This window comes from Triticum urartu, chromosome 2 (genome assembly GCF_003073215.2).
Source record: "Triticum urartu cultivar G1812 chromosome 2, Tu2.1, whole genome shotgun sequence".
NCBI classification, from domain to species: domain Eukaryota; kingdom Viridiplantae; phylum Streptophyta; class Magnoliopsida; order Poales; family Poaceae; genus Triticum; species Triticum urartu.
This window is the reverse complement of record NC_053023.1, coordinates 364,450,563-364,522,651: the sequence shown is the minus strand read 5'-3', so window position 1 is coordinate 364,522,651 and position 72,089 is coordinate 364,450,563.

Sequence of the window (72,089 nt, the reverse complement as noted above, 5' to 3'; positions counted from 1 at the left end):
TATTTTCACTTCTGGACAGAAATGGTAGTTTCAACAGCAACTACCATTTTACTTCCTCCTTTGGGGCTGATTTTTCTTGTGCATCATCACCTTAGTAGATAATTGCTACCCTCCAAAACTCAGCTCCCAACTCCCAGCCGTTTGACCACAATAAGCTCTCAAAGTTACTGATCAGAAACTTACTAGGCTTGTGAAATCTTTTCTACTGCGTCTGCATCCAAACCAAAGTGCGGTAACATTCAAAACTACCACGAACAAGATGCCAGGCATGAAGTTTGGGCTTAGGTCGGCATGAGGTCAGAGTTCACAAGGTGATCGTGTTCGTCCAGTCGTGCTGGCATGCGGCCGACGCGCTCTGCGACGCGCCCGAGCCTCTGTTGATCGTGTGCTTGCTTCCCCGCCTGCCTAAGCGTGCCAAACCTCGCCCCAATCTTTGTCTTAGCCCCATTAACTCTCCCCTGGCACTCGCCGATGCCGGAGCTCGCCGCAGCGAGCACGGGCATGGTCCAGCCAACAAAATAGTGTGGTGCGCACTGTGCTCGTCGTCACCCCAGTGCCCCTGTGCTCGTCCCCGTTCGCCCATAGTCCCCGCGTGAGCTCCGTCTCCTTCTCCCTCTCTCACTGACGCCGCTCGTCGCCGGGCTCCATGTCCAGGTGTCCACCGGCGGAGCCCGAACCCCCCTCAACGCTCGGCTATAAATAGAGCCCTCCCCCAGCCTCCTCGAGCATCATCCACCACTCTCAAACACTCCACAACCTAGTAGAAGATCATAGCCCGGACGTGTAGGCCGCGGGCTGCCGCCCCCGAGCTCGAGCTCGCCGGCGATCCCCTCGGGTCGTTCCCGTAGCTCCGGCGCCTCCCAGGCCTGGGCAACCCTTCGAGGGCCTCCGCCACTCTGCGGTGTTACCGTCCGCCCGGTTGGAACCCCTGGAGTCGCCTCTGCTCGCCGTCGTCTTAGTCTCTGGCTAGCTCTACTTCCTGTCTCCGCTAGAGAGGAAGATTCCGACGACGTCCGACCACCCCTAACTACTCTACGGGTATGGGCAGGTGCGCCTCAGTCTCCTCTCTCGATCCCTCCCTCTCATTTTGGCCAAGGAGCCCTTGTCGACGGCGTTTGCTCCGGCGAAGCCACGCCGCCCCTCTCTCGTTTCCCTTCTCCCCCTCATCTGACTAGCGGGGCCTGCTAGTCAGCCACTCAGTACACGCGTGAAGCGGTATGAGTGTTGGCGCCCCGAGGCTTTACGCCTTCAACGTCACCCCCCCTCTAGTCTGTTTTATTTAAATTCGAATTTCATTTATATCCAGAGAGCTTCAAACAGCTATAACTTTTCAACCATGAGTCCAAATGAATTGATTCTTTTTGCATTGTGTTCTTTGCAAAGAAATCTAGCAGGTCAACAAAAATGGGATTTTTCCCTGCTGCCTAAATTTCTGGTCAATTTTAGAAGGGTTCTTGATGATTTCTTTTTGTGTTTGTAATTGTTTTCAAAGTAGTGAGGCTTGTCTTGAGGATCACCAGGAGGCTTGTGAACCTCATCTGCACTAAGGCAAGCCACATCAACATTTTCATGGTGCCATTGCAATATTTGTGATTTTCCTACTTGAATGAATGATTTAATCCATGCATATAGATCATTATTGTGTTATTCATATTCTGTTAAGTGCTAGTCCAAGTTAATATGCTTGTGTTACAGAAAGTTTAGAGCCAACTAAGTTGATAAAGAGACTAGAATTTATTTTTGCTATGGTTGAAATAATATGGTTATGGATATAAGTAATTAATTGAAGTTATTTTCTAGCATGAGAATAATGATAAAACTTGTCATAAAAGATTTTGTTTAATGTGAGGTTAATTCTTGACCAGAGGAGTGTTAAGAGTTTTTGTTGGTTATGCTTAGTGTGGATATAGTTGACTCGGTCTTTTCCGGTATTATGTGATGCATATGTTATTGTTGCACTTCTTGGCAAACTATGACACTGGTTATTTTCAATTTAAGTTGGACGTGATAATAATACAACTTGAATATATCGTTGATCGGGTCATGGTGCCACTGAATCAAGTTTTTCCTAGTGCAACCACATTTGCCTGTATGGGAAGGCCTTTGTTCGGTCCGTTGTCATGCCTTTGGTCGGTGCCTCCAACGAGGGAAGGTTATGGGCGTGCGGTACCCTGGCCCGGTAAGAAGACATAACCTTGTGTGCCCGTTGTTGAAATTTTTGGTGCCGGTCCCCGTGAGGGACGTTTGGCCACGACGGTGGTCGTTGTGTCTTTGATAGACATAGGGCCACCCAGGACTAGCCCAGTTGGGAGTGGGTCAGAGTGGCCGAGAGAGTGTCATGGCAATGGAGTGATTTCATCGGAATGTCGTTGGTCCACCCGAATGGGAGTACGAGGCCGTGGGTTCCGTGGTTTCGGTACAGTGCGCTACCTCTGCAGAGTGTATTAATCTATCGATAGCCGAGTCCATGGTTACGGACACGCTCGAAAGTAGGTCACACCATGGGTCAACATTTAATAAAATTTGCACACTAAGTTATGAACTTTGCACTATTGATGATGGTGGGAAGGCCATCGGGTTGGACAGGATCAAGTGTTGGTCGTGGTTGTGATCGCCGGAAGGATCATTGTTTTAGACCTAGTATGGGTCGTGGTTGTGATCGCCGGAAGGATCATTGTTTTAGACCTAGGATGGGTTGTGGTTGTGATCGGCGGAATGATCATTGTTTTAGGCCTAGTATGGGTCGTGGTTGTGATCGCTGAAGGATCACGAGATATTCCTGGTTAAGATGTTGAGGTTGGTACGGTGGTGATCCAAGAAGTGATCACCATTGGTAAGAGGAATTTTTCCTCACAAGGATATGATCACAGCATGTTGGATATATTGTTGCATTATTAATAATTGGTTAAATATCATGATATTGTTTGTCATTATGTTTATGTCTGTTGTGAGCTTGCAAGTAAATTCAATGTATTGACCTGGCGTGTCATGCCAGGTTTCAGGAAAAGCCTTGTTGGAGAGTGTCGGTGTCAAAACCGGCGGATCTCGGGTAGGGGGTCCCGAACTGTGCGTCTAGGCGGATGGTAACAGGAGACAAGGGACACGATGTTTTTACCCAGGTTCGGGCCCTCTCGATGGAGGTAAAACCCTACTCCTGCTTGATTAATATTGATGATATCGGTAGTACAAGAGTAGATCTACCACGAGATCAAGGAGGCTAAGCCCTAGAAGCTAGCCTATGGTATGATTGTTGTATGATGAAGTTGTCCTACGGACTATAACCCTCCGGTTTATATAGACACCGGATAGGGTTAGGGTTACACAGAGTCGGTTACAATGGTAGGAGATCTTGAATATCCGCTTCGCCAAGCTTGCCTTCCATGCCAAGGAAAGTCCCATCCGGACACGGGACGAAGTCTTCAATCTTGTATCTTCATAGTCCTGGAGTCCGGCTGAAGGTATAGTCCGGTTATCCGAACACCCCCTAATCCAGGACTCCCTAAGTAGCCCCTGAACCAGGCTTCAATGACGACGAGTCCGGCGCGCAGATTGTCTTCGGCATTGCAAGGCGGGTTCTTCTCCAAATTCTGTGTTCCTGTAGGAATAATGTCCGATTTTTGTAATGTAGCGCTCCTTGGCTTCCATGCCCAATAAGGGCCGTCTTCCACGTGTCAAACGAATGCGAAAATACGGGGCATTTTTACATCCACACCCCTAGCCGCATAAACGAGCCACCTATTTAACGGGATGGGGATTGAGATCCAAACCACACCTTCTCCTCTCCGCGAGTAATCATCAGAGCGCCTCCAGCAAAGGTCCATTCCAACATGGCCAGGCGTCGCAGCTCCTCCCCTCGCCCTTCCAGTCCTAAACCCGGAGACTGGGAGAGTTGCTCCGTCCCGCACAGCGAGTTAGTGTCGCTTCAGGCCAAGGGATTTCTCCCTCAGGCTTATATGGTCCCAGTCCGAGCCGGACTCGCCACCTATAATGGCGGAAAACAAGCGGAGAGCACCCCCAATCCCTCCAAGGGAGAGCGGGTGTGCTTCGTCCCTTATCTAGTAAGGGGACTGGGATTTCCAGTTCATCCGTTTCTCCGTGGGCTTCTGGAGTTCTACGGCCTCCAGCTGCACAATCTCACGCCCGCCTCTATATTGCATATCGCGAGCTTCGTCGCCCTTTGCGAGCAATTTTTGGGTGTTGAGGCTCATTTCGTGCTGTGGAAGAGGATATTCTGCCTGGTGCCCCGTTCTCAAGAGGGGTCTATATATCAAGTGGGCGGAGCCGAAGTGTGGCGCCTCGCCGGGACCAGATACCTATCCGGGACCCCAAAGAAGGCGTCCGAGGACTGGCCTTCGGAATGGTTTTATATAGATGATGTCCCGCTACCGGACCCTATCCGGGTCGGTCTCCCTGAGTTCAGCAATGCTCCATTAAAGAAACGCTTGAGCTGGCGTCCGCGGAGCTCTCAGAGAGAAAGCGACAGAGACGTCCTTTACCTGATGGGCCGGATAAGACTATTGGCTCATTCCGGACTAACCATGATTGGAGTCATGGCCGCATGCATCATGCGGGGGGTGCAGCCGTTTCAATATAGAGGCCACCCCATGTGGAATTTTAACGGGGAGGATGACGCCACCCGTTATGATCGTAAGGGGCCAGCCTCAGCTGCCGCTCTAGTAAAGATCTTATCCTCTTTGTACAAGGGAGAAGAGGAGGAATTCCGCCGCGTCAACCCGCAAGGCGGATTTACTATGTACAACCCTCCAAGTTGGGTAAGTGGACAATTGTGCTTGCCCGTTCGTTTTATATTCCCATGATTAAATATATAGTCTAACGACTTCAACGCAGGAACTGCGTCAGGAGGTAAAGGATATAAACAGCCATCCTCCACAGCCCGAGGATACAGAACGGTCCCTCGATCCAGACTCCGAAGAGGATCCGGACATATCGTTGGAGCTTATTGATGGGGTGTTCCATCAGCTAAGCAAGGACAATACCTTGGTGGCCATTACGGCTGATTACCCAGGGTTAATCCCGGCCTCCCAGGTGACAGAGACCGGAGCCTCATCCCCTCGAGAAGGATTCCATTCTCACGTATTTCAGTTTTTCTGACGACAACCATGTTTTGCAGGGGAGATTTCCGAGGCGGGAGGCCGAACCTGCGGCGGCTAGCCAACGAGGGGCCGCAGGGCCCCGTGGGGTAAAAAGGAATGTGGTCCGGACTGAGATGCTGGCGCAAAGGTATAGCGCACCCTCTTTTTCCCTGGTGTTATTCCTTCAGGGCATATTAACGTTCGTGCTATCTTCAGGACGAACAAACCTCGCCGGACTATATCCGGAGAGGTTGCCAATCGCGTCTCCACCAGCCAGGCTCCAACGTCTGGCCCGGAAGCGGAGGCGAGCACAAGGTGCGCACCGGACGCTCCTCCGACAGAGGATGCAGACAGGCTTTCTGCCACAAATTCTGAGGTGGAGAGTGCCATGAACCATAGGCGTCACCGGACAGTTCTTCGTGACGCTTGTTTCTCCCAAGAGGCGTTAGATGCCTTCAATTCGGGAGATGCGTACCTCCGTGCCGCTCAAAATGGTTTAGCCAGAGCCACGGAGCAGTATGTAGAAGACATACGGGTAAGAAAATTTTGGTCAAATATATATATATACCAGTAGCCCCCGAGACTTGAAACAGTTAGAGTAACTGATTTAAGGATCATTTGTTATGCAGGTTCTTACAGAGAAGAATACCGTACTATCCCAGGAGCTGGAAGAGTGCAAAGCCCAACTGGAGGCCGCACTAGCCGTGGCAGGGGAGCCCAAAGAGACCCCCTCTGGTAAGATACACTTCGAAAGATTAGTATTTTGCGGCGTGCGTGCAAATCTGACAAATCATATTGTAGATGGCGCCGGACTCGATCCGGAGAGACAACAACTCTTACACCGGCTAAAGGCCGGTGAGAGTATGCTGACAAAGGTGAGGCGAGAGAAGAATGATCTTCAGGATGCCAACACCAAGCTGGACGTTGAACTTAGAGATGTTCGTGGCCAGCTGTCGGACACCACTAACGAGAATCAGCGGCTTCGACGCGGCATATTTAGTAAGTGCTTAAGCGAATCTTTTGAAAAAAGAGTTCGGCGAGGAAGTCGACTAATAGAATAATGTCTGTAGGTATGCTAATAGGTCGTCCTGCAGAGGAGATGCCCGGTTCTATGGGTGACCTTCTTCCCGAGATATTGCAACTACACGAGCAAGTTCGGCAGGCAATGCGAGGCATTGCCCAAGCCTTATGGCCATCCCACCCCATGCCTGAGGGCCTTGGAGAGCTTGCGGAGAAGCTTAAGGGAGCTCAGCGGCGCTTCCGGTTGTGGAAGATATCAGCCTACCGGCAAGGTGCTAGGGAGGCCTGGGCCATGGTGAAGACCCGGTTTACGAGGTCTGACCCAAACCACATGGCCGAAGTCGGACCTGTGGGGCCTGATGGGAAGGAGATCCCTGTAAGCTTAGTATACGGCCAAGTAGAATTGGCCGCAAAGTATTCCCAACAGGACTATAAATTAGACAGCCTGTTAGATGGTATAGAAGAGGAATACAATCAGTCAGAGTGACTATGTAATTGTTAATTGACATGTGTAATGCCTTCTAGCCGGATTGTAGATCGTTTGTCATTGCCGACCTTTTCGCTTCTACCTCAGGACCTGACGGTCTGGAGTGTGTCTGAATACCCTACCGGTTATGTACGAACCGGGGTATGCATGGAGACCAGGCGTAGGGGTCATTAGTGCTTTATCAGACAAGTGCCCAACTAGTTATGTTATATTACATGGTTAGTAAGAAACATCTTCCAGAGAGAATAGTTCCGTTAGGGGTTCCTTTCTCTGGGAGGCATGCCCTAAAGTGCATGTCCGGACTGCAAATGCAGGAAAATCATCTGGGGGCATGTATATAAATAAGTAAAAAGGTCATCTTTTAGTTCACCGACCGAATATTCCCTTAAGAACGCTAGCTTTCGGCTTCACCCAGTCTGAGGTACACATCCGGCTGATCCGGCAGTAACAATCGCAGAGGTGCTCCCTTTACCGCCTAGCCGAACAATCGGGAAAGTAGGGGTAAGCACAGGAGCCACGCAACCCAGCTTGGCCAAAACTTAAGTCATATCGATGCATATAATGGTGAAGAAAAGGTACATGCGCAAGTTTGACGCATGTGTTGGACGTGAAGCCCATATAAATAAGCTTCTGTTAAAGAAGCCCCCAGGTTTAATGAGCGCGAGTAGCGCATCACTTAATGAGCCTTTAAGGGCTATAAGAGAAAAGAGGGGAAGGAGAGAAATGTAAGACAGAAAATGTAAAAAATGGACAGAGGAAGGAGGCAAACACAGAGTCCGACGCTAGGCATAGAATCTTCGGAGATGGGTGGCGTTCCATGGGTTCGGCTCGAGTCGGTTATCCGACGCATCTCGCAGGCGGTACGCTCCACCAGTCAGGACTTGGTCGATTATGAATGGACCTTCCCACTTGGGCTTGAGTTTGTCCTTTTTCTTATCCGGCAGGCGTAGAACTAGTTCGCCAACATTGTAATTTTTGGCCCATACTTCTCTGCTTTGATATCTTCGAGCCTGCTGTTGATAAAATGCGGAACGGGCTTTTGCCACGTCACGCTCCTCCTCCAAGGCGTCCAAGCTGTCCTGCCGATCGAGCTCGGCTTATCTTTCTTCCTACATGCGCACTCGAGCTGAGTCATGAATTATGTCGCAGGGCAGAACTGCTTCTACGCCGTACACCATAAAGAATGGTGTGTATCCGGTGGTGCGATTCGGCGTGGTCCGCAGTCCCCAGAGTACGGAGTCGAGCTCCTCTACCCAGTGCATGTTAGATTCCTTGAGGGACCGCACTAGTCTGGGTTTAATGCCTCTCATGATAAGACCATTTGCACGTTCGACCTGGCCGTTAGTTTGTGGGTGATAGACGGAAGCATAGTCGAGCTTGATGCCCATGTTTTTGCACCAAAGTTTTACCTCGTCGGAGGTGAAGTTTGTGCCGTTATCAGTGATGATGCTGTGGGGGACGCCATAACGGTGTACAACCCCGGATATGAAGTCTATCACAGGTCCGGATTCGGCCGTCTTAATAGGCTTAGCTTCTATCCATTTGGTGAACTTATCCACCATGACCAGTAAGTATTTTTTCTTGTGGGTTCCGCCTTTAAGGGGTCCAACCATGTCAAGCCCCCAGACCGCGAAGGGCCAAGTGATGGGGATAGTTCGGAGGGCGGTGGGTGGCATATGGCTTTGGTTTGCAAAAAGCTGGCAACCGACGCATCGTTGGACCAAGTCCTGAGCGTCTGCTCGGGCCGTCGGCCAGTAAAAGCCCGTACAGAAAGCCTTGCTTACAAGGGACCGAGCTGCAGCGTGGTGGCCACCGAGCCCGGCATGAATTTCAGCCAGCAAGTCCGCCCTTCCTCTTCGGAGATGCACCTTTGAAGGACTCCGGTAGTGCTTGTCTTATAAAGCTCTCCCTCGTGGACTTTATAGGCTTTAGATCGCCGCACTATGCAGCGTGCCTCGTTTTGGTCCTCTGGGAGTTCCTGCCTAGTAAGGTAGGCTAGGAACGGTTCTGTCCACGGGGCAATGACCGCCATTATTACGTGGGCTGAAGGTGTAATTTCGATGGCAGGGCTTCCAATTATGTCAGATTGTTCGGCGTCGAGTGGTGCGGTTAGGTCCGGGCTGTTATCTGCGGGTTCCCCCTCCCATGCTACGGATGGCTTGAACAGTCTGTCTAAAAAGATGTTGGGGGGGGGACTGCATCTCGTTTTGCTCCAATGCGTGACAGGACGTCCGCTGCCTGATTATTTTCTCGGGCTATATGATGAAACTCCAACCCTTCGAACCGAGCTGACATTTTTAGGACGGCGTTGCGGTAAGCTGCCATTTTTGGATCCTTGGCATTGAAATCTCCGTTTATTTGGGATATCGCAAGGTTTGAGTCCCCGCGTACCTCTAGGCGTTGAATGCCCATGGATACTGCCATCCGGAGACCATGTAGGAGGGCCTCATATTCGGCTGCATTGTTGGAGTCCGTGTACATGATCTGGAGCACATATTGAACTGTGTCTCCTGTGAGGGACGTCAAGACGACGCCAGCCCCTAGTCCGGCCAACATTTTGGAGCTGTCGAAATGCATGATCCAGTTTGAATATGTGCCGTACTCTTTAGGGAGCTCGGCCTCCGTCCATTCTGCGACGAAGTCGGCCAAAACTTGCGATTTAACAGCTCGTCGTGGCTTCTAGGTTATATCGAACAGGAGGAGCTCAATGGCCCATTTTTTGATCCGGCCCGTTGCGTCGTGGTTGTTGATAATATCGTTGAGTGGTACTTCCGAGGCTACTGTTATGGAACACTCTTGAAAGTAATGTCATAGCTTCCGGGATGCCATGAATACCGCGTATGCAATCTTTTGATAATGCGGGTACCGTGATTTGCATGGAGTGAGGACAGTGGACATGTAGTAGACCGGCCTTTGAAGGGGGAGTTTGTGTCCGTCCGTTTCCCGCTCGACGACGAGTACTGCGCTGACAACTTGATGGGTTGCTGCAATGTACAATAGCATTGGTTCGCCGGTGTTTGGCGCGGCCAGGACTGGGTTTGTTGCCAATATGGCTTTTATTCCATCAAGTCCGGCCGTGGCAGCATCCGTCCACTCAAAGTGTTCGGTGCGTCGAAGGAGGCGATAAAGGGGCAATGCCTTTTCTCCCAAGCGAGAGATAAAGCGGCTTAGAGCCGCCACGCATCCGGCTAATTTTTGTATTTGTTTGAGGTCCTTTGGGATATCCAGTTGCGACAGAGCTCGGATCTTGGCCGGATTTGCTTCAATTCCTCTACCGGATACAACGAAGCCCAAAAGCTTTCCGGCTGGAACGTCGAAGACGCATGTTTTCGGGTTGAGCTTGATGTCGTATTTTCAGAGGTTGTCGAATGTTAGACTCAAGTTGTCTACTAGAGATTCGACATGTCTTGTTTTGATGACCACATCATCCATGTACGCCTCCACTGTCTTGCCGATCTGGTTTGCCAGACATGTCTGAATCATGCGCTAATATGTTGCGCCGGCGTTTTTCAGCCCGAAGGGCATTGTGTTGAAGCAGAATGGGCCGTATGGTGTGATGAATGCTGTTGCGGCTTGGTCTGATTCTGCCATCTTAATTTGATGGAAACCGGAGTATGCGTCGAGGAAACACAACGAATCATGTACTGCGGTGGCATCGATAATTTGATCGATACGGGGGAGGGGGAAGGGATCCTTTGGGCAAGCCTTGTTAAGGTCTTTAAAATCAACACACAGGCGCCAGGATTTGTCCTTCTTTGGTACCATCACCAAGTTTGCTAGCCAGTCCGGATGTTTTATGTCTCTAATGAATCCGGCCTCCAATAGCTTGGCTAGCTCCTCTCCCATAGCCTGTCTCTTGGGTTCGGAAAGACGACGAAGGGCTTGTTTGACAGGTTTGAATCCTTTTAGGATATTTAAGCTGTGTTCGGCCAGCCTGCGTGGGATTCCTGGCATGTCTGAAGGGTGCCAGGCGAAGATGTCCCAATTTTCACGTAGAAATTCTCGCAGTGCGGCGTCCATATCAGGGTTTAATCATGCCCCGATGGATGCTATTTTATTGGGGTCCGTTGGATGGACCTGGAACTTGATTATTTCATCTGCTGGCTTAAAGGATGTGAACTTGGATCTCTTGTCGAGTCTCACATCATCCCTGTCAACTGTGGAGCGCAGCGCAGTCAGTTCCTCAGCTGCTAAGGCTTCAGATAGTGCCTCCAGGGCTAATGCGGCTGTCTTATTTTCGGCGCGGAGTGCTATGTCCGGATCACTAGCGAGAGTGATAATACCGTTTGGCCCGGGCATCTTGAGCTTCATGTACCCGTAATGGGGTATTGCTTGGAAAATTGTAAATGCTTCCCGCCCTAGTAGGGCGTGATATCCGCAGCTGAACGGGACCACCTGAAATGTGACCTCTTCGGATCTGTAATTATCCGGCGTGCCGAACACCACATCTAGTGTGATTTTTCCTGTGCAGCGTGCTTCCCGACTGGGGATTATTCCTCTAAAGGTTGTGCTGCTTCGCTCAACGCGGCTCCAGTCTAGTCCCATTTTTTGAAGAGTTTCCTCATAAATGAGGTTCAATCCGCTGCCTCCATCCATGAGTACCTTGGTGAGGCGAAAGCCGTCCACTATCCGACTGAGGACCAATGCGGCTGGTGCTCGGGCTATTCGGAATTTAGGTTCATCACTTGCGTTGAAGGTAATAGCCGTGTCGCTCCATGGGTTTATTGTTGCTACTTGATAGACTTCGGCAAGGCTGCGGAGTGTTCTTTTTCACGTATTATTTGATGCGAAGGTCTCGAAGACTGAGAACGGTACTGGTGTCTCCGGGGTGGTTTTCTGTGGCCTCCGAAATTAAGAGGTCCTCGCCAATTTTGGCCACCTGCCGGAGTATCCAACATGCTCTAAGGCTGTGAGTTGGTGTGGCATCCTCTGTACTATGAATTTTACAGGGTCCATCAAGCCATCTTTCCAGTACGGTTCCATGCTCTGTAGAGGGTTTTGGTTTTTTGGTGTTTAAGTCGGGTGTCTTATGATGATGCACCCTCTTAGTTCGGACGGGATTGCTATTCAAGGCCGGATTATCCCAAAATTTTACTTCGGTTTTCCAGGCACTTTCCATCACATAGTACTTTTGTACTATGGACGCCAAGTCAACGAAGCGTGTAATATCACGACGACTTATGGCGTTAAGGATTCCCTCGTCCGTGCAATTACTGCAGAAGATTGATATTGCGTCTCCCTCACGGAAATCCTTTATCCCGTTCATAACCAGGAGGAATCTGGCCCAGTAATGATGTACTGTTTCCTCGGGCTTTTGCCTGATTTGGAAAGATCGCTTATGTTCGGGTGGGCGGGTGGCGTTGATTCTGAACCTCGCCCAATCTAAGATTCTGAGGCCGAAGAGCTTCCGAACTCTAAGGTCCGGATTCTTGGATGTTGTCCAATGAGTCTAGCCCGTTGCCTGATTTTAAGCTCAGGTCTCGAGTTACATCCTCCCCTCCGCGGGTATCCGGCTTGGAGGGGTCAGGAATTCGGACGTAACTAGTCCTTAGAATAGATGAAGGGTCGCCGCACTGCGCCTCTACCACGGCGACGTGGTGGGTGGCCTGGGGAGAGTTAATTTCTCTTAGATCGGGTTTAAGCCCAACCTGGTCGTAATCCGTGGTGACCCCCAGGGCGGCGATGCGATCCAAGAGCTCGTTTACGGAAGAGAGCTCCATTGGATCTAACTGCTCGGCGAGTTCCGAGCTGACGTGAAGATTGCTTTTGATGACCCGAGAGGTCATCGTCGGCGCAACAGCCGAACAGGCGGTCATAAGAAAACCGCCGAGCTGGAGAGTTTGGCTGACAGCCAAAGCTCCCTTAGCAATGGTGCCGTCTTTAAAGACAGGAAGAGGCATCCTTCCTGATTGCGACGACACAGAGGAACTCTCAATGAAAGCACCAATGTCGGTGTCAAAACCGGCGGATCTCGGGTAGGGGGTCCCGAACTGTGCGTCTAGGCGGATGGTAACAGGAGACAAGGGACACGATGTTTTTACCCAGGTTCGGGCCCTCTCGATGGAGGTAAAACCCTACTCCTGCTTGATTAATATTGATGATATGGGTAGTACAAGAATAGATCTACCACGAGATCAAGGAGGCTAAGCCCTAGAGGCTAGCCTATGGTATGATTGTTGTATGATGAAGTTGTCCTACGGACTAGAACCCTCCGGTTTATATAGACACCGGATAGGGTTAGGGTTACACAGAGTCGGTTACAATGGTAGGAGATCTTGAATATCCGCATCGCCAAGCTTCCCTTCCACGCCAAGGAAAGTCCCATCTGGACACGGGACGAAATCTTCAATCTTGTATCTTCATAGTCCTGGAGTCCGGCTGAAGGTATAGTCCGGCTATCCGAACACCCCCTAATCCAGGACTCCCTCAGAGAGGAGTGATGTACGAGTCTAGATCGTGTCCACATCGGTGTCACTGTGCTATGGAGCATCCACTATGACGTTGTTCTGCTGCGGCGTAGTTGTTATGATCGAGGCCTTTATGTTCACTAAATAATGTACATATTGTTCAGCCGCCCCGTGCGTGCCGCTTGGCCTCGCTACCTGTTGTAACGTAAACTTTGATCCGCTAACATCAATAAAGCGGTTGTTTTCTGTACCAAGATGTTGTGTGTTGCCAGAAGACATGGTCTCTGGGCTGGTAATGCATGGTAAACCAGTTGCTCTGAGCCGGGGTGCCCCACCACCATACTCCAAGAAAGGGATAAAACTCAAAAGATAAGTTCAAACTATGCGCTCCAAGCTTAGTGCTATTTTCTCCTTCTTTAAGGAAATTGTAACGTCCCGGATGTAACATTCCATAATTGTAACTCCAACTCTTGCCATTTCCGGCTAAGTTACATGTTATATCGTCTGTGGCTGGGGTTTTGTCCTCATTTTTCTTTTTGTTCATGTCATGCATTTCATCTCATGTCATCATGCGCATCCCATTTGCATTCATGTTCGTCTCATGCATCCGGTAGTTTTCCTCGTTGTCCTTTCGAAATTCGACACACAAACATGCACCGGTTGCACCTCTCAAATCTCGTTTCGTGAGCGGGAGAAAGACGTTCTCGGAATGGGCCGAGATTTTCCGACTTGCCTTGGTACACCACCGGTAGGCCGCCTGACAAATTTCGTTCCATTTGGAGGTCGTTTGATGCCCCAACGATTAACCGTGTAACCGCCGAAGCCCATCTCTCATTGCAGCCCATAAACCCTTCACAACAGCCCACTAGCCCATCTAAACCCCTCCATGCTCTCCGTCATTGGATCACGATCGTGTGGGCGAAAACCGCACCTCATTTGGACTCTCCTAGCTCCCTCTACCTATAAATAGGCCTCTCCCCCCGAAATTTGCGGACGAAACCCTGGATCCACCTTCCCCCCTCCGTGCCGGACACGTTTGCCGCTGGCCAGACGCATCCGCCACCACCCGCGCCCAATCGGGGTTCAACATGTCAGCTCCCGCGTCAGCCCTCTGCCGCCGGCCCGCCGAGCTCGGATCGGGCCCGCGCGGCCCGGATCGGCCGCTGTCGCCTCCCGCGAGTGCCCCACGACCCGCGCCCGAGGCCCTCCGCCGCACCGGAGCGCCACCGCCGCCTTGCTCCGCGCAACCGCCGCCATCGACCGCGCTGCGCCGCCGCCCACCGACACCGGATCCGCCTCTCCCCGCCGTCCTCCGGAGCTCCGCTCGCCGGAGCGCCGTCCTGCCTCGCCGGCGTCGACCTCGCCGCCCGGATCCTCCCCGCGCCCGATCTGCTTCGCCGAACATGTCCGCTCCGTTGACTATCGCGAGGTTGAAATCTCACTAAGTTCCTGTTACTGATCATCATGTGTGCTACTTTGCCATGTCATATCTCCATGCTCGTAGCTCCGTTTTGCGTGCATGATATATCGAAATGTTCGCCTCGTGATGCTCTTCACACTAGTGTCATTTGCATGCATGTTACTTTCCATTTTTATGCCCTAATCGTCATTGCAAAAGTGCTTAAATGATGTTGTCTGTTGGAATCCATCATAACTTGCTGATTTGTCATTTTCATAGAATTTTGTGCGTGCATCCTTTAGCACCATGTCTACATGTTTTTAGAGCACCTTCCTGCCATCTTTATAGTGGTGCAAGCCTTGCATTTTTATGAGCCCTGTGGTGACTAGCACAAGCATGCAAAGTAGGCCACATGATGTTGCTGATTTCAGACAGTATTTCCCGCTAAGTCTTTTCCTGTTACATTATGTTGCTATGTTGACTTGTTGCCACAAGTAGATCTATGCATATTTTGATGAAGTTCAGTGAGAGTGTTTTGAAGATATGGTTATGCTCTATCCATTCATGCCTCTGGTTGCAATTATAGAGTAGTGTAGCTTGTCATTACCATGCTCTACTTTTGCTAAATATTGTTGTTGTCAGTTTGTTAACAGGAAGTTCATTTTTGCCATGTGCGTTGCTAGTGATCCATGCACCCTATGAACTTGCTCTTGCCATATTTAGCTTCATGATTGTGTCTATTTACTGTTGGTTACCTTGATATGCCATCAAATGCTTTGTGGTGAGTTGCATGAGCTTGCAAGTCACTATCATGAATCTGTTTCTGCCATGCCATGTTTTTCTGCCAAGTCTGAATCTGTTCATATCACTTGCCATGTTTGCATTGATGCTACCATCTTTTCTGTGCATCTTTGGCTCAAGTTCAGTAAGGGAGTTTTGTTCATTGACTTTAGTACTAGCATGAAATGCCTTTGTTTTCCATAATATGTTCCTGTAGCATGTAGTTTGCTAGCTCTAAGCATTGCTACCTGATGGTGTTTCTGTCAAGATCCATGAAAAACTGCTAAGTCTGTAACCTAATTGTCATTTGCATTTTTGCCATGCTGTTTTAGGCTTGTTCTAGTGAGTTCTAGCACGAGCTCAGTGTTCATGATTTGTAGAGCTTCACTTGTACTTCACTGCCATGTGCCTTGTTGCTATGTTGGTGTGCTGTAGCATAGTTTCATGATGCATTTTAAGTGTTATGATGCTGTTAAGTGCAGTGTTGCATTGTTCTTGTTTTTCTCGTCTTTTGCAAACCTTGCATCCATTTCCGATGATCATTATATCGATTTCGACCAAAATCACTCAATCTTTACAGTGGCATGCTTGGTTTTCCAAGTTGATGACATGATCATCTTTTCCCTTTCGGAGTACCCATATACATTGTACATCATATCTTCCATCCCATGCCATGCCTTCCATCATGTTGCTTGTGTATTGCACCGTGATTGATTTTTGTTTCGTTGCTTGTGTTCTTGCTTTGGGTAGAGCCGGGAGAAGAGTTCATGAACGAGGATCCTGTCGAGTACGTTTACGAGGAGCAAGCTTTCGACAACCCTGAGAACTTTGCAGGCAAGATGATCATTACCCCTGATATCACTTCTATCTTTGCTTGCTAGTTGTTCGTTCTATCACTAGGTCGCGCTACCTACCACTTGTTTATCATGCCTCCCATATTGCCATGTCAAGCCTCTAACCCACCTTCCTAGCAAACCGTTGTTTTGCTATGTTACCGCTTTTGCTCAGCCCCTCTTATAGCGTTGCTAGTTGCAGGTGACTTGCATGTTGTTCCATGTTGGAACATGGATATGTTGGGATATCACAATATCTCTTACTTAATTAATGCATCTATATAATTGGCAAAGGGTGGAAGGCTTGGCCTTTTGCTTGATGTTTTGTTCCACTCTTACCACCTTAGTTTCTGTCATACCGGTGTTATGTTCCTTGATTTTGCGTTCCTTACGCAGTTGCGGTTATGGGACCCCCTTGACAGTTTGCTTTGAATAAAACTCCTCCAGCAAGGCCCAACACTAGTTTTACCATTTTCCTAATAACAACTTAAAAAATTGCATAGGGACTTTCCGGACCCCGTGGACTTAATCAACAACCCGGGCCAGTGCTTCTCATGAGTGTTGGTCCAAACTGGGCAGACTGCGGGGCCGCCTCGGGGAAACTCGAGGTATTTGGTATATACCTATAGGCTGACCCATTCGGTGTACCCTGAGAACGAGACCACACACCTCCTGTCAGGCTAGGTCGATGCATCGGGAGGTCTTGCTGGACTTGTTTTACCTTTGTCGAAATGTCTTGTAACCGGGATTCTGAGTCTGATCGGGTTGTTCCGGGAGAAGGAATATCCTTCGTTGATCATGAGAGCTTGTGATGGGCTAAGTTGGGACACCCCTGCAGGGTTTAAACTTTCGAGAGTTGTTCCCGCGGTTATGTGGCAGATGGGAATTTTTTTTAATATCCAGTTGTAGAGAACTTGACACTTGACTTAAATAAAACACACCAACCGCGTGTGTAACCATGATGGTCCCTTTTCGATGGAGTTCGGGAAGAGAACATGGTGAGGTTATGTTTGAACGTAAGTAGTTCAGGATCACTTCTTGATCACTTCTAGTTTACGACCGTTGCATAGTTTGTCATCTTACTCTTGTACTCGTATGTTAGCCACCATATTTTCTTAGTGCTTGCTGCAACTCCACCCCATAACCACATCCTACCTATAATCTTAAATAGTCTTGAGGTCGACGGTTTTGAGATTGCTGAGACCTCGTGACTCACAGATACTACCAAAACAGTTGTAGGTGCCGATGATACCGATGCAGGTGATGCAACCGAGCTCAAGTGGGAGTTCGACGAAGACCTTGTCCATTACTATGTGTCTTTTCTGGATGATCAGTAGTGGTGCCCTCTTGGGACGACCAGGATTTAGCATTTGGGGTTGTCTTCTTTTCTTTTGGATTCGTCAATAGTCGAACTATGTGTGTACTCTAAATGATGTATGAATTTGGATCATTGTGTGACGTGGTGAATTTAAGCCAACTATTTATATCCTTGTTCTTGTACATGATATTGTGTGAAGATGACCCTTCTTGCGACAAAACCAAAATGTGGTTATGCCTCTAAGTCGTGCCTCGACACGTGGGAGATATAGCCGCATCTTGGACGTTACAGAAATCATCTCTATCCCTTTGGATGTGTGCAATGGAACCCTTCACGCGATGGAAACCCTTGTCGGGACGAGCCGCCCCCTAGTCCTTATCGCTTGATACGTCTCCAACGTATCTGTAATTTTTTATTGTTCCATGCTATTATAATATCTATTTTGGATGTTTAATGGGCTTTAATATGCTCTTTTATATTATTTTTGGGACTAAGCTATTAACCGAAGGCCCAGTGCCTGTTTCTGTTTTTTTTTTGCCTATTTTAGAGTTTCGCGGAAAAGGAATACCAAACGGAATCCAAACGGAATGAAACCTTTGTGATGATATTTCTTGGACCGAAAGCAAACCATAAGACTTGGAGTTGAAGTCTGGAACTCCGCAATGTGGCCACGAGACAGGAGGGCACACCAAGGGGGGTAGGCGCGCCCCCACACTCGTGCGCCCCTCGTAGCTCCACTGACGTACTTCTTTCGCCTATATATACTCTTATACCCTAGATCGATCGCAGAGAGCCACGAAACCACTTTTCCACCGCCGCAACCTTCTATACCCGTGAGATCCCATCTTGGGGCCTCTTCCGGTGATCTGCTGGAGGGGGAATCAATCACGGAGGGCTTCTACGTCAACACCATAGCCTCTCCGATGAAGCGTGAGTAGTTTACCACAGACCTTTGGGTCCATAGTTATTCGCTAGATGGCTTCTTCTCTCTCTTTGATTCTCAATACAAAGTTCTCCTCGATGTTCTTGGAGATCTATTCAATATAATACTCTTTGGCGGTGTGTTTGCCGAGATCCGATGAATTGTGGGTTTACGAACAAGATTATCTATCAATATTATTTGGTTCTTCTCTGGATTCTTATATGCATGATTTGATATCATTGCAAGTCTCTTAAAATTATCGGTTTAGTTTGGCCTACTAGATTGATCTTTCTTGCAATGTGAGAAGTGCTTAGCTTTGGGTTCAATCTTGCGGTGTCCTTTCCCAGTGACAGTAGGGGCAGCAACGCACATATTGTATTGTTGCCATCGAGGATAAAAAGATGGGGTTTATATCATATTTCTTGAGTTTATCCCTCTACATCATGTCATCTTGCTTAAAGCGTTACTCTGTTCTTATGAACTTAATACTCTAGATGCATGCTGGATAGTGGTCGATGTGTGGAGAAATAGTAGTAGATGCAGAATTGTTTCGATCTACTTGATACGGAGGTGATGCCTATATTCATGATCATTTCCTTATATATCTTCATAACTATGCGCCTTTCTATCAATTGCTCGGAAGTAATTTGTTCACCCACCGTAATACATGCTATCTTGAGAGAAGCCACTAGTGAAACCTATGGGCCCTGGGTCTCTTTCTTATTATATTGCATCTCTTTTATTTACATCGCATCTCGTTTACTATTTTGCAATATTTACTTTCCAATCTATACAACAAAAATACAAAAATATTTACTTTATTATCTTTATTAGATCTCGCTTTTGTGAGTGACCGTGAAGGGATTGACAACCCCTTATCGCGTTGGTTGCAAGGTTCTTGATTGTTTGTGAAAGTACTAGGTGACTTGTGAGTTGTCTCCTACTGGATTGATACCTTGGTTCTCAAAATTGAGGGAAATACTTACGCTACTTTGCTGCATCACCGTTTCCACTTCAAGGGAAAACCAAGGCATGCTCAAGAGGAAGGAAGAAGGATATGTGGCACCCTTGTCGGGGAGATCTACGCCATGTCAAGACATACCAAGTACCCATCATAAACTCGTGTCCCTCGCATTACATTATTTGCCATTTGCCTCTCATTTTCCTCTCCCACGCATCTAAAATGATTTTGGAAAACCTTTGCCTTTTCTTCGCCCCTCTTCCATTCGCCTCTTTCCGCTTGCCTCTTTTGTGTTCGTTATTAGTAAGGCTTGTTGCCATCATGTCTGAAACTGGGGAGGTTATCATTGAAAAGGATAGTAGTAATGATGGGGGAAACTTTGATGCTTTTGATAATCCTCATGAAGAACCTACTATTTTACACACTAAAAAGATTCGCATTGGTAGTGGTAATATTATTGGAAAAGGAGTTATTCGGGATTTCTCTACTTGCGTTGGTGCTTTGCCCACTATGGGCGGGTCTATTCTTCATAGAACTAGTAGTATTGCGGATGCTATATCTTTGCTCGTGGTTGAACTTGAAAGACAATTTATCCACATGCATCCTTGGATACATAGGATTTTTATAGAATTTCCAATATTGAGCATTTTTCTGTTAAGCGAGCAGCTACCATCTTTTTAGCTCGTGAGTTCAGATTTATAATAAAAGAGGCCAACAAAATTTTTTCGGATTACAGGGTGGATGCTGGCCGTCCTCCCATAGAAGCAATCCTTTTTAATCAAGAATACATAATGCGTTTACGATCTTTAGATCATGTTGCTTATAATGAAAACCTTAGAAAAAAGGTTCCTACCGATGTTCTAGTTGACAGGATTTCTGAACTTAATGATAATTTTGCTATTTAGAACAACGGGTTAGGTTTTTCTTTTGAACAAAGGCTCATGACTTTTTGCCAAAAGAATGCTTATAATGATGAGTTGGTTGTGCAATATGAGGGGCCAAAGGAGGAACCAATACCTCCTGAGCTTGATCTTGGGGACTTTCGTCCCATTAAATTTAGCCCTTTTGATTACTTTTGCCCACCACAAAGAAAACTTTCTTCTGAACATATGGAGTATGGGATGAGTTTTCGCGATTTGCCTTATCATTATTATGGCAATACCTAGATCTATTCTTATTTTTATGCCTAGCTAGGGGCGTTAAACGATAGCGCTTGTTGGGAGCCAACCCAATTTTATTTTTATTCTTTGCTTTTTGCTCCTGTTTAGTAATAAATAATTCATCTAGCTTCTGTTATGATTGTGTTTTTTATGTTTCAATTAGTGTTTGTGCCAAGTAAAGCCTTTAGGATCTTCTTGGGTGATTGTTGTTTGATCTTGCTGATAAAAACAGAAAGTATGCGCTCACGAAAATAATTATCAATTTTTCCCAGAGAGAGATAAAATATCAATTCTAGCTGAAATAGATCAATATACTTTTTATCCTGCTCGTCCTAATTTTTCAGAAGTTTTGGAGTTACATAAGTATTTGAAACCTCCAGATTGCTACAGACTGTTCTGTTTTTGACAGATTCTGCTTTTCGCATGTTGTTTGCTTATTTTGATGAATCTATGGCTAGTATCTGGGAGTATGAACCATAGAGAAGTTGGAATACAATAGGTTTAACACCAATATAAATAAAGAATGATTTCATTATATAACCTTAAAGTGGTGGTTCATTTTCTTATACTAACAGAGCTCATGAGATTTTCTGTTGAAATTTTGTGTTGTGAAGTTTTCAAGTTTTTGGGTAATGATTTGATGGATTTTGGAACAAGGAGTGGCAAGAGCCTAAGTTTGGGGATGCCCAAGGCACCCCAAGGTAAAATTCAAGGACAACCAAAAGCCTAATCTTGGGGATGCCCCGGAAGGTATCCCCTCTTTCGTCTTCGTCTATCGGTAACTTTACTTGAGGCTATATTTTTATTCACCACATGATATGTGTTTTGCTTGGAGCGTCTTGTATGATTTGAGTCTTTGCTTTTTAGTTTACCACAATCATCCTTGCTGTACACACCTTTTGGGAGAGACAGGCATGAATCGGAATTTATTAGAATACTCTATGTGCTTCACTTATATCTTTTCAGCTATATAATTTTGCTCTATGTGCTTCACTTATATCTTTTGAGCTAGATAATTCTTCTAGTACTTCACTTATATATTTTTAGAGCACAGTGGTGGTTTTATTTTATATAAATTATTGATCTCTCATGCTTCACTTATATTATTTTGAGAGTCTTTAAGAACAGGATGGTAATTTGCTTTGTCTATAAAACTAGTCCTAATATGATGGGCATCCAAGATGGGTATAATAAAAACTTTCATATAAAGTGTGTTGAATACTATGAGAAGTTTGATGCTTGATGATTGTTTTGAGACATGAGGATGGTGATATTAGAGTCATTCTAGTTGAGTAGTTGTGAATTTGAGACATACTTGTGTTGAGGTTTGCAAGTCCGGTGGCATGCATGTCGTGGAATTGTCACGGCAGATGTCCTAGTGTGAGGACTTAGTCGTGGAGCCATCGCGATGAGGTTAGCTTAAAGGGGTTAATCAAGACAAAGGACACGAGGAGTTTATACTGGTTCTGCCCCTTACGGTGAAGGTAAAAGCCTAGTCCAGTTGTAGGTGGTATTGCTAGGGTTTCGATGAGCAGGGAGCGAATATGCTTGACCCGGCTCTCAATCTGTCGTTTCTTGTCCTAAGCCGCCGCTAGGTCGTCCCCTTATATACACGGGTTGACGCCCTGCGGGCTACAGAGTCCCGGCCGGCTTATACAACGTATCCGGCTCGGTGACCTTTCTTTCATGCCTTACATTACAAGTTTACATACATGGCGGTTTATATCCATGGGCCGTAAGCTGCCTTCGGGTCTGGGCCCTCTACCAAGCCTATCTATGAACCGCCATATGTTCTTGGGCTTCATTGCGATGAATCGTCATAGGGATGACCCGGCCCCTCTAGGCGGGTCATACCTAATAGTTATATCCCCAACATTAGGCCCCAGGTTGATTTGAACTTGTTCATATCAATCTTCAAGACTTAGAAAAATCCTTCCACATCTGCTTCGGAAACCTTATAACCTGCCATGATGTTATATCCAAGAATTTCGGAAACCTGCCACGACATCATCTTTAACGGATCTTTATCTTAATGTCTTTCCAAAAATCGAGGCATCCAATTAGCTAGAAAACCATCATTTGGCCTCCTCGTCTTTCGCGCCTGCCTGTTTTTCTGTTTCCTTATAAATAGCACCATAGAGTCATCTTCCATTCTTATCCTTATCCTTTCTTCCTCCTCGCAACGCATCGACCTGCACGAGCCTCGCCGCTGTCGACCTCCATCTCCAACCTCAACTCTGGCCGCTGCATCGCCCTGAATAGGCCAGAAAACTGTGGCGCCATACCGTTGTCCTAACAGCATCAGTAAGCCCTCTTTCCTTCATCATAGATATGTCATTAGGTTTTGTCGGTGTTCGTCGGTGTTCGTCAGCGTTCGTCGCCGCCCTTCTTTCTCCTTGTTTAGTTCCATGGGTTAGATCCAAAAACCATATGAATCTTGTGCGGTAGTAGTTTTAGCACTTGTTTTTGACACTAGAATGTATCCCCACAGCGACAGATATCCTCTATGGCACCTCTGCTTTTTCCACTTTCACCTCTGTAGATTTTGAATTTATTTCCTTTTTCTGAACAACAGTAGATCCAAATTTGTAACCTCAATCTGCAGAACCTGTTTGTCCCAACACTTAGCAAATTTTACTATTGGTAACTCTTGAATATCTTAGTCATGGCGGCTTATTCCAATGGTTTATCATTACTTCATATATCATTAGCCCTTACTTAAGCCGCCATTCTGAACATATACTGCAATTGTTGATTTATATCCCACTAATTAATCTGAGGCGGCAAATTATTTCCTTTTAGGCTTTCCTTTCACCATGCCGCCAAAGACGATGACGATTGGTAACTGGGTTCCTTCCATCGTCACCGAGAGCACCTTGAAGGATTTTGTCACTGTTGGATACTTACCAAAAAAAGTTTCATGCATTATCGTGCTCCTGACCCGGCCGAAGAGAAACCTCAGCCAAAAGATGGTGAAGTTATTGTCTTTACTGATCATATGAACCGGGGCTTCTTGCCGCCCGGCTCAAAATTCTTTAGGGATGTCCTGCACTTCTTTAAACTCCATCCGCAAGATATTGGACCCAATTCCATATCAAATATATGTAACTTCCAAGTTTTTTGTGAGGTATACCTTCAAGAAGAACCTAGCATCGAGCTTTTCAGGGAATACTTCTACCTGAACCACCAGAACGAGTACATCAATGGTCCCAGCTTGGAACTTGGTGGGATTTCAATTCAACGCAGACGAGATGCCATCTTCCCTCAAGTAGTCCTGCCAAGCCATCCCAAGGACTGGAATCAAACATGGTTCTATTGCAAAGATATCTCACTGTTTGATGAAAAATCTGATGTCGGGTTATCGTGCTGAGCGTCTCGACGGAAAGTACCAACTCCCTAATAAAATTACCCTTGCCGAACACAAAAAACTTGTCCCTACAATCAGAAGAGTTCAAGCCTTGCTAGGGAATGGTTTAACCGGAGTCGACTTAATCCGATGCTGGGTCGCATGGCGGATCATACCTTTAAGCCGTCCATCCGGCTTTATGTGTACATACACCGGAGGAACAGATGATCCCTTACGTCATAGCTCTCTGCGTCTAACTGAAGAGGGCATCATTGAGATGGCAACTACGGTTGTAAACAGCAAATATGAAGACAGCAACCAAGTGGGTTTGAACCCTTTCTGCAAGCTTAATCCGGTGCCAGAGGTAAATCTTTTGACTTCTTTTTTCCTTTGATAGTTTAAACATTGCATGAACGTCAACATGTTATCCTTCTACAGGCTAAATCTGACTTCTAGAAGGCCAAATATGACCATGAGGCTGCCAAAAAGGCTAAAGCTGCTGCGAGAGCCGCCAAAAAGACCGTCAGGAAGTCTAAGAAGAAACCAAGTGCCTCTGAATTGCTTAAGCTGGATGATACATCTGAGTCGGAGGTAGCCCTTGACTCTCTTGGCCTGTTTTTTAACAACCTTATTGACAATGACTATTGCTAGGATGACACGGGGGCCAGCCAGGCAGTTGAAGAAGAGGTAACTATTATTTCCTCTGACTCAGAACCTTTACCAAGGCAGAAACTTCGGCGGGTAACCCGGAAAGTAAGGTTTTCACACACCTTGGCTTATTTAGATCCTCATTTTATTTTGAAACGACAGCAACATGAGAGCCGCCGCCAGACCCGGACTGATGGAGATGATGATTTATCCTCCGGCTTACCGAACACTCCTCGGAAACGCCAAAACGAGGTTCTTTTTAACCTTAACCCTTGTATTTACCAACGAGTTACTTTTATTAATCACACAATTTTGATTCCATCCTTGCAGGAGATTTCCCGTTCCTCCTCTGACGACTCATCGCAAACTCAACTGCCGGCTTTCAAAACTGCCCCTGGGTAATAATAAATATCTTTCTTCTGTACCTTTATATCTTTATCATTATACTGACTTGTCCAAATTCTTTTTAGCGATCAAGCGAAGCCCAAAAAAGCAAAGGTGACAAAACCAGCCGAGGATCCGAAAGCTGCTGAACCGGATCAGCCAACCCTTGTACTAGAACACCCTGAACAACCGGAAGATCCTGCTGTCAACGCTCGACCGGATTTACCTGAGCCGTCTGTTGACGAAACCACTATTGATCCATCGATTACTGAACCGCCAAGCTCAGCTAACCCGCCAGAGACTCATGGTGATGAGGTTTTGATCACTGGCACTAGATTCGTTGAACCGGGAAATCCAACTATACTAGCGAGACACTCCACCAAACAAGAAGTCATGGAAAGACAGAAACTAAGGTTTGATGTCTCCCACTATGCTCACTTGAGTACTAGTGAAGTTTTATCTAGCTATGTCAGTCAAGTGCATTCTAGCCGTGACTTGGAGATTGAAATGGTGAAGCAAATGCACCAGAAGTATGAGGTACATCATCCGGCTTATATCTATATCCGGCCAGCCCCCAAGTCTTCTGATTATGATAAACTTGAATAATCTCTAGGCTTGAAATGTTTATAAGCTTATGTTCTAGACTCCCTCCAAGTCCGGTTAAAAAACTTTAAACCAGATTCTGATGAGAGCATAATTTTGCTTTGCATATCCCCCGTGAGTCGGCTGGGACTGTCAACAACACACCCAGCTCATCCTTAAAACGAAAACAAGCAAAGTGCATTAGCCCCCAAGTGCCAAGTGTTGTTGCTTGCAAAGCACTTGGGACTTTTTTTAGAAATGATGAGGACATGACTAACCTGACAAATATGCATGTATGCAATATTTTTGGTCGTATCCAAGGTAGTCATGTCCTCATCAAGAAAGAGCCATTTCCTTTGAAAAATTGCGTTGACAGACATTAGCCCCCAAGTGCCAAGTGTTGTTGCTTGCAAAGCACTTGCGACTTTTTTGTTGTAATCCGCCATGAAACTTGACAAAATTGGGTTGTATTCAGGCTGCTACCACTGAATTGGAAACTCAATTGAATGAGGCCAAGACCTGGTTGGCGGCTCAGGAGATTGAGACCAAAAAGGCTGAATCAAAATTTCAGTTTAGTGTGTCTGAAGCCGAAAAATTGAAGACCAGATTTACTGCAGACAAAGAGGCTTAGGCCAAGGAAAAGACGGTCATGATTCAGCACGCTGAGAAAGCCGAGGCGGCTCTGGAAGAGGTTACCACTGAACTCGCCGGCCTAAAGAACCGTGTGTCTCAGATGGTTTCTGCAATCTTCGGTACGTCACCGTGTTATTTACCCAAATTGAGTATTTGTCATCATAATGTAAGCCCCCCCTTTAACCAATTGTGTAAACTTTGCAGGTCCCTAGAGTAGCAATCTGAGCAAGGATACACTGGTGAAGCTCAAGGAGGTTTACACGCTTGTTGAGCAATTATACACTGGAGCTCAGCGGACTCTTGCCACTATCTCCCCGGCGAATGAAGGACCAAATTTGTTAAGTGATGTCTTGAAGAAACAGTCCATCTTGCCCACCAGGTTCCAAGAAATTAAGCGATCTTGTGCTAGAGCCGGAGCGGTGACAGCCTTGAGCCGTGCAAAAGCCTGGGTACCGGAATTAGACCCGGCAGACGTAGCGAGCGGGTATCCTAGTCTCAAGGAAGATGGAACGCCTTTTGACCAACAAGACTTTGCTGCCTGCCTCAAAGAGATCCGTCCTCATGCTACAATCATTGCCGAAGAGACCAACTCACCAAATATCAGTCGGGTTACGATGCAGATATCCAGAAGATGTCGACTCCTTCATATAAAGTGATGGATTTAATTCCACCCATTCGTAAGCACACTTTCGCCCCTGATATTGATCCGTCTGATCTAATTGACGATGAAGTTGCATTCTTCGCCTTGCGTGGCTTTGATTGGTCCAAACCCCACTTCCAGACGATGGAGGAGAAAGACGAACCGGCAAGGGATGAATCGTAACCTTTGAGTCAGCCAGGCCAAGATTCACGAATCGGGGCCGGTTTATTATCTGCTCGTTGCGATACTTAAAAACAATCACCTTTTTGGGCACCAAGCGCCTTGTAATAGGCTATCTTTAAAACTTCTCGTTCTGCTATGCCATCGTGCATATTGTGCTGTTCATGACACTATTTATCCGCTATGCGAAGATATGCCATATATGCTTGATGATATTATCAATTTTGAATCTGTTCCTGCATACAACAGGTGAAAAGTGTCCTGGCGGCTTACCACTAGACGGGTTATAAGTCCCCAATATAATCTTATCATGATTTATAACCAAGACTGGACTAAATAATAATCATATATGATTAAAAATATGTCATACCTGTGATATTTGATCACACTTATTGGTTTACCAAGCTAGTATAGTAAGGGCGATAACCCAAGACTTTGGACAGTGGAAATTATCAAAGATAGACGTCTTATGAACAAAGCCAGACCGGGTTAATAAACACCGGATATTATCTTTATTTCATATTGAAGACTTATAGTCGAACACCAGGTTGGGTTAATAAACACCGGATGTTATCTCATACTGGCGACTTATAGTCAAAGACCAGGACGAGTTAATAAACACTGGTGATTTACCATAAAGCTTTATAAGTCTTATCAAATAAACCTCAAAAAGAAAGAATCTATTGAAGACAATCCAGAAGTGGGGCTTTTCATGAGCTGCCAGGCCCAAAACGAGGCTTTTCATGGGCTTCCAGGCCACTGAGTTAAACCATTTTACAAACCTTATAAGATGGACCTCACATTGACCAATCGTTGTTTTAACTTTGATAAGTTCAGGGTCTGCATAAGATTGACTTGTCAAACGTTCGGCGGGTCTTTCCAGGATTACCTGGGCGGAGTGACTTACTTAAAAAGGCAGGATAACCCGGTGTTTTAGGTGAATATACCTGGCTTCCAAGCCTGGCTTTTATAGCCTATCACAAGGTTACAGACTCTTTGTTCTTTAGAACAAAGGAGCCCCCAAGCAATATTTTGAGCTGTGCTCAAGGGGTACCTATGTTTGAGTTATGCTTTTGCAACAGACTCCCTTTCGTCCCTTTAATCTGGGTAGCAAGCCCCCAAGTTTTTTTATGTGGCTTATAAGCCGGATCAAAGGGTAATCATAACTTTGCTATATAAAGCAGAAGCCCCCGTGTGACCAAAAACTCATTATTTCAAGAGGAAAAAACGACAGAGACCCTGCTTTAGCAGGGATGCCGGCTTTATTATATCGATCATAATGTATACATTGTCAAAATATATACATTGGAAGAGCCAATGGCTCAAGTGTAGTAAGGCCGAAGATGAGCAATATTCCACGGCCGGCGGGTCTCTTCCTCCGACGTGCGTGAGTCCTTGTGGTCTCGAACATCAATAAGGTAATATGAGCCATTGTTCAGATTCTTACTGACCACAAAGGTTCTTTCCCAAGGTGGGGCTAACTTGTGCATATCAGTCTGATCCTGGATAAGCCGGAGCACTAGATCACCTTCTTGGAAAGTTCTAGTTTTAACCCGGCGGCTGTGGTAACGACACAGATCTTGCTAGTAAATCGCTGAATGAGCCGCCGCGATGTCACGCTCTTCATCCAACAGGTCAAGTGCTTCCTGACGTGCTTTTTCATTGTCAACTTCAACATAAGCCGCCACCTGAGGTGAGTCATGACGGATGTCACTAGGGAGAACCGCCTCTGCTCCGTAAACCATGAAGAAAGGCATGTATCCCGTAGATCTGTTAGGGTGGTATTGATGCTCCATAACACGGAAGGTAACTCCTCCACCCAACAACCCTGCGTTCTCTGCAGGGGAACCATAAGTCGGGGCTTGATGCCTTTCAAGATCTCTTGATTGGCTCTCTCGGCATGACTATTAGATTGGGGGTGAGCCACTGACGACACATCAAGCAGGATGTGCTCACGTTGACAAAATTCTTCCATAGCACCTTTCGAGAGATTAGTGCCATTGTCTGTTATGATGTTGTGTGGAAAGCCAAAACGGAAGATCACCTTCTTCATGAATTGAACCGCCGTTGCTGCATCACACTTACTGACTGGCTCTGCCTCAATCCACTTAGTGAACTTATCAACCGCCACCAAAAGGTGGGTTTTATTATCCTTGGATCTTTTGAAAGGCCCAACCATATCAAGCCCCCAGACTGCAAACGGCCAAGTAGCTGGAATCATCCTTAATTATTGAGCTGGCACATGAGCTCGTCGTGAAAATTTCTGACATCCATCATACCTTCTGACCAGGTCCTCCGCCTCAGCATGAGATGTTAACCAGTAAAATCCATGACGAAAAGCTTTAGCCACGAGAGATTTTGAACCGGCATGATGACCACAGTCTCCTTCATGAATCTCACGCAGGATCTCACAGCCCTCCTCTGGAGAAACACAACGTTGAAATGCTCCTGTGACACTGCGATGATGTAACTATCCATTAACAATTGTCATTGACTTGGACCGTCGGGTTCTCTCCCTGGCTAAAATTTCATCCTCAGGTAACTCGCCCCGGGTCATATAAGCCAAATAAGAAACTGTCCAATCCAGAATTACATGAAGAGCCGCCACCAACTAATCCTCCGGGTCAGGGATAGCCAAATCCTCCTCTATAGGTCACTTGACCGACGGGTTATGCAAAACATCAAGAAAAACGTTAGGCGGCACCGGCTTACGTTGAGAACCCAACCGGCTTAAAGCATCCGCCGCTTCATTTTTCCTCCGGTCAACGTGCTCCACTTGATAACCCTTGAAGTGACCAGCCATAACATCCACCTCTCGCCGATAAGCCGCCATGAGTGGATCCTTAGAATCCCAAGTACCAGAGACTTGTTGAGCCACCAAGTCTGAGTCACTGAAGCACCTAACATGGCTTAAATTCATCTCCTTAGCTATCCGAAGACCGTGGAGCAAGGCCTCATACTCATCTGCATTGTTAGTACAAGGAAACTTCAAACGGAGAACATAACATAATTTATCACCTCGAGGGGAAGCAAGAAAAACTCCAGCCCCCGAGCCCTCCAATTCCAGGACCCATCAAAGTGAATAGTCCAATGCGTGTTATCTGACTTTTCCTCGGGCATCTGCAGCTCTGTCCAATCATTGATGAAATCCACCAGCGCCTGAGACTTGATAGCCATGCGAGGTACATATTTTAACCCGCGAGGTCCAAGTTCAATAGCCCACTTAGCAACCCGGCCAGTCGCTTCCATGTTTTGGATGAAATCTCCCAAAGGAGAAGAGCTAACCATAGTGATGGGATGACCCAGAAAATAATGTATAAGCTTCCGGCTGGCCAAGAACACCCCATATACAAGCTTCTGCGAGTGTGGATATCTCTGCTTCGACTCAATAAGCACCTTACTGACATAGTAAACCGGCCTTTGAACATGATATTCCTTGCCTGCCTCCTTCCTTTCTACCACAATGGCTACACTGACAGCCCGGCTATTAGCAGCGACATATATCAACAAAGGATCCTTATCAACAAGGGAAGCAACCATGGGCGGCTCAGCTAGTTGTTTCTTTAAGTCCTCAAAAGTTGCATTAGCGGCATCACTCCAGATAAAATTATCTGTCTTTCTCATCATCTGATACAGAGGGATGGCCTTCTCTCCTAACCGGCTTTTGAATCGGCTCAAAGCCGCAATATGACCCGCCAGATGTTGCACATCATTGACACACGCCGGCTTAGCCAGAGAAGTGGTGGCTTTGACCTTCTCTGGATTAGCTCCAATTCCTCTGTTAGAAACCAAAAAACCCAGGAGCTTGCCTGTCGGCACACCAAAAACACACTTGGCCGGGTTAAGCATCATCTTGTAAACCCGGAGATTATCAAAGGTTTCCTTCAAATCATCTATCAATGTCTCTTTCTCTCTGGATTTCACCACAATGTCATCCACATAAGCATGAACATTACGCCCAATTTGGTTATCAAGGCAATTTTGCACACATCTCTGATAAGTCGCCTGGGCACTCTTGAGCCCAAAAGGCATAGACACGTAGCAGAAGGCTCCAAAGGGAGTAACAAAGGTTGTCTTCTCCTGGTCCTTAACTGTCATCTTGATCTGATGATAACCAGAATAAGCATCCAAAAAACTCAAACGCTCACAACCCTCCATAGCATCAATAATCTGATCAATACGAGGGAGAGCAAAAGGATCAGCCGGACAAGCCTTGTTTAAATCCATCTAGTCCACACACATATGTCAAGTGCCGTTCTTCTTAAGTACCAGCACCGGGTTAGCCAACCACTCAGGATGGAAAACTTCAATGGTAAACCCAGCTGCCAAGAGCCGGGCTACTTCTTCTCCAATGGCCTTCCATCTCTCCTCATTAAAACGGCAAAGAAACTGTTTGACCGGATTAAACTTTGGATCAATATTAAGAGTGTTCTCAACGAGTTCTCTCAGTACACCCGGCATGTCTAAAGGCTTCCATGCAAAGATGTCCCGGTTCTCACGGATGAACTCCATGAGCGCGCTTTCCTATTTCAGATCCAGGTTAGCACTGATGTTGAAATGCTTGGATGAGTTGCCAGGAACAAAATCTACCATCTCGGTATCATCTGCTGATTTAAACTCTAAAACTGGATCATGCTCTATGGTTGGCTTCTTCAAAGATGTCATATCTGTCGGGTCAACATTGTCCTTGTAAATCTTTAACTCCTCCGTTGCACAAACCGACTCAACATAAGCCGCATCCCCTTCTTCACACTCCAGAGCTATCTTACGGTTCCCATGCACTGTAATGCTTCCCTTGTGACCCAGCATCTTGAGCTGCACATACACATAACACGGCCGCGCCATGAACTTGGCATAAGCCGGCCGTCCAAACAGAGCATGATATGGGTTGTGGATCTTGACCACTTCAAAGGTCAGTGTCTCTGACCTAGAGTCATGATCATCTCCAAAAACAACTTCCAGAGCTATCTTGCCAACTGGATATGCCGACTTACCAGGTACCACGCCATGGAAAACAGTGTTTGACGGCTTAAGATTTCTATCAGTCAATCCCATGTGAGGGAAAGTTTCATAATAAAGGATATTGATGCTGCTCCCTCTGTCCATGAGTACCTTGGTAAACTTATACCCTCTGACCTGAGGTGCGACCACCAAAGCCAAATGACTTGGATTATCAACCCGGGGCGGGTGATCTTCCAAACTCCACACGATGGGCTGCTCAAACCAGCGCAAGTAACAGGGAACCGCCGGCTCAACGGCATTGACTACCCTCTTATGAAGCTTCTGGTCATGCTTACATAAGCTAGTGGTGAAGACATGATATTGTCCACTATTCAACAGCTTCGAGTTGCTCTGATAACCAGACTGCTACTGTTGACCCCCTGATTATTCTGCTGGTTGTAACCACCCTGGTTGCTGTGATTATGTTGATTTCCTTGGAATCCAGAATTATAACCGCCACCGCCATAACCCGGACCGTGAGAGCCGGATCCAGAACCGCCACCTGGCCCATGATTGTCATGAAAAAGATTGGAATTATTGTACTCTTTCATAATGTGACAATCCTTCCAAAGGTGCCCGGATGGTCTTTCTCGCGTACCATGTCTTGGGCAGGGCTGATTTAACATCTGTTCAAGATTGATACCAGATCCTCCGACCCATGGGGGCGGTTCACCCTTGCGACGCCAACCATTATTCTGTGCATTGGTGTTAGCCACAAAGTCAAAACTATTATCAGCCTTGCGCTTACCGTTGCCTCCCTGGTTCACCGGGTTATGCTGTTGCCCCTTAGCATTGCTGCTCTTCCTTCCCTTCCCTGGGTTTTCATCATCAGACTCGGGGTCCTTGGTACTATCAGAGTCAGCATGCTTAACCAGAGCCGCCATGAGCGTCCCCATGTCATGGCAATGATGTTTGAGCCGCCCTAGCTTCTGCTTTAAGGGTGTGAAACAACAATTGTTCTCCAACATCAACACTGCTGAGTCAGCATTGATGCGATCCGAAGAGTGCAAGATTGTTGAGACCCGGCGCACCCAATGGGTTATTGACTCACCTTCTTCGTGAACACAGGAGGCCAGATCCACAATTGACATGGGGTGTTTACATGTGTCTTTGAAGTTCTGGATGAATCGGGCCTTTAACTCGGCCCATGACCCGATGGAATTAGCTGGGAGCCCCTTCAACCAAGTACGGGCCGTTCCATCCAACATTAGGGGGAAATATTTAGCGCATGCAGCCTCACTGACATCCAGTAATTCCATAGCCATCTCATAACTCTCAACCCATGCCTCAGGACTTAAATCAGCGGTATAGTTAGGTACCTTACGAGGACCTTTGAAATCCTTTGGCAGGCGCTCATTACGCAGATCTGGCACTAAGCATGGCACGCCCAAATTTCTAAAGGTTACACCTGCCTCCACAGAAGTGGTTGGACGAACCAGAGTGGGTTGACGGGCCGCATACTGTGCCGCAAACTCGGCCTCTCAACGGGCTTTTCCTTGATCCACCACATTCTGAGCATTAGTGCCACCGCCCGCCAGGTTATATCCACGGGGCGGATTATGGTTCTGTCCACTTCTTGACACCGCTGGCTCATCCAGATGTCTGCTGTAACTTCGGCTCGGGCGAGGGGTGGAATGAATCCTATCACAACTGTAAGAATAAGCATGCTGCTGGGTCAGTGTTGTTTGAAGAAGCTCTCTAGCCCTCCGTGTCTCGACCGCCGTTGGTGACTCACCATCAACCGGAAGAGCCACCAGTCATGACGCCGCAGCGATAATGTTATCCAAAGGGTTAGAATAATGACCCGGTGGCGTCGGCACGTGTTGCGGCGGGTTATTTTTCTGACGAGGCGGGTCCATTGTACGCGGCTGAACCGGTGTACCCGTCCCAGGTGCTTCGACCCGGTTTGCTACTGTCGGGTTACTGGTTCCTGCTCCTGGCGTGTTAAAGAGATTCCTTGCCTCATAAACCGAAGGCAGACGAGTCTAATGCCTCCCCCTCATGACTTCATTGGAAGCGTTATGATCTAGCATGAGCCGGTGATGTCTACTACACAACCTTCTTCTTGTAGACGTTGTTGGGCCTCCAAGTGCAGAGGTTTGTAGGACAGTAGCAAATTTCCCTCAAGTGGATGACCTAAGGTTTATCAATCCGTAGGAGGCGTAGGATGAAGATGGTCTCTCTCAAGCAACCCTGCAACCAAATAACAAAGAGTCTCTTGTGTCCCCAATACACCCAATACAATGGTAAATTGTATAGGTGCACTAGTTCGGCGAAGAGATGGTGATACAAGTGGTATATGGATGGTAGATAATAGTTTTTGTAATCTGAAAATATAAAAACAGCAAGGTAACGAATGGTAAAAGTGAGTGTAAACGGTATTGCAATGCTAGGAAACAAGGCCTAGGGTTCATACTTTCAACTAGTGCAAGTCCTCTCAACAATAATAACATAATTGGATCACATAACTATCCCTCAACATGCAACAAAGAGTCACTCCAAAGTCACTAATAGCGGAGAACAAACGAAGAGATTATGGTAGGGTACGAAACCACCTCAAAGTTATTCTTTCCAATCAATCCGTTGGGCTATTCCTATAAGTGTCACAAACAGCCCTAGAGTTCGTACTAGAATAACACCTTAAGACACAAATCAACCAAAACCCTAATGTCACCTAGATACTCCAATGTCACCTCAAGTATCCATGGGTATGATTATACGATATGCATCACACAATCTCAGATTCATCTATTCAACCAACACATAGAACCTCAAAGAGTGCCCCAAAGTTTCTACCGGAGAATCACGACGAAAACGTGTGCCAACCCCTATGCATAGGTTCATGGGCGGAACCCGCAAGTTGATCACCAAAACATACATCAAGTGAATCACGTGGATATCCCATTGTCACCACAGATACGCACGGCAAGACATACATCAAGTGTTCTCAAATCTTTAAAGACTCAATCCGATAAGATAACTTCAAAGGGGAAACTCAATCCATTACAAGAGAGTAGAGGGGGGAAGAAACATCATAGGATCCAAATATAATAGCAAAGCTCGCGATACATCAAGATCGTATCACCTCAAGAACAAGAGAGAGAGAGAGATCAAACACATAGCTACTGGTACATACCCTCAGCCCCGAGGGAGAACTACTCCCTCCTCGTCATGGAGAGCACCGGGTGAAGGAAATATGCCTAGGAGGCAATAATAAAGTTATTATTTATTTTTCCTTATATCATGATTAATGTTTATTATTCATGCTTAGAATTGTATTAACCGGAAACATAATACATGTGTGAATACATAGACAAACAGAGTGTCACTAGTATGCCTCTACTTGACTAGCTCGTTAATCAAAGATGGTTATGTTTCCTAACCATGGACAAAAGTGTTATTTGATTAAGCGAGGTCACATCATTAGTTGAATGATCTGATTGACATGAACCATTCCATTAGCTTAGCACCCGATCGTTTAGTATGTTGCTATTTGCTTTCTTCATGACTTATACATGTTCCTATAACTATGAGATTATGCAACTCCCGTTTACCGGAGGAACACTTTGGGTACTACTAAACGTCACAACGTAACTGGGTGATTATAAAGCAGTACTACAGGTGTCTCCAAAGGTACATGTTGGGTTGGCGTATTTCAAGATTAGGTTTTGTCACTCCGATTGTCGGAGAGGTATCTCTGGGCCCTCTCGGTAATGCACATCACATAAGCCTTGCAAGCATTGCAACTAATGAGTTAGTTGCGGGATGATGTATTACAGAACGAGTAAAGAGACTTGCCGGTAACGAGATTGAACTAGGTATTGGATACCGACGATCGAATCTCGGGCAAGTAACATACCGATGACAAAGGGAACAACGTATGTTGTTATGCGGTCTGACCGATAAAGATCTTCGTAGAATATGTAGGAGCCAATATGAGCATCCAGGTTCCGCTATTGGTTATTGACCGGAGACGTGTCTCGGTCATGTCTACATTGTTCTCGAACCCATAGGGTCCGCACGATTAAGGTTTCGATGACAGTTATATTATGAGTTTATGCATTTTGATGTACCGAAGTTTGTTCGGAGTCCCGGATGTGATCACGGACATGACGAGGAGTCTCGAAATGGTCGAGACATAAAGATTGATATATTGGAAGCCTATATTTGGATATCGGAAGTGTTCCGGATGAAATCGGGATTTTACCGGAGTACCGGGAGGTTACCGGAACCCCCCGGGAGGTATATGGGCCTTAGTGGGCTTTAGTGGAATAGAGGAGAGGTGGCCAGGGCTGGGCCGCGCGCCCCTCCCCCCTAGTCCGAATAGGACAAGGAGAGGGGGCCGACGCCCCCCCTTCCTTCTCTCTCTCCTCTTTCCCCCTCCCGAATCCTATTCCAACTAGGAAAGGAGGGGAATCCTACTCCCGGTGGGAGTAGGACTCCTCCTGGCGCGCCCTCCTCCTGGCCGGCCGCACCCCTCCCCCCTTTATCCTTTATATACGGGGGCAGGGGGCACCCCTTAACACACAAGTTGATCCATGTGATCATATTCTTAGCCGTGTGCGGTGCCCCCTTCCACCATAATCCTCGATAATATTGTAGCGGTGCTTAGGCGAAGCCCTGCGACGGTAGTACATCAAGATCGTCACCACGCCGTCGTGCTGACGGAACTCTTCCCTGACACTTTGCTGGATCGGAGTCCGAGGATCGTCATCGAGCTGAACATGTGCTAGAACTCGGAGGTGTCGTAGTTTCGGTGCTTGATCGGTCGGGCCGTGAAGACGTACGACTACATCAACCGCGTTGTCCTAACGCTTCCACTGTCGGTCTACAAGGGTACGTAGATCACACTCTCCCCTCTCGTTGCTATGCATCACCATGATCTTGCGTGTGCGTAGGAATTTTTTTTGAAATTACTACGTTCCCCAACAGTGGTATCAGAGCCTAGGTTTTATGTGTTGATGTTATATGCACGAGTAGAACACAAGTGAGTTGTGGGCGATATAAGTCATACTGCTTACCAGCATGTCATACTTTGGTTCGGCGGTATTGTTGGACGAAGCGGCCCGGACCGACATTACGCGTACGCTTACGCGAGACCGGTTCTCCCGACGTGCTTTGCACAAAGGTGGCTAGCGGGTGACAGTTTCTCCAACTTTAGTTGAACCGAGTGTGGCTACGCCCGGTCCTTGCGAAGGTTAAAACAGCACCAACTTGACAAACTATCGTTGTGGTTTTGATGCATATGTAAGATTGGTTCTTGCTTAAGCCCGTAGCAGGCACGTAAAACTTGCAACAACAAAGTAGAGGACGTCTAACTTGTTTTTGCAGGGCATGTTGTGATGTGATATGGTCAAGACATGATGCTAAATTTTATTGTATGAGATGATCATGTTTTGTAACCGAGTTATCGGCAACTGGCAGGAGCCATATGGTTGTCGCTTTATTGTATGCAATGCAATCGCGCTGTAATGCTTTACTTTATCACTAAGCGGTAGCGATAGTCGTGGAAGCATAAGATTGGCGAGACGACAACGATGCTACGATGGAGATCAAGGTATCGCGCCGGTGACGATGGTGATCACGACGGTGCTTCGAAGATGGAGATCACAAGCACAAGATGATGATGGCCATATCATATCACTTATATTGATTGCATGTGATGTTTTTCTTTTATGCATCTTATCTTTCTTTGAATGACGGTAGCATTATAAGATGATCTCTCACTAATTATCAAGAAGTGTTCTCCCTGAGTATGCACCGTTGCGAAAGTTCTTCGTGCTGAGACACCACGTGATGATCGGGTGTGATAGGCTCTATGTTCAAATACAACGGGTGCAAAACAGTTGCACACGCAGAATACTCAGGTTATACTTGACGAGCCAAGCATATGCAGATATGGCCTCAGAACACGGAGACCGAAAGGTCGAGCGTGAATAATATAGTAGATATGATCAACATAGTGATGTTCACCAATGAAACTACTCCATCTCACGTGATGATCGGACATGGTTTAGTTGATTTGGATCACGTAATCACTTAGAGGATTAGAGGGATGTCTATCTAAGTGGGAGTTCTTTAAGTAATATGATTAAGTGAACCTAAATTTATCATGAACTTAGTACCTGATAGTATCTTGCTTATTTATGTTTGATTGTAGATAGATGGCCCGTGCTGTTGTTCTGTTGAATTTTAATGCGTTCCTTGAGAAAGCAAAGTTGAAAGATGATGGTAGAAATTACACAAACTGGGTCCGTAACTTGAGGATTATCCTCATTGCTGCACAGAAGAATTACGTCCTGGAAGCACCGCTGGGTGCCAGGCCTGCTGCTGGAGCAACACCAGATGTTATGAACGTCTGGCAGAGCAAAGCTGATGACTACTCGATAGTTCAGTGTGCCATGCTTTACGGCTTAGAATCGGGACTTCAACGACGTTTTGAACGTCATGGAGCATATGAGATGTTCCAGGAGTTGAAGTTAATATTTCAAGCAAATGCCCGGATTGAGAGATATGAAGTCTCCAATAAGTTCTATAGCTACAAGATGGAGGAGAACAGTTCTGTCAGTGAGCATATACTCAAAATGTCTGGGTATAATAATCACTTGATTCAATTGGGAGTTAATCTTCCAGATGATTGCGTCATTGACAGAATTCTCCAATCACTGCCACCAAGCTACAAGAGCTTCGTGATGAACTATAATATGCAAGGGATGAATAAGACTATTCCCGAGCTCTTCGCAATGCTGAAAGCTGCGGAGGTAGAAATCAAGAAGGAGCATCAAGTGTTGATGGTCAACAAGACCACTAGTTTCAAGAAAAAGGGCAAAGGTAAGAAGAAGGGGAACTTCAAAAAGAACAGCAAGCAAGTTGCTACTCAAGAGAAGAAACCCAAACCTGGACCTAAGCCTGAAACTGAGTGCTTCTACTGCAAGCAGACTGGTCACTGGAAGCGGAACTGCCCCAAGTATTTGGCAGATAAGAAGGATGGCAAGGTGAACAAAGGTATATGTGATATACATGTTATTGATGTGTACCTTACTAATGCTCACAGTAGCACCTGGGTATTTGATACTGGTTCTGTTGCTAATATTTGCAACTCGAAACAGGGACTACGGATTAAGCGAAGATTGGCTAAGGACGAGGTGACGATGCGCGTGGGAAATGGTTCCAAAGTCGATGTGATCGCAGTCGGCACGCTACCTCTACATCTACCTTCGGGATTAGTATTAGACCTAAATAATTGTTATTTGGTGCCAGCGTTAAGCATGAACATTATATCTGGATCTTGTTTGATGCGAGACGGTTATTCATTCAAATCAGAGAATAATGGTTGTTCTATTTACATGAGTAATATCTTTTATGGTCATGCACCCTTAAGGAGTGGTCTATTCTTATTAAATCTCGATAGTAGTGACACACATATTCATAGTGTTGAAGCCAAAAGATGCAGAGTTGATAATGATAGTGCAACTTATTTGTGGCACTGCCGTTTGAGTCATATCGGTATAAAACGCATGAAGAAACTCCATACTGATGGGCTTTTGGAACCACTTGATTATGAATCACTTGGTACTTGCGAACCGTGCCTTATGGGTAAGATGACAAAAACACCGTTCTTCGGTACTATGGAGAGAGCAGCAGATTTGTTGGAAATCATACATACAGATGTATGTGGTCCGATGAATGTTGAGGCTCGTGGCGGATATTGTTATTTTCTCACCTTCACAGATGACTTAAGCAGATATGGGTATATCTACTTAATGAAACACAAGTCTGAAACGTTTGAAAAGTTCAAAGAATTTCAGAGTGAAGTTGAAAATCATCGTAACAAGAAAATAAAATTCCTACGATCTGATCGTGGAGGAGAATATTTGAGTTACGAGTTTGGTGTACATTTGAAACAATGTGGAATAGTTTCGCAACTCACGCCACCCGGAACACCACAGCGTAATGGTGTGTCCGAATGTCGTAATCGCACTTTACTAGATATGGTGCGATCTATGATGTCTCTTACTGATTTACCGCTATCGTTTTGGGGATACGCTCTAGAGACGGCCGCATTCACGTTAAATAGGGCACCATCAAAATCCGTTGAGACGACGCCTTATGAACTGTGGTTTGGCAAGAAACCAAAGTTGTCGTTTCTGAAAGTTTGGGGCTGCGATGCTTATGTGAAAAAGCTTCAACCTGATAAGCTCGAACCCAAATCGGAGAAATGTGTCTTCATAGGATATCCAAAGGAAACTATTGGATACACCTTCTATCACAGATCCGAAGGCAAGACTTTTGTTGCTAAATTCGGAAACTTTCTGGAGAAGGAGTTTATCTCGAAAGAAGTGAGTGGGAGGAAAGTAGAACTTGACAAGGTAACAGTACCTACTCCCTTATTGGAAAGTAGTACATCACAGAAACCTGTTTCTGTGACACCTACACTAATTAGTGAGGAAGCTAATGATAATGATCATGAAACTTCAGAACAAGATACTACTGAACCTCGTAGATTAACCAGAGTGAGATCCGTGCCAGAGTGGTACGGTAATCCTGTTCTGGAAGTCATGCTACTAGATCATGATGAACCTACGAACTATGAAGAAGCGATGGTGAGCCCAGATTCCGCAAAATGGCTTGAAGCCATGAAATCTGAGATGGGATCCATGTATGAGAACAAAGTATGGACTTTGGTTGACTTGCCCAATGATCAGCAAGCAATAGAGAATAAATGGATCTTCAAGAAGAAGACTGACGCTGACGGTAATATTACTGTCTACAAAGCTCGACTTGTCGCAAAAGGTTTTCGGCAAGTTCAAGGGATTGACTACGATGAGACCTTCTCACCCGTAGCGATGCTTAAGTCTGTCCGAATCATGTTAGCAATTGCCGCATTTTATGATTATGAAATTTGGCAGATGGATGTCAAAACTGCATTCCTGAATGGATTTCTGGAAGAAGAGTTGTATATGATGCAACCAGAAGGTTTTGTCGATCCAAAGGGAGCTAACAAAGTGTGCAAGCTCCAGCGATCCATTTATGGACCGGTGCAAGCCTCTCGGAGTTGGAATAAATGCTTTGATAGTGTGATCAAAGCATTTGGTTTTATACAGACTTTTGGAGAAGCCTGTATTTACAAGAAAGTGAGTGGGAGCTCTGTAGCATTTCTGATATTATATGTGGATGACATATTACTGATTGGAAATGATATAGAATTTCTGGATAGCATAAAGGGATACTTGAATAAGAGTTTTTCAATGAAAGACCTCGGTGAAGCTTCTTACATATTAGGCATTAAGATCTATAGAGATAGATCAAGACGCTTAATTGGACTTTCACAAAGCACATACCTTGACAAAGTTTTGAAGAAGTTCAAAATGGATCAAGGAAAGAAAGGGTTCTTGCCTGTGTTACAAGGTGTGAAGTTGAGTAAGACTCAATGCCCGACCACTGCAGAAGATAGAGAGAAAATGAAAGATGTTCCCTATGCTTCAGCCATAGGCTCTATCATGTATGCAATGCTGTGTACCAGACCTGATGTGTGCCTTGCTATAAGTCTAGCAGGGAGGTACCAAAGTAATCCAGGAGTGGATCACTGGACAGCGGTCAAGAACATCCTGAAATACCTGAAAAGGACTAAGGATATGTTTCTCATTTATGGAGGTGACAAAGAGCTCATCGTAAATGGTTACGTAGATGCGAGCTTTGACACTGATCCGGACGATTCTAAATCGCAAACCGGATATGTGTTTACATTAAACGGTGGAGCTGTCAGTTGGTGCAGTTCTAAACAAAGCGTCGTGGCGGGATCTACGTGTGAAGCGGAATACATAGCTGCTTCGGAAGTAGCAAATGAAGGAGTCTGGATGAAGGAGTTCATATCCGATCTAGGTGTCATACCTAGTGCATCGGGTCCAATGAAAATATTTTGTGATAATACTGGAGCAATTGCCTTGGCAAAGGAATCCAGATTTCACAAGAGAACCAAGCACATCAAGAGACGCTTCAACTCCATCTGGGATCTAGTCCAGGTGGGAGACATAGAGATTTGCAAGATACATACGGATCTGAATGTAGCAGACCCGTTGACTAAGCCTCTTCCACGAGAAAAACATGATCAGCACCAAGGCTCCATGGGTGTTAGAATCATTACTGTGTAATCTAGATTATTGACTCTAGTGCAAGTGGGAGACTGAAGGAAATATGCCCTAGAGGCAATAATAAAGTTATTATTTATTTCCTTATATCATGATAAATGTTTATTATTCATGCTAGAATTGTATTAACCGGAAACATAATACATGTGAGAATACATAGACAAACAGAGTCGCACTAGTATGCCTCTACTTGACTAGCTCGTTAATCAAAGATGGTTATGTTTCCTAACCATGGACAAAGAGTTGTTATTTGATTAACGGGATCACATCATTAGATGAATGATCTGATTGACATGACCCATTCCATTAGCTTAGCACCCGATCGTTTAGTATGTTGCTATTGCTTTCTTCATGACTTATACATGTTCCTATGACTATGAGATTATGCAACTCCCGTTTGCCGGAGGAACACTTTGTGTGCTACCAAACGTCACAATGTAACTGGGTGATTATAAAGGTACTCTACAGGTGTCTCCAAAGGTACATGTTGGGTTGGCGTATTTCGAGATTAGGATTTGTCACTCCGATTGTCGGGGAGGTATCTCTGGGCCCTCTCGGTAATGCACATCACATAAGCCTTGCAAGCATTGCAACTAATGAGTTAGTTGTGAGATGATGTATTACGGAACGAGTAAAGAGACTTGCCGGTAATGAGATTGAACTAGGTATTAAGATACCCACGATCGAATCTCGGGCAAGTAACATACCGATGACAAAGGGAACAACGTATGTTGTTATGCGGTCTGACCGATAAAAGATCTTCGTAGAATATGTAGGAGCCAATATGAGCATCCAGGTTCCGCTATTGGTTATTGACCGGAGACGTGTCTCGGTCATGTCTACATTGTTCTCGAACCCTAGGGCCCGCACGCTTAAGGTTTCGATGACAGTTATATTATGAGTTTATGCATTTTGATGTACCGAAGTTTGTTCGGAGTCCCGGATGTGATCACGGACATGACGAGGAGTCTCGAAATGGTCGAGACATAAAGATTGATATATTGGAAGCCTATATTTGGATATCGGAAGTGTTCCAGATGAAATCGGGATTTTACCGGAGTAGCGGGAGGTTACCGGAACCCCCCGGGAGGTATATGGGCCTTAGTGGGCTTTAGTGGAAGAGAGGAGAGGTGGCCAGGGCTGGGCCGTGCGCCCCTCCCCCCCCCTAGTCCGAATAGGACAAGGAGAGGGGGGCTGGAGCCCCCCCTTCCTTCTCTCTCTCCTCTTTCCCCCTCCCGAATCCTATTCCAACTAGGAAAGGGGGGAATCCTACTCCCGGTGGGAGTAGGACTCCTCCTGGCGCGCCCTCCTCCTGGCCGGGCGCACCCCCCCCCCTTGATCCTTTATATACGGGGGCAGGGGGCACCCCTTAACACACAAGTTGATCCACGTGATCATATTCTTAACCGTGTGCGGTGCCCCCTTCCACCATAGTCCTCGATAATATTGTAGCGGTGCTTAGGCAAAGCCCTGCGACGGTAGTACATCAAGATCATCACCACGCCGTCGTGCTGACGAAACTCTTCCCCGACACTTTGCTGGATCGGAGTCCGGGGATCGTCATCGAGCTGAACGTGTGCTAGAACTCGGAGGTGCCGTAGTTTCGGTGCTTGATCGGTCGGGCCATGAAGACGTACGACTACATCAACGGCGTTGTGCTAACGCTTCCGCTGTCGGTCTACAAGGGTACGTAGATCACACTCTCCCCTCTCGTTGCTATGCATCACCATGATCTTGCGTGTGCGTAGGAAATTTTTTGAAATTACTACGTTCCCCAACACCCGGATGATGAAGATGGACACCGGAGAGGGATTCCCCCTCCGACAGGGTGCCGAAATTTGTCTAGATTGGCTTTCAGTGGCTACGGAGGCTTCTGGCGGTGGAACTCCTGATCTATTGTGCTCCCCGATCTTTTTAGGGTATATGGAGATATATAGGCGGAAGGAGTACGTCAGGGGAGCCATGAGGGGCCCACGAGGGTGGAGGGCGCGCCCAGGGGGGTGGGCGCGCCCCCCTACCTCGTGGCCTCCTTGAAGCTTCCCTTACATGGACTCCAAGTCTCCCGGGCTTCTTCTGATCCAAAAATAAGTTCCGTAAAGTTTCAGGTCAATTGGACTCCGTTTAATTTTCCTTTTCTGCGATACTCTAAAACAAGGGAAAAAAAGAAACTGGCACTAGGCTCTGGGTTAATAGGTTAGTCCCAAAAATCATATAAAATAGCATATAAATGCATATAAAACATCCAAGGTTGATAATATAATAGCATGGAACAATCAAAAATTATAGATACATTGGAGACGTATCAACATCCCGAAGCTTAATTCCTGCTCGTCCTCGAGTAGGTAAATGATAAAAACAGAAATTTTGATGTGGAATTCTACCTAACATAATTTTAATGTAATTCTTCTTAATTGTGGCAAGAATATTCAGATCCATAAGATTCAAGACAAAAGTTTAATATTGACATAAGAATAATAATACTTCAACCATACTAACAAAGCAATCATGTCTTCTCAAAATAACATGGCCAAAGAAAGCTATCCCTACAAAATCATATAGTATGGCTATGCTCCATCTTCACCACACAAAATATTTAAATCATGCACAACCCCGATGGCAAGCCAAGCAATTGTTTCATACTTTTGATGTTCTCAAACTTTTTCAATCTTCACGCAATACATGAGCGTGAGCCATGGACATAGCACTATAGGTGGAATAGAATGGTGGTTGTGGAGAAGACAAAAAGGAGAAGATAGTCTCACATCAACTAGGCGTATCAATGGGCTATGGAGATGCCCATCAATAGATAGCAATGTGAGTGAGTAGGGATTGCCATGCAACGGATGCACTAGAGCTATAAATGTATGAAAGCTCAACAAAAGAAACTAGTGGGTGTGCATCCAACTCGCTTGCTCACGAAGACCTAGGGCATTTTGAGGAAGCCCATCATTGGAATATACAGGCCAAGTTCTATAATGAAAGACTCCCACTAGTATATGAAAGTGACAACATAGGAGACTCTCTATCATGAAGATCATGGTGCTACTTTGAAGCACAAGTGTGGTAAAAGGATAGTAGCATTGCCCCTTCTCTCTTTTTCTCTCATCATTTTTATTATTATTATTTATTTGGGCCTTCTCTTTTTTTATGGCCTCTTTTTTCTCTCTTTTTTTATTTGGGCTTCTTTGGCCTATTTTCTTTATTTATTTTTCGTCCGGAGTCTCATCCCGACTTGTGGGGGAATCATAGTCTCCATCATCCTTTCCTCACTGGGACAATGCTCTAATAATGATGATCATCACACTTTTATTTTTCTTACAACTCAACAATTACAACTCAATACTTAGAACAAGATATGACTCTATATGAATGCCTCCGGCGGTGTACCGGGATATGCACTGATGCATGAGTGACACGTATGAAAGAATTATGAATGGTGGCTTTGCCACAAATACGATGTCAACTACATGATCATGCAAAGCAATATGACAATGATGGAGCACGTCATAATAAATGGAACGGTGGTAAGTTGCATGGCAATATATCTCGAAATGGCTATGGAGATGCCATGATAGGTAGGGTGGCTGTTTTGAGGAAGGTATATGGTGGGTTTATGGTACCGGCAAAAGTTGCGCGGTACTAGAGAGGCTAGCAATGGTGGAAGGGTGAGAGTGTGTATAATCCATGGACTCAACATTAGTCATAAAGAACTCACATACTTATTGCAAAAATCTATTAGTTACAGAAACAAAGTACTACGCTCATGCTGCTAGGGGGATAGATTGGTAGGAAAAGACCATCGCTCGTCCCCGACCGCCACTCATAAGGAGGACAATCAATAAATACATCATGCTCTGACTTCTTAACATAACAGTTCACCGTACGTGCATGCTACAGGAATCACAAACTTCAACACAAGCATTTCTCAAATTCACAAATACTCAACTAGCATGACTCTAATATCACCATCTTCATATCTCAAAACAATCATCAAGTATCATACTTCTCATAGTATTCAATGCACTTTATATGAAAGTTTTTATTATATCCCTCTTGGATGCCCATCATATTAGGACTAGTTTCACAACCAAAGCAAACTACCATGTTGTTCTAAAGACTCTCGAAATAATATAAGTGAAGCATGATAGATCTATTATCTCTATAAAATAAAACCACCACCGTGCTCTAAAAAGATATAAGTGAAGCACTAGAGCAAATGACAAACTACTCCGAAAGATATAAGTGAAGATTAATGAGTAGTCGAATAATTATGCAACTATGTGAATACTCTCTAACATTTAAGAATTTCAGATCTTGGTATTTTATTCAAACAGCAAGAAAAAAAAAGTAAATAAAATGACGCTCCAAGCAAAACTCATATCATGTGGTAAATAAAAATATAGCTCCAACTAAAGTTACCGATGAACGAAGACGAAAGAGGGGATGCCTTCCGGGGCATCCCAAAGCTTAGGCTCTTGGTTGTCCTTTAATATTACATTGGGGTGCCTTGGGAATCCCCAATCTTAGGCTCTTTCCACTCCTTATTCCATAGTCCATCGAATCTTTACCCAAAACTTGAAAACTTCACAACACAAAACTTAACAGAAAACTCGTAAGCTACGTTAGCGAAAGAAAAGAAAACACCACTTCAAGATACTGTAATGAACTCATTCTTTATTTATATTGGTGTTAAACCTACTATATTCCAACTTCTCTATGGTTTATAAACTAATTTACTAGTCATAGATTCATCAAAATAAGCAAACAACACACGGAAAACAGAATCTGTCAAAAACAGAACAGTCTGTAGTAATCGGGATCCAACATATACTTATGGAGCTCATAAAATTCTCCAATAAATTTCTGGAAGTGAGGAATTTATCTATTAAACGTCTTCAAAAAGAATTAACTAAATAGCCCTCTCCAATAAAAAATGGCAGCAATTCTCGTGAGCGCTAAAGTTTCTGTTTTTTACAGCATGATCGCAAAGACTTTCCCCAAGTCTTCCCAAAGGTTCTACTTGGCACAAACACTAATTAAAAGCATAAAACCGCATATAAACAGAGTCTAGATGAATTATTTATTACTAAACATGAGTAAAAAGCAAGGGACAAAAATAAAATTGGGTTGCCTCCCAACAAGCGCTATCGTTTAACGCCCCTAGCTAGGCATGATGATTTCAATGATGCTCACATAAAAGATAATAATTGAAAAATAAAGAGAGCCTCATGAAGAATATGACTAGAACATTTAAGGCTAACCCACTTCCTATGCATAGGGATTTTGTGAGCAAACAACTTATGGAAACAATAATCAACTAGCATAGGAAGGTAAAACAAGCATAACTTCAAAACTTTAAGCACATAGAGAGGAAACTTGATATTATTGTAATTCATACAAGCATATGTTCCTCCCTCATAATAATTATCAGTAGCATCATGAATGGATTAAACAATATAACCAGCATCTAAAGCATTCTTTTCATGATCTACAAGCATAGAATTTTTATTACTCTCCACATAAGCAAATTTCTTCTCATGAATAATAGTGGGAGTATCATAAGAAACTCGAATACTATAAATTGTTCTACATTAAAAGAGTAATGTTCAGAAAAAGGGTAACCATAATCCTGACAAGTTTTATAAATATAATCACTACTTTTTATAGCATAAGTATCATCACAATAATCATCATAAGTAGGAGGCATGCTATCATCATTATAAATTTGCATATCAAAACTTGGGAGACTAAAAACATCATCTTCATTAAACATAGCCTCCCCGAGCTTGGGACTGACATTAATTGCAGCAAATATATTCTCAAAAACATCATCTTCATCAAACATAGAATCCCCAAGCTTGGGCCTTTTCATATCATAAGCATAATCACTCTCATAATTAATAGTATGGATAGCACCAATAGTATAGCAATTATCATACTCTTCCAAGAAAGTGCAAAAAAGATTTTCAAGATCATAAGAAGTATCATTATCTTCCACAATTATATTTTCATGAGGCACAATAGTAATAGGAGCAGCATTATTTGGGGGAGATATCTTTTTACCTCTCTTCCTTTTTCTTTTCTTCTTCTTCACCACATCATGTGTGGGTTCAATCCTCTTTTTGGAGCTCCTTATTAATGAGATTGGTTGAATAGGAGGCTCCTCCTCGTTACCTGACTCATCATAAGAAATAATAGGAGGGTATTGGGAAGTCTCTCCCCTTCATTAGTATTCTCTTCATCTTCTATTTGTTTTCTTTTCTTTATATAATTGGAAATATAAGGGTTTTCAATGCAATTCACCGCACAATACATATAAATTTCCTCTAGATCAAAGCCAAGAAGTTTATAACGGGCAAATTCTGGGAGATCCCCAGTTATATGTTTCATTTCTTCGCAACCCATAAGCAAGCTAAGTTCATTATAATGTGCAAGGGAAATCAAATCATCACAATTTTTGGACACGATTAGATCGTTAAACAATTTGCATCAGATAGCTAAATGACCACTTTCATTGCAAAGTCCACAAGTACGGCTAAGAAAACTTAAATTTTCAGCACAATCATCTAGTATTTCTTGCAACAATTTAGTTTCTAAGTACTTATGCTTCTTGCAATATCTATCTTCCCTTTTTGGTGTGTACTTACAAACCCAATGCACTCCACAAAAATTGACATGTTTATAGGAGACATTTTCATCATAACTAGTGCAATCATCATTAGTATCATGGATATTCAAAGAATTCGTACTAACAACATTGCAATCATGCTCATCATTCAAATATTTAGTGCCAAACATTTTAATGCATTCTTCTTCTAACATTTTGGCACAATTTTCCTTTCCATCATACTCACGAAAGATATTAAAAAGATGAAGCATATGAGACGAACTCAATTCCATTGTTTTATATAGTTTTCTTTTATAAACTAAACTAGTGATAAAACAAGAAACTAAAAGACTCGATTGCATGTCTACTACACAACCTTCTTCTTGTAGACGTTGTTGGGCCTCCAAGTGCAGAGGTTTGTAGGACAGTAGCAAATTTCCCTCAAGTGGATGACCTAAGGTTTATCAATCCGTAGGAGGCGTAGGATGAAGATGGTCTCTCTCAAGCAACCCTGCAACCAAATAACAAAGAGTCTCTTGTGTCCCCAATACACCCAATACAATGGTAAACTGTATAGGTGCACTAGTTCGGCGAAGAGATGGTGATACAAGTGGTATATGGATGGTAGATAATAGTTTTTGTAATCTGAAAATATAAAAACAGCAAGGTAACGAATGGTAAAAGTGAGTGTAAACGGTATTGCAATGCTAGGAAACAAGGCCTAGGGTTCATACTTTCATTAGTGCAGTCCTCCCAACAATAATAACATAATTGGATCACATAACTATCCCTCAACATGCAACAAAGAGTCACTCCAAAGTCAGTAATAGCGGAGAACAAACGAAGAGATTATGGTAGGGTACGAAACCACCTCAAAGTTATTCTTTCCAATCAATCCGTTGGGCTATTCCTATAAGTGTCACAAACAGCCCTGGAGTTCGTACTAGAATAACACCTTAAGACACAAATCAACCAAAACCCTAATGTCACCTAGATACTCCAATGTCACCTCAAGTATCCGTGGGTATGATTATACGATATGCATCACACAATCTCAGATTCATCTATTCAACCAACACATAGAACCTCAAAGAGTGCCCCAAAGTTTCTACCGAAGAATCACGACGAAAACGTGTGCCAACCCCTATGCATAGGTTCATGGGTGGAACCCGCAAGTTGATCACCAAAACATACATCAAGTGAATCACGTGGTATCACATTGTCACCACAGATACGCACGGCAAGACATACATCAAGTGTTCTCACATCTTTAAAGACTCAATCCGATAAGATAACTTCAAAGGGAAAACTCAATCCATTACAAGAGAGTATAGGGGGGAAGAAACATCATAGGATCCAACTATAATAGCAAAGCTCGCGATACATCAAGATCGTATCACCTCAAGAACACGAGAGAGAGAGAGAGAGAGAGAGATCAAACACATAGCTACTGGTATATACCCTCAGCCCCAAGGGAGAACTACTCCCTCCTCATCATGGAGAGCACCGGGATGATGAAGATAGCCACCGGAGAGGGATTCCCCCTCCGGCAGGGTGCCGGAACGGGTCTAGATTGTCTTTCGGTGGCTACGGAGGCTTCTGGCGGCGAAACTGCCGATCTATTGTGCTCCCCGATCTTTTTAGGGTATATGGAGATATATAGGCGGAAGGAGTATGTCAGGGGAGCCACGAGGGGCCCACGAGGGTGGAGGGCGCGCCCAGGGGGTGGGCGCGCCCCCTACCTTGTGGCCTCCTCGAAGCTTCCCTTACGTGGACTCCAAGTCTCCTGGGCTTCTCCTGATCCAAAAATAAGTTCCGTGAAGTTTCAGGTTAATTGGACTCCGTTTGATTTTCCTTTTCTGTGATACTCTAAAACAAGGGAAAAAACAGAAACTGGCACTGGGCTCTGGGTTAATAGGTTAGTCCCAAAAATCATATAAAATAGCATATAAATGCATATAAAACATCCAAGGTTGATAATATAATAGCATGGAACAATCAAAAATTATAGATACGTTGGAGACGTATCAGCCGGTAAGATTGTGACTGAATCCATTCTGCTTGAGCATCCAAAGCGGCCGGCTCCTCGGCCATCCTGGTGTTTTCTGCATTTAGCCCCTCCTTGGCCTGTGCTATCTCATCACGCACTTTTGTGATCACGCATTATGTTGATCCTGATCCGTCGGGTTAACCACCGCAGTCAACAGCGCTGTCAGCTTATCCAGTAAGTCGGTTAAGATCTGAGCCGGTGGGCACTCAGGGCCTCCTGCCCCAGCAGCTGCTGCTGCTGTTGGCCCGGAAATCAGTTCTGCAATGTTGATGAGTGCTCCATGGGCTGTGTACCAGACATGAAGATTGCAACCCGGTTCGGCGGCTCACAGGGGTCCGGAATACTGTCGCCATCAGAACAGCCCCCAAGCCGGCCGTCTGGCAGTTGGTACAATGACTCGGTCTCACCGGTGGATGACTCGCCATCAGAGTGAACGACAGTCTCACCGCCAGATGCCGATCTATCCTCAGATTCCACTCCATGAATAAATCCCACGAAGGCACGTTTCATGGCGGGCCGAACACGGTCGGGTCCCGCACGCTGAGCCGTCTCGATGATGTCGGTGCAGATGTCTGGCCCAGGGCCCGGTTCGCCGATCTTGCCGATGAAGACGTGAATTCTGCGGAAGGGGACTCGGTACCCGTACTCAATTGAGCCGGCCTCGGGGCCCCAGCCTGCGTCATCGATGTAGAGCTTGCCGCGACGACTCTTTGTCATCCGGCCTACTGTGTATCCCTTGATCCCTTTGAAGTTGCCCCCTAAGAACTTGAACCATTGTGCGATAGCCACACGGTGGGCGCCAACTGTCATGGAATTGTCATGGTAGATGTCCTAGTGTGAGGACTTAGTCGAGGAGCCATCACGATGAGGTTAGCTTAAAGGGGTTAATCAGGACAATGGACACGAGGAGTTTATATTGGTTCGGCCCCTTACGGTGAAGGTAAAAGCCTAGTCCAGTTGTAGGTGGTATTGCTAGGGTTTCGATGAGCAGGAAGCGAATATGCTTGACCCGGCTCTCGATCTATTGTTTCTTGTCCTAAGCCGCCGCTAGGTCGTCCCCTTATATACACGGGTTGATGCCCTATGGGATACAGAGTCCTGGTCGTCTTATACAACGTATCCGGCTCGGTGACCTTTCTTTCATGCCTTACATTACAAGTTTACATACATGGCGGTTTATATCCATGGGCCTTAAGTCGCCTTCGGGTTTGGGCCCTCTACCAAGCCTATCTATGAACCGCCATATGTTCTTGGGCTTCATTGCGATGAATCGTCATAGGGATGACCCGGCCCCTCTGGGTGGGTCATACCTAATAGTTATATCCCCAACAATGCACGTATGGTAACTGTTGTGTAAGAAATTTGAAGCGTGAGGTGTTTCTTTGATTGTATTCCTTATGAGTGGCGGTCAGGGATGAGCGATGGTCTTTTCCTACCAATCTATCCCCCTGGGAGCATGCGCGTAATGCTTGGTTTTGATGACTTGTAGATTTTTGCAATAAGTATGTGAGTTCTTTATGACTAATGTTGAGTCCATGGATTATACACACTCTCACCCTTCCACCGTTGCTAGCCTCTCTAGTACCACGCAACTTAAACCGACCATTTACCTTACTCAAAATATCCACCATACCTACCTATTATGGCATTTCCATAGCCATTCCGAGATATATTGACATGCAACTTTCCACCGTTCTGTTTATTATGACACGCTCCATCATTGTCATATTTCTTTGCATGATCATGTAGTTGACATAATATTTGTGGCAAAGCCCCCCTTCATAATTGTTTCATACATGTCACTCTTGATTCATTGCACATCTCGGTACACCACCGGAGGCATTCATATAGAGTCATATTTTGTTCTAAGTATCGATTTGTAATTCTTGAGTTATAAGTAAATAAAAGTGTGATGATCTTCATTATTAGAGCATTGTCCCATGTGAGGAAATAAAAAAAAGAGAAAGGCCAAAGAAAAAAAGAAGGCCCAAAAAAAGAGAGAAGGGACAATGCTACTATCCTTTTTCCACACTTGTGCTTCAAAGTAGCAACATGATATTCATGATAGAGAGTCTCTTATTTTGTCACTTTCATATACTAGTGGGAATTTTCGTTATAGAACTTGGCTTGTATATTCCAGCAATGGGGTTCCTCAAAATTCCCTACGTCTTCGTGAGCAAGCAAGTTGGATGCACACCCACTTAGTTTCTTTTGTGGAGCTTTCATACATTTATAGCTCTAGTCCATCCGTTGCATGGCAATCCCTACTCACTCACATTGATATCTATTGATGGGCATCTCCATAGCCCATTAATACGCCTAGTTGATGTGAGACCATCTTCCTCCTTTTTGTCTTCTCCACAACCACCATTCTATTCCACCTATAGTGCTATGTCCATGGCTCACGCTCATGTATTGAGTGAAAGTTGAAAAAGTTTGAGAATACTAAAGTATGAAACAATTGCTTGGCTTGTCATCAGGATTGTGCATGATTTGAATACTTTGTGTGACAAAGATGGAGCATAGCCAAACTATATGATTTTGTAGGGATGAACTTTCTTTGGCCATGTTATTTTGAGAGCACATGATTACTTTGTTAGTATGCTTGAAGTATTATTATTTTTATGTCAATATTAAACTTTTGTCTTGAATCTTTTGGATCTGAACATTCATGCCACAATAAAGAAAATTACATTGATAATTATGTTAGGTAGCATTCCACATCAAAAATTATGTTTTTATCATTTACCTACTCGAGGACGAGCAGGAATTAAACTTGGGGATGCTTGATACGTCTCCAACGTATCTATAATTTTTTGATTGTTCCATGCTATTATATTATCTGTTTTGGATGTTTAATGGGCATTAATATGCTGTTTTATATTATTTTTGGGACTAACCTATTAACCGGAGGCCCAGTGCCAGTTTTTGTTTTTTTTGCCTATTTTAGAGTTTCGCAGAAAAGGAATACCAAACGGAATCCAAACGGAATGAAACCTTCACGATGATCTTTCTTGGACCGAAAGCAAACCATAAGACTTGGAGTTGAAGTCTGGAACTCCGCGAGGTTGCCACAAGGAAGGAGGGCACTCCCCCTACCCTCGTGGGCCCCTCATAGCTCCACCGACGTACTTCTGTCGCCTATATATACTCTTATACCCTAGATCGATCGCAGGGAGCCACGGAACCACTTTTCCACCATCGCAACCTTCTGTACCCGTGAGATCCCATCTTGGGGCCTCTTCCGGTGATCTGCTGGAGGGGGAATCGATCACGGAGGGCTTCTACATCAACACCATAGCCTCTCCGATGAAGCGTGAGTAGTTTACCATAAACCTTCGGGTCCATAGTTATTCGATAGATGGCTTCTTCTCTCTCTTTGATTCTCAATACAAAGTTCTCCTCGATGTTCTTGGTGATCTATTCGATGTAATACTCTTTTGCGGTGTGTTTGCCGAGATCCGATGAATTGTGGGTTTACGAACAAGATTATCTATGAATATTATTTGGTTCTTCTCTGAATTCTTATATGCATGATTTGATATCTTTGCAAGTCTCTTCGAATTATCGGTTTAGTTTGGCCTACTAGATTGATCTTTCTTGCAATGGAAGAAGTGCTTAGCTTTGGGTTCAATCTTGCGGTGTCCTTTCCCAGTGACAGCAGGGGCAGCAAGGCATGTATTGTATTGTTGCCATCGAGGATAAAAATATGGGGTTTATATCATATTGCTTGAGTTCATCCCTCTACATCATGTCATCTTGCGTAAAGCGTTTCTCTATTCTTATGAACTTAATACTCTAGATGCATGCTGGATAGAGGTCGATGTGTGGAATAATAGTAGTAGATGCAGAATCGTTTCGATCTACTTGATACGGACATGATGCCTATATTCATGATCATTGCCATAGATATCTTCATAACTATGCGCCTTTCTATCAATTGCTCGGTAGTAATTTGTTCATCCATCGTAATACATGCTATCTTGAGAGAAGCCACTAGTGAAACCTATGGCCCCTGGATCTCTTTCTTATTATATTGCATCTCTTTTATTTACATCACATCTCATTTACTATTTTGCAATCTTTACTTTCCAATTTATACAATAAAAATACCAAAAATATTTACTTTACTATCTTTATTAGATCTCACTTTTGTGAGTGACCATGAAGGGATTGACAACCCCTTATCACGTTGGTTGCAAGGTTCTTGATTGCTTGTGCAGGTACTAGGTGACTTGTGCGTTGTCTCCTACTGGATTGATACCTTTGTTCTCAAAATTGAGGGAAATACTTATGCTAGTTTGCTGCATCACCCTTTCCTCTTCAAGGGAAAACCAAGGCATGCTCAAGAGGTAGCAAGAAGGATATATGGCGCCGTTGCCGGGGAGATCTACGCCAAGTCAAGACATACGAAGTACCCATCATAAACTCTTCTCCCTCGTATTACATTATTTTCCATTCGCCTCTCGTTTTCCTCTCCCCACTTCTAAAACGATTTTCGAAAACCTTTGCCTTTTCTTCACCCCTCTTCCATTTGCCTCTTTCCGCTTGCCTCTTGTGTGTTCGTTCTTTCTGCGGTTTGTTGCCATCATGTCTGAAACTGGGGAGGTTATCGTTGAAAAGGATAGTAGTAACGATGGGGGAAACTTTGATGCTTTTGATAATCCTCATGAAGAACCTACTATTTTACACACTAAAAAGTTTCAGATTGGTAGTGGTAATATTATTGGAGAAGGAGTTATTCAAGATTTCTTTACTTGCGTCGGTGCTTTGCCCACTATGGGTGGGTCTATTCTTCATAGAACTAGTAGTCTTGCGGATGCTATATCTTTGCTCGTGGTTGAACTTGAAACACAATTTATCCACATGCGTCCTTGCATACAAAGGATTTTTCTAGAATTTTCCAATATTGAGCATTCTTCTGTTAAGCGAGCAGCTACCATGTTTTTAGCTCATGAGTTCAGATTTATAATAAAAGAGGCCAACGAAATTTTTGCGCATTATAGGGTGGATGCTGGCCGTCCTCCCATAGAAGCAATCCTTTCTAATCAAGAAGACATAATGTGTTTACGATCTTTAGATCATGTTGGTTATAATGAAATCCTTAGAAAAAAGGTTCCTACCGATGTTCTAGTTGACATGATTTCTGAACTTAATGATAATTTTGCTATTCAGAACAATGGGTTAGGTTTTTATCTTGAACAAAGGCTCATGACTTTTTGCCAAAAGAATGCTTATAATGATGAATTGGTTGTGCAATATGAGGGGCCAAAGGAGGAACCAATACCTCCCGAGCTTGATCTTGGGGACTTTCATCCCATTAAATTTAGCCCTTTTGATTACTTTTGCCTACCATAAAGAAAACTTGCTTATGAACGTATGGAGTATGGGATGAGTTTTCGCGATTTGCCTTATCATTATTATGGCAAAACCTAGATCTATTCTTGTTTTTATGCCTAGCTAGGGGCGTTAAACGATAGGGCTTGTTGGGAGGCAACCAATTTTATTTTTGTTCTTTGCTTTTTGCTCCTGTTTAGTAATAAATAATTCATCTAGCTTACGTTATGATTGTGTTTTTTATGTTTTAATTAGTGTTTGTGCCAAGTAAAGCCTTTAGGATCTTCTTGGGTGATTGTTGTTTGATCATGCTGATAAAAACATAAAGTATGCGCTCACGAAAATAATTTATCATTTTTACCAGAGAGCGATAAAATACCAATTCAACTGCAGTAGATCAATATACTCTTTATCCTGGTCGTCCTAATTTTTCAGAATATTTGGAGTTACAGAAGTATTCAAAACCTCCAGATTGCTACAGACTGTTCTGTTTTTGACAGATACTGTTTTTCGCGTGTTGTTTGCTTATTTTGATGAATCTATTGCTAGTATCGGGGGGTATGAACCATAGAGAAGTTGGAATACAGTAGGTTTAACACCAATATAAATAAAGAATGAGTTCATTACAATACCTTAAAGTGGTAGTTTATTTTCTTATACTAACGGAGCTCATGAGATTTTCTGTTGAAGTTTTGTGTTGTGAAGTTTTCAAGTGTTTGGGTAACGATTTGATGGATTTTGGAACAAAGAGTGGAAATAGCCTAAACTTGGGGATGCCCAAGGCACCCCAAGGTAAAATTCAAGGACAACCAAAAGCCTAAGCTTGGGGATGCCCAAGGCACCCCAAGGTAAAATTCAAGGACAACCAAAAGCCTAAGCTTGGGGATGCCCCGGAAGGCATCCCCTCTTTCGTCTTCGTCTGTCGGTAACTTTACTTGAGCCTATATTTTTATTCACCACATGATATGTGTTTTCCCTGGAGAGACTTGTACGCTTTGAGTCTTTTCTTTTTAGTTTACCACAATCATCCTTGTTGTACACACCTTTTGGGAGAGACATGCATGAATCGGAATTTATTAGAATACTCTATGTGCTTCACTTATATCTTTTGAGCTAGATAATTTTGCTCTATGTGATTCACTTATATCTTTTGAGCTAGATAATTTTGCTCTAGTGCTTCACTTAGATCTTTTTAGCTAGGGCAGACCTACGTTGGTCCAGCCGGTGTCACTGGACACCAGGTAGAAATCCAGCTTACGTTATGTATAGTACGCAGTTTGGGCCTTGGACACCAGTAAAAACTATAGATGGACACTGGTTGAAACGAGATAGAGATAGAGAAACACATGGCGGGGACTAAGCGTAGGTGCGTCCCATCCCGGTGACGATTATTTGAAACCTGACATGCTCTCTGTAGGTACATGCCGAACATGGGCCGGTTGTGCTGCTGCATGCCCGCTTCCACTTAGTCGCGCGATCGCCAGTCACCAACCGGCGGTTGGCGAAAAAATGACACCATCCGCCAGCCCCTGCCCTCGCCCGGTGGTCGGCTCTCACTTAACGTGTACCTATCTCAAATTCCTGTTGCCTAAATTACATGGTTAGAGTTTTCAAATTTATCGGTATTACAATGGAGAATCAGATTGTGATTTGATAATTTTCCTTAGTGATTCACATCTATTTTGAATTTTAGAATATTTCTCGACCATATGCGATGGCAGTGAGACACAATTTTGAGTAAATTTTAACTCTACAACCGTACAGTTCAGTCAATATATATTTTGCATCCATAGTAGTTGTGAACCTGTGATAATATATTAAGCGGCAAATTATATCGGAATTTTTGTTGCGGTCGCTGATCAAATTATTTTAGTTGGTCATCATATTTGTTTTTATTGTTTGGGTTTCTTATGTATATAATCAATGAAAATTTCAAGGGAAATGCTTCATTTTGAAAAGGATTTATATCGTCGAACATTTTAGGTTGTCGAGTTTGGTGTACACGTGGACACCGGGTGGTTTTTGTTTTGGGTCTGCCCCTGCTTTTTAGAGCACGGTGGTGGTTTTATTTTATAGAAATTATTGATCTCTCATGCTTCACTTATATTATTTTGAGAGTCTTTTAGAACAGCATGGTAATTTCCTTTGGCTATACAACTAGTCCTAATATGATGGGCATCCAAGATGGGTATAATAAAAACTTTCATATAAAGTGTGTTAATACTATGAGAAGTTTGATGCTTGATGATTGTTTTGAGACAAGAGGATGGTGATATTAGAGTCATGCTAGTTGAGTAGTTGTGAATTTGAGAAATACTTGTGTTGAGGTTTGCATGTCCCGTAGCATGCACGTATGGTAACCGTTGTGTAATAAATTTGAAGCATGAGGTGTTTCTTTGATTGTCTTCCTTATGAGTGGCGGTCGGGGACGAGAAATAAGTATGTGAGTTCTTTATGACTAATGTTGAGTCCATGGATTATACACACTCTCACTTTTCCACCGTTCCTAGCCTCTCTAGTACCGCGCAACTTTCATTGGTACCATAAACCCACCATTTACCTTCCTCAAAACAGCCACCACACCTACATATTATGGCATTTCCATAGCCATTCCGAGATATATTGCCATGCAACTTTCCACTGTTTCGTTTATTATGACACGCTCCATCATTGTCATATTGCTTTGCATGATCATGTAGTTGACATCATATTTGTGGCAAAGCCACCATTCATTATAGTTTCATACATGTCACTCTTGATTCATTGCACATCCCGGTACACTACCAGAGGCATTCATATAGAGTCATATTGTGGGAGGTGAAGAGGGCAAAAGGGGCGCCTGGGCAGAAGCCCAGCCTGACCCCATCATGGCCTGCATGACGCATCCTGACAAGATTGGGAGGGTGACGCCCCGGCAGGGAGGGTGAAGATGACGGACTGAAGGAGCGGCTAGGCGATTCCCTGGTGACCACCTCCAGGACTATAGGAACACGGTAGGAGGGGCACCGGCACGGAAGACGAAGTCGGAGTCCACGAGGAAGCCTGTCAGGGTCCAGCTAGAGGAGGCTGAGACATCCACACCCAACGCCCCGGCAAATCGCTCTGCCGAGGAGAAGACCAGGTGCAGATGATGGTGTCGTCGGCACCTCGCTGACGGTGACGGTGTGACTGGCGCTCAGCTAGAGTCCGAGTCGCCGTCCTCCCAATCGGTGTCGTCGTCTTGGCCATCAGTGTCCTCTTCGTCGATGTCGCTCGAGGAGGAGCTTGCATCGTAAGTCGAGCTCTCCGCGCAGCACCCTAAGCAAGCACCCGAACGCCCGAAGACCTTGATGGATAGCAGATCTGCCTCCATTAACTTAAAATGGAGGACGTGCCCCTCCGCCAAGTTGTGGGCACGTGTGAAGGTTTTCCAGCCGCGACGGAGAAGCATCACATGAGGTGCAGGGAACTCAACCCGTACGGCTGTTCAACCTTTACTACACTTGCAAAAGGGGTGGGAAGTCGAAGGCGGTTGCGCGGGGGTTCGTGCAGCCTAACAATTAACTCCAGCGTCGTATCACCAACATGGCCTTCCATTGGCACTGGAGCGGCTGGAGGAGGAGTAGCCGAGGCGCTGTCGCGTCCTCCCTGAAGGAAATATGCCCTAGAGGCAATAATAAAGTTGTTATTTATATTTCCTTATATCATGATAAATGTTTATTATTCATGCTATAATTGTTTTAACCGGAAACTTAGTACATGTGTGAATACATAGACAAATGGAGTGTCCCTAGTATGCCTCTACTAGACTAGCTCGTTAATGAAAGATGGTTAAGTTTCCTGACCATAGACATGTGTTTTCATTTGATGAACGGGATCACATCATTAGAGAATGATGTGATGGATAAGACCCATCCGTTCGCTTAGCATAATGGTCGTTTAGTTTTATTGCTATTGCTTTCTTCATTACTTATACATATTCCTCTGACTATGAGATTATGCAACTCCCGAATACCGGAGGAACACTTTGTGTGCTATCAAATGTCACAACGTAACTGGATGATTATAAATATGCTCTACAAGTGTCTCTGATGGTGTTTGTTGAGTTGGCATAGATCGAGATTAGGATTTGTCACTCCATGTATCGAAGAGGTATATCTGGACCCTCTCGATAATGCACATCACTATAAGCCTTGCAAGCAATGTGACTAATGAGTTAGTTGTAGGATGATGCATTATGGAACGAGTAAAGAGACTTTCCGGTAACGAGATTGAACTAGGTATGATGATACCGACGATCGAATCTCGGGCGAGTAACATACCGATGACAAAGGGAATGACGTATGTTGTTATGCGGTTTGACCGATAAAGATCTTCATAGAATATGTAGGAGCCAATATGAGCATCCAGGTTCCGCAATTGGTTATTCTGGAGATATGTCTCGGTCATGTCTACATAGTTCTCCAACCCATAGGGTCTGCACGCTTAATGTTTGATGACGATTTGTATTATGAGTTATGTGATTTGATGATCGAAATTTGTTCGGAGTCCCGGATGAGATCACGGACATGACGAGGAGTCTCTAAATGGTTGAGAGATAAATATTCATATATTGGAAGGTTACATTCGGACACCGGAATGGTTTCGGGAAGTTTCAGATAAGTTTTGGAGTACCAGGGGTTACCGGAACCCCCTCCCCTCGGAAGAGAATGGGCCAACATGGGCCTTAGTGGAGGAGAGAGGGCCGGCCATAGGAGGTGGCACGAGCCTCAACTGTATCAAGAGCTCGAGGGACGTCATCGTGCTGATCGTGTGTTGAACACGGAGGTGCCGTACATTCGTTGCTAGGATCAGTTGGATCGTGAAGACGTTCGACTACATCAACCGCGTTACTAAACGCTTCCGCTTTCGGTCTACGAGGGTACGTAGACACACTCTCCCCTCTCGTTGCTATGCATCTCCTAGATAGATCTTGTGTGATCCTAGGAAAAAATTTGAAATACTGCATTCCCCAATAGTGGCATCCGAGCCAGGTCTATGAGTAGATGTTATATGCACGAGTAGAACACAAAGAGTTGTGGGCGATAATAGTCATACTGCTTACCGCCAACGTCTTACTTTGATTCAGCGGTATTGTTGGATGAAGCGGCCCGGACCGACATTACATGACCGCATTCATGAGACTGGTTCTACCGACGTGCTTCGCACACAGGTGGTTGGCGGGTGTCTGTTTCTCCAACTTTACTTGAATCGAGTTTGAGTATGGCTGGTCCTTGTTGAAGGTTAAAAAAGCACACTTGACGAAAAATCGTTGTGGTTCTGATGCGTAGGTAAGAACGGTTCTTGCTAGAAGCCCGTAGCAGCCACGTAAAACTTGCAACAACAAACTAGAGGACGTCTAACTTTTTTTTTGCAGGGCATGTTGTGATGTGATATGGTCAAGTCATGATGAGATATAAATTGTTGTATGAGATGATCGTGTTTTGTAAAAGTTATGGGCAACTGGCAGGAGCCTTATGGTTGTCACTTTATTATATGAAATGCAATCGCCATGTAATTTCTTTACTTCATCACTATGCGGTAGCGATAGTCATGGAAGAAATAGTTGGCGAGACGACAACGATGCTACGATGGAGATCAAGGTGTCAAGCCGATGATGATGGTGATCATGACGGTGCTTTGGAGATGGAGATCAAAGGCACAAGATGATGATGACCATATCATGTCACATATATTGATTGCATGTGATGTTTATCCTTTATGCATCTTATTTTGCTTAGTATGGAGGTAGCATTATAAGATGATCCCTCACTAAATTTCAAGGTACAAGTGTTCTCCCTGAGTATGCACTGTTGCTACAGTTCATCGTGCCGAGACACCACGTGATGATCGGGTGTGATAAGCTCTATGTTCACATACAACGGGTGCAAGCCAGTTTTGCACATGCAGAATACTCGGGTTAAACTTGACGAGCCTAGCATATGCAGATATGGCATCGGAACACAGACCGAAAGGTCGAACGTGAATCATATAGTAGATATGATCAACATAGTGATGTTCACCATTGAAAACTACTCCATCTCACGTGATGATCGGCATGGTTTAGTTGATATGGATCACGTGATCATTTAGATGACTAGAGGGATGTCTATCTAAGTGGGATTTCTTAACTAATATGATTAATTGAACTTTAATTTATCTTGAACTTAGTACCTAATAGTATTTGCATGTCTATGTTATTATAGATCAATGGCCTGTGCTACCGTTCCCTTGAATTTTAATGCGTTCCTAGAGAAAGCTAAGTTGAAAGATGATGGTAGCAACTACACGGACTGGGTCCATAACTTGAGGATTATCCTCATTGCCGCACAAAAGAATTACATCTTGGAAGCACCGCTAGGTGCAAGACCCGCTGTAGGAGCAACTCCGGACGTTGTGAACGTCTGGCAGAGCAAAGTTGACACTACTAGGAAAAGGCCTACTAGTGGCGCACCAGTTTTGGCTACTAATGGCGCACTACTGGTGCACCACTAGTACCACGCCACTAGTATTTTTTACTAATGGCGCACGAGTGGTGCGCCATTAGTATCTGGTATACTAATGGCGCACCACTGGTGCGCCATTAGTATAGGCCATGGTGCGCCATTAGTATAGGCCACTGGTGCACCATTAGTATAGACCACGATGCGCCATTAGTATTTTTGAATTTTGAAGGCGGGAAAATAGTAGTGGCGCACCGTCTAACCCCCACCGTGCGCCATTGCTATTTTTGAATTTTGTTGGATCTGGATCGCGATTTTTTTGCCCATTTTTTGCTCATTTTTTGCATGATATTATTTCAAATTTTATTCCCGTTTTTGGATCTTGTATGTTCTTTTGCCATGTTCTTTTGCCGGAGAGGAGTTCGCCGTAGAGGAGGAGGAGGTCGCCGGAGAGGAGTTCACCGGAGCATCGGAGAGGAGGAAGGAGAAACCATGAGGGGATGGGAGGAGAGGAGGGAGGAGGAGCTCACCGGAGAGGAGGGAGGAGGAGCTCACCGGAGATGAGGGAGGAGGAGCTCACCGGAGAGGAGGGAGGAGGAGCTCATCGGAGAGGAGGGAGGAGAAACCGTGAGGGGAGGGGAGGAGAGGAGGGAGGAGGAGGTCGTCGGAGAGGAGGAGGAGGTCGCCGGAGAGGAGGAGGAGGAGGTCGCCGGAGAGGAGGAGGGTAGTATGGTGGAGGAGAGAAGGGAAGATGGAGTGGAGGAGAGGTGGAGTGGAGGAGAAGAATGAAGAGGTAAGGAGGAGAGGACACGCCCAGCCATATATACGGCATAGTAATGGCGCACCGTGGGCAGGTGCGCCATTACTAATTTTTTTTTATTTTTTTTTATTTTGAATTTTGAAGGCGGGAAGATACTAATGGCGCACCATGGGCAGGTGCGCCATTATTAAGTTTGAATTTTTTTGCCTCTCCAGATCTTAAAAGCCCTATATCTTTTTTTCTGTTAGGTTTTTGAGGATTTTGAAAATGTTTAACGGGGTTCGTATGCAAAAGTTATGCCCATTTTTACAAATTCTCGAGAGATTTTGCAAAAAAGTCGAAAATTCATGTTTGTAAATTTTGCTAACAACTAGACCACATATCACATGGGAATCTTATTTTCTTTTATTTTTTTTGACATTTCTATCATTTTCTTTTATTATTATTTTTGAAACTGAAAAGGCGGTCCACGGGGGGGTGCATTCGGGGGAATGTTTGGGCCAAATTACTAATGGCGCACCGTGGGATGGTGCGCCATTACTAGTTCAACTAGTAATGGCGCACCACTCCCACGGTGCGCCATTAGTAGTTTAAAAAATAAAAATAAAAAAAAATTGAAAAAAAAATTGAAACATAATTACTAATGGCGCACCGTGGGAGTGGTGCGCCATTACTAGTTTTTTACTAATGGCGCACCGTGGATGTGGTGCGCCATTAGTATTTGCACACTAATGGCGCACCAACACATGGTGCGCCATTAGTATTTAGTAATGGCGCACCACATGTACAGTACGCCATTAGTGTCCATATTGGCTATACCTGTTTTTCTAGTAGTGTGATGAATACTTGATAGTTCAGTGTGACATGCTTTACGGCTTAGAATCGAGACTTCAAAGACATTTTGAACGTCATGGAGCATATGAGATGTTCCTGGAGTTGAAGTTAATATTTCAAGCAAATGCCCAAATTGAGAGATATGAAGTCTCCAATAAGTTCTATAGCTGCAAAATAGAGGAGAACAATTCTGTCAGTGAACATTTACACAGAATGTTTGGGTACCACAACCACTTGACTCAACTAGGAGTTAATCTTCCTGATGATAGTGTCATTGATAGAGTTCTTCAATCACTGCCACCAAGCTACAAAAGCTTCGTGATGAACTATAATATGCAAGGGATGGATATGACAATTCCCGAGCTCTTCGCAATGCTAAAGGTTGCGGAGGTAGAAATCAAGAAGGAGCATCAAGTGTTGATGGTTAACAAGACCAGTAGTTTCAAGAAGAAGGGCAAAGGGAAGAAGGAGAACTTCAAGAAGAACGGCAAGCAAGTTGCTGCTCAAGTGAAGAAGCCCAAGTCTGTACCTAAGCCTGAGACTGAGTGCTTCTACTGCAAAGGGACTGGTCACTGGAAGCGGAACTGCCCCAAGTATTTGGCGGATAAGAAGGATGGCAAAGTGAAATGTATATTTGATATACATGTTATTGATGTGTACCTTACTAATGCTCGTAGTAGCGCCTGGGTATTTGATATTGGTTCTGTTGCTCATATTTGCAACTCAAAACAGGGGCTACGAATTAAATGAAGATTGGCTAAGGACGAGGTGACGATGCATGTGGGAAATGGTTCCAAAGTGGATGTGATTGCAGTCGGCACGCTACCTCTACATCTACCGTCGGGATTAGTTTTAGACCTAAATAATTGTTATTTGGTGCCAGCGTTGAGCATGAACATTATATCTGGATCTTGTTTGATGCGAGACGGTTATTCATTTAAATCAGAGAATAATGGTTGTTCTATTTATATGAGTAATATATTTTATGGTCATGCACCCTTGATGAGTGGTCTATTTTTGTTGAATCTCGATTTTAGTGATACACATATTCATAATATTGAAGCCAAAAGATGCAAGGTTAATAATGATAGTGCAACTTATTTGTGGCACTGCCGTTTAGGTCATATTGGTGTAAAGCACATGAAAAACTCCATGCTGATGGACTTTTCGAATCACTTGATTATGAATCATTTGATGCTTGCGAACCATGCCTCATGGGCAAGATGACTAAGACTCCGTTCTCCGGAACAATGGAGCGAGCAACTGACTTATTGGAAATAATACATATTGATGTATGCGGTCCGATGAGTGTTGAGGCTCGCGCCGAGTATCATTATTTTCTGACCTTCACAGATGATTTGAGCAGATATGGGTATATCTACTTGATGAAACATAAGTCTGAAACATTTGAAAAGTTCAAAGAATTTCAGAGTGAAGTGGAAAATCATCGTAACAAGAAAATAAATTTTCTACGATCTCATCATGGAGGTGAATATTTGAGTTATGAGTTTGGTCTTCATTTGAAACAATGTGGAATAGTTTCGCAACTCACGCCACCTGGAACACCATAGCGTAATGGTGTGTCTGAACATCGTAACCGTACTTTATTAGATATGGGGCGATCTATGATGTCTCTTACTGATTTACCGCTATCATTTTGGGGTTATGCTTTAGAGACGGTTGCATTCACATTAAATAGGGCACCATCTAAATCCGTTGAGACGACACCATATGAACTGTGGTTTGGCAAGAAACCTAAGCTGTCGTTTCTTAAAGTTTGGGGTTGCGATGCTTATGTGAAAAAGCTTTAACCTGATAAGCTCGAACCCAAATTGGAGAAATGTGTCTTCATAGGATACCCAAAGGAGACTGTTGGGTACACCTTCTATCACAGATCCGAAGGCAAGATATTCGTTGCTAAGAATGGATCCTTTCTAGAGAAGGAGTTTCTCTTGAAATAAGTGATTGGGAGGAAAGTAGAACTTGATGAGGTAATTGTACCTTCTCCCTTATTAGAAATTAGTTCATCACAGAAATTAGTTCCAGTGATTCCTACACCAGTTAGTGAGGAAGCTAATGATGATGATCATGAAACTTCTGATCAAGTTACTACCAAACCTCGCAGGTCAACTAGAGTACGATCCGCACCAGAGTGGTACGGTAATCCTATTCTGGAGGTCATGTTACTTGACCATGACGTACCTATGAACTATGAGGAAGTGTTGATGAGCCCAGATTTCGCGAAATGGCTTGAGGCCATGAAATCTGAGATGGGATCCATGCATGAGAACAAAGTGTGGACTTTGGTTGACTTGCTCGATGATCGGCAAGCCATAGAGAATAAATGGATCTTCAAGAAGAAGACTGACGCTCACTATCACATCCCTAGTTCTGGTATGACCTAGGCTAGCCTTCATGTTTGCATAATGTTTAAATTTCATTGAAATTTGAAATGGGGATTGTGAAACCCTCAGAAATCATTTCTGGAAATGACCCAGATAAAAAAATTGCTCCAAAAGGGTCCAAGAAAATGTTCATGATTCTCTCTGAAAATATTGGACAGAGATAAAAATCAAACCAATATTTTCATGAGCTCATAAATATTTATTTGGCCATTTGGTGCATTGGATATATATATATATGATATATTAATTTATATATGTCCAATAATTCTGATTTTTATGTGAGGGGCTCTGGAATATTTCAACTAGCTCCTACAATAAATTTCAGAAGAAAATAAGTTGATTTAGTATTTTACTAAATCAGGAAACAAATTACAGAAATTGAAAAGAATAACAAAAAGGAAAAAAGCCTACCTGTGCTTACCTGCGGCCTGGCACTGTGCAGCCGGCCTGGCCCAGCGGCCCAGCAGGCCGGCCCAGCCGACTGGCACTGCCAGTCGTCCCCTTCCTCGTGCCAGGAGGACAGGGGCACGCGACCGGCCACCTCCTGCCTGCCTGTCTCTCCCCTCGTCGCCTGGAAGCCCCGCGTGACGCCACGCGCCGCCCCGCACCTCTCCCGCTCTCTCTCGTTCCTTCCCATCCTCTCCCTCGCTCTCTCTCACCGCGCCCGAGCGCTGCCGTCGCCGCAGCTCGCCGACGTCGTAGCTACCGCCTCCCCCTCGCTCTCTCTCTGTGTCTGCAAGCTCCACATGTCTCCGCCTACCTCTCCGTCGAGCCACGGGCCTTGGGAGGCCCTGGAGTGCCTCCATCACCGTCGTCTTCATCTCCGGCCGTCGTGGATCCCCATCGCCGCACCGTCGACCTCAGCGCGTCCCTGAGCTCGCCAACCCCTCCGTTTGATCCGATGTGAGCGTCTACGTCGATCCCCCCTCTCTCATGGCTCCTTTCCTCCCACTAACACCGTTGCCGTTGTGGCCGAGAGCTCGGCTCCACCGTTCATGTCACCGCCGTGGCCACTGTCACCTAGGGCCGCGACCGAGCACACCACCGTGCTCAGTGCAACGCCAGGAGGCCGTCGAGGCACTCCGCAGCCCCTCTCAAGCTCCATAGCGCCGAACCCGCCGTTCCCGTAGCTCCGGCCACCACCATGGTTGTCGTGGCCATCGTCTCCGGCCACCCCACAGCCTCCCGCGTGTCCCACTGGGTGCGCGCGAGCGTGGGCATCGCGTAGGTGGTCTCCGCCGCGCGTTTGGTCGCCGGAAGGCGAATCCCGTGCCCCTCCGCCTCGTTCTGCCTCGCCAATGGCTAAACGCCGGCGGGATTGACCGGGTACAACCCCCCTGCTGACCTAGCTTTGACCCTAGTGGGTCAATGATATGTGGGGCCCGGCCCTACTAATTTTTAGTTAGGATTAGTTTAATAGCTAACTAACCCTGTTAACTAACTGTGACACTGACGTGTGGACCCCACACGTCAGGTTTGACCTGATCAGCCACGTTTGACTCGCTGACGTCATGCCACTGTCATGCTGACGCAATATATCATTTTCTGGTCTAAAAATAAATCAGGAAATTCCAGAAAATGATATAAACTTCAAAAATTCATAGAAATTCAAGCGTAGCTCAGATTGAAATAAGTTATATATGAAAAATTATCAGAAAAATTCAATCTATCTATCTGTACCATTTTCATGCATGACAAACCAACCTATACATGCTGTATATATGAAAACACACTTATGGCATTTATAAAGACTTAACTTGGAGTTGCATTTGAATTCTTGGTTCAAATGGACTTCATCCAAATGAATGCTAGCTGCATTAGCTCAAACAACATCACATCTACATGCCATGTTCATGCATCATATTGTTGCATATGATTGTGTTTTGATTTGTCGACACCGTTCCTTCTCGATAGGTCCTGCTCCGGAGAGTGCTCCAGAGTACCTGTCTGAGGAGCAGTGCCCCCCTGTTGATCTACTAGGCAAGCAAACCCCCTTGTGCATTCCGATACAATCCTACTCTCTCACTCCTGCTCTCATTTATTGCATTAGGACAACAACAATTCAACTGCTACTTTATGCTGCGGTAGTTGAACCCATTCCTTTGCATGACCTGTCATTGCCACAGTAAATAGTTAAAACCCACTAGCATGTGTAGGAGTTGATTGAGCCATGTTGTGTTCCTACCAGGCATTGCCTGCTATTGCTTAGAGTATGTCAGGTCTGATTCATTTGGAATGAATTGGAGTGTTACAATATGTTCTGGTGCTGAGAGTTAAGCGTGTGAACATGATTTGGTAAAGGTAGCGGTGAGAGTCCATGTAGGAGTACATGGTGGGTTGTCTCACTAGAACCGTCCTTAAGCACCGAGTTCCGTGTATGTTTTCCAATGACTAGCTACTACCACACGTTGGAATGCTTAAGTGCCCCTCTCAACTTATTAGCCAACTTGATCTCTGTCCAGGAGTTGCAGTTAGTTTCTAGTGTTTGTAGGTAGTGTTAGTAGTCTACCAAGTGGCACTCGACCAGGTGGGCTTGGGACAGACTAGGCATAGTGGCACAGTGTACCAACTGGCACCCGGATGGTGGGCTTGGGAAACCTGCTCACATCGTTTGGGGCCGTGAGCGACACCCCGGTCGGATCTCCTTGCGGATGGAACCCGAATAGGCGATAAACCTGGATGAGAGACTTGTGTGGTTAGTCAGGTCATGACCGACACCCTCGCTAGGCTTCCGCTTGAAGGTTGCCGAGGTACATGACGTGTACATGGTGATAAGTGGTGAGAGTGTGTGTGAAGAAGTACACCCCTGCAGGGTTACCATGATCTATTCGAACAGCCATGTCCTCGGTTATGGACTTCTTGGATGCTTACGTGGTACATAGACAACTTGAAGTGGATAATCTAAAATGCTCAAGACAAGTGTGAGTGCTATGGATGGCCTTCTCATAAGAAGACGAGGATGAATCCATAGTAGTGTATTGATGTGGTGATTAGTGGACTCGTGTGCGCTGCTTCACCTCAAAGAAGTTTCTCAAAGTCATAGAACAAGATAGCCACTGAGTCAAAGCTGGCTTGCTGCAACTATACCCCACTTTGCCTTCTTGATACTAATGCATGTATGATAGGATCTGATGTAAGTCTTGCTGAGTAAGTCTTGCTGAGTACCTTTGTACTCATGTTTGCTTTATTTATGTTTTGCAGGTGAGACATCTGTCTCACTAGTAGTACCGCTTGGACTTCGACGAGTAGCTTGTTACCTCAGCTATGATCTTGTACCTTTGGGAGGGACTTGCAGATAGTCAGGCTTCTCAGCCTTTTTCTTTTGTAGTTGTATGTACTCAGACATGTAATGCTTCTGTTGCTTGTATGCTCTGAATGATGGGTCATGTGACCCCTGTTTGTATTTAAAGCTATGTGGCTCTTCTGAGCCTTTATATATATGAGTTTGCGTTATGTTGTGATGCCATGTTGTACAACACATACTTGCATGTTATGCGTACGTGTGACGTGTATTGCTATGTGTGGGATCCGACAATCTAGTTGTTTATCCTTGGCAGCCTCTCTTATGGGGAAATGTAGTCTAGTGCTTCCTTGAGCCATAGTAGTCTGCTACAGCCCAGTTCACCGGAGTCCTGCTAGCCCAGCACTACTGCTCAGGACACTTGACTGGCCGGCATGTGTTTCACTTCGTTCCTGTGTCTGTCCCTTTGGGAAAATGTCACGTGGTGACATATGGAGTCCTGCCTAGCCTGCTACAGCCCGGGTTCCCCGTAGTCCTATTAGCCCAGTGCTACAGCCCGGATTCACACGCTGCTGACTGACATGCTCGATGTGAATCTGTATGCCTGTCCCCATAGGTTAGTGCCGCTTAGGGTTCACGACTAGCCATGTCGGCCCGGGTTCTCTGTCATATGGATGCTAGCGACACAATAATATACGTGAGCCAAAAGGCGCAAACGGTCCCGGGCCAGGGTAAGGCGACACCCGTGGGAATACCGTGCGTGAGGCTGCAAAGTGATATGAGGTGTTTCCGGCTAGATCGATGTGACTTGGAATCGGGGTCCCGACAGCTTTGGTATCAGAGCCTGACTTCCTGTAGGATTACCAAACCAACTTGGTCGATGTTGAGTTTAGAAATTCTTTATCTATATAGGGGAATTGATTGTGGAAGGGAACATAAGGCTCTTTTTACTCCTTATACCTCATGCCCTTATGATCGGAGTCATCCTATCTTTCCTACGGGGTTAAGGAACTAGGCTTCCTCTTCCGTCTATTAGGATCACGTGTTACTACTCCGTAGTCTCTTAGGATTGGTTGATCAGAGTCTTATCCCAGTTCAAGTACTTCCGGTGTAGTCTGTTTAGTAATATCTCAGAACCTTAAGTGATGATGTTGAGTATGGTGCTACCCCATCATTTGCAGGATGTCTCATTTTGAGCATTTTACTGCCGTTATGCTGCAGGAATTATCCTAGGAGTTCAAGAGATAGTATTTTCCTTGTACTATATTCTACATCCTTATCATGATGCTGAATCCATCCTTGTTTCCTTGGATTCGTTCTTCAGGATGTTGCCGGTTAACCGAAATTCTGTTGCTTGTAGCCGGAACCACGGAGATGGTAGGGATGAGGATCCTCCCGACCAGCCTTCGTTGGCAAAGTTCATGCTAGAGGTTGAGATGAACAAGCGTGAGACCATCCGCTTGTTAGCACGTATAGAGGAGAACACCGCACCTCAGTGCAAAGAGCTAGCGACCATCTATGATTTCATTGGTTTGAAACCACCTACCTTCCATCATTCCATTGAACCACTCGATGCAGATGACTGGCTCCGTAGTATCACACACAAGCTGCATTCCGCGAACGTAGCTGAAGATGACAAGGTCACCTATGCTACATACCACCTGGAAGGTCCTGCTAGTCATTGGTGGCAGAACTATGAGGCTATGCTTCCAGCTGGCCAGATAACCACATGGAGAGATTTCACTGAGGCTTTTCACGAGCATCACATTCCTCGGGCTCTCATTGACCGTAAGAGAGAAGAGTTCTGTAGTTTCACCCAGAGTAAGCTGGTTGTTGATGCTTACAGTAGAGAGTTTGAGAACCTTGCCTGCTATGCTACAGAAGAAGTGTCCACAGACGCCAAGAAGCAGGCTAGGTTCCGGAAGGGTCTCAACCCCAAGTTGCGTCGTGATCTCCACTTGCATCATTGCAATACATTCCAGGCTCTTGTGAACAAGGCCATTAACGTAGAGACAGCTCAGCTTACTTATGAGGAGTCTCGTAAGCACACCCATGATTTGGGTTCTTCCTCCAGTTCAAGTTCCTAGAAGCGTCGGATTTGGGTTCCGAACTCCGCTCTTCCACACGGTTATACACCGAGGCCTTCTTGTGTGGCACCTCACCTAGTTCAATAGTATGCTACACCCATGCCTATTGGTAGACCGTTTGTCAATGCGGGTCCACGTCCTACTTCAGGGACTTGCTTCACATGCGGAGAGCCAGGACACTATGCACGTGACTGCTCTCAAACCAACTATGCTCCACCCCAGCCTGAGAAGTCTGTTGGCCGTGGTAAGCCATCACGCAAGATGATCAGTGTCAAGTCAGCTCCCACTGAACGTGGATGTGTGCATCACGTCTCAGCTAAAGACGCTCATGATGATTCGGATGTCATTCTTGGTACACTCCTTGT